Source organism: Urtica dioica, chromosome 8 (assembly GCF_054948205.1).
Source record: "Urtica dioica subsp. dioica isolate 48M chromosome 8, U.dioica_male_clone48M_v1_H2, whole genome shotgun sequence".
Lineage (NCBI taxonomy): Eukaryota > Viridiplantae > Streptophyta > Magnoliopsida > Rosales > Urticaceae > Urtica > Urtica dioica.
In genome coordinates, this window is record NC_142763.1 from 29,862,374 (window position 1) to 29,934,462 (window position 72,089).

Below are 72,089 nucleotides of genomic sequence, written 5' to 3' on the forward strand. Positions count from 1 at the left end.
GAAATACCATTTGATTCGAGAGATCGTGCAGCGCGGAGACGTGGAAGTGAAGAAGATATCAACGGTGGACAACCTCGCAGATCCATTCACCAAGGCCCTGGCGAACAAGGTCTTCGACCAACATCGTGAGGGATTAGGCATGAAGGACTACACACACCTTCTTTGAGTCAAGTGGGAGTTTGTTGTCAATGGTGCCCACAAGAAGAGTTGTAGTCTTTATTTTGAACATTTGATGTAATAAAGTCTCATGAAGACTCTTGCTTGTAATTGCCTATTCATTCATTAATAAAGTTGAAACGTTCATTCAATCTTCCTTGTCTGAAGCTTTATGATAAAACCATAGTCTTTTAGTCCATAAACAAACTTAACAACTTACGAAGAGACAAATGTAGATTTGCATGAACAAACTCTTCGTAGTTTGCTTAAAACGATATATTCGCAATCTTAGGGTCAAAGGACTATTGACCTCAGTATGATTGTTAGAAGAATCTATGATGTCTGGTTATGAGGCATTGAGAGTTAGGAACTCTATAGTTCTTCTAGGTATCTTCCGAAGGTACTGAATTGACCAGTGCACTTCTAGAGACAAGATAAGAACAAACCATTTAACCTCTTATGTCTCGAAGTCACTATGTATGAATTGCATCATGCTTACCTTAATCCTGAAATGAGACATGCCATTTCACACCTTAGTATTCTCATTTGAGAAAGTCAAAGTTCGGACTCACTATGTGATTCCGAACAAGGCCTATTGGTGAAGTACTAAGTTGTGAGTCTGTCATGAGTAACTTTGTGAAGTTCTCATAGATATGGAATTCATGTACAAGATTGCTGAAATGCAATGTATGTCACCTCATGCTTTGTTCCTTGGAGTGTGAATAAATGAACTGGCCAGTGTCCAAATTGAGTCCTGACTCTTTTGGATGAAACAATGTGACTTGTTAGCTCCTCGTCAATACATTGTTTCTAACTTATTCACAAGCGACAAAGGAGTTGAGGAAATAACAGCTAGAAGGGTAAAATGGTAATTTAGTAAATCCCGACTAGCTGATGACATTCATGAAGGGTAAACATAGATAATATTCAGTGGATCCGCTCATCATAATTAGGTCGAATTCTTGAGTAGAAAATAAATTCATTTGAACCGAGAGATTTTCAGTGTCAGCTCTTTAGTGGAGTCAGTTGGCATTAAGCTAAACTTGGAAAAGGTTTGTGAACTTTTGAGTCCAAGTGTTTAGCTAAAGCTTTGTTCATTTGGGTCCATGAGGTCACTGTCACGAATCACATCGATAGGAATAGTTAAACTGGAAGCTAAGCCAAAACAAGAACGAAAATAGTTAAAAGGGTATTTTTGTCTTTTGAGACAAAGGATGAAATGAATGTCAATAAATTTTTTGACAAGGTCATTTTGTGACATGTTTCACTCGGCCATGACTTGATCATTGGGCCTTGTGAATTAATTTCATTTCATAAGAATTTTATTGAAAATTCTTAATGGGCCTTTTTCATGTTCTCATGAATAAATGAAGAAGCTTCTAGAAGCTCCTTCTAGAGACATGTTGGGCGCCCAACATACCTAAGGAAAGAGAGTTTATTTTGTGCATAAATGTATTTAGATACTTGCCAAAAGAAAAAGAGGAAACAAATTTCCCACACAAGCATGGGGAATTTCGGCCAAGAGACTAATAGGCAAGCCAAGGAACAAAAAAGGAAACAAATCCTAGCCTTCTAGAAGGCTGCCTTGGGCGCCTAAGAGGAATGGGAAATAAGGGTTATTTTGCTCATGAATATGTGATATTCTATAGAAGAGGAAACTACCTTATTGAAGGTGAGACCTCTCCTATAAATAGGAGCCTCATTTCCTCACAATTGATTCATCCAAGTTTAAGAGATTTGAGAGACTCTCTCTCTAGAACTTGGCCGAAGTCCTCTTCTCTCTCTCTCTAGTTTATTTTCGATTTTCTCTTGTCTTGGCACCTAGGTCCTCACTCGACCTAGTCTTTAGCTCTGCGACTTCGAGACTCGTTCTCAAGTCGTAGTGTTTAAAAGTGCCCACTCACTAATTCCTTCTTTTCGAGTGATTTAGTGATAGAAACTATCGTGGTTGCTCGAGTTCCCGAGGAAAGAAAAAAGAGACGTGCTGCGAGGGGAGACGAACGTTGCCAACCTTCCAAAGGCTCATCAACGTTCAAGCATCAAAAAGGTTAGTAACTTTTATAGCTCATATTAGTTTTTATTTACATGCATATGCTCTTGTCTAGGTTAGTAAAAACTAGTTTTACTTAAAAAGAAAATTTTTAAAATTCCGCCGCTTAACGAAGCGTTAAACTTTTTCTCAAACCCTAGATCGATTCCAACAGATATTCAGGTTGATAAGGGGAGATCGGGGCGAATCGGGCTAATTCTAGAGGGACATTAGGTGGATGCCATTGTGGTCGAGAATATTCGATGTAATTGGGATTTTCAGTAAGGTTTACCCAATTTTGTGAAAATTGTTGAGGTGGAGAGGGTTGTTCAACTTCGTCGTGTTGCTCGTCTTGTTGTTGTGATTGCGACGGCGTGACAGTGCGACTAGAACTTCGACGCGATTCATGTGAACCTCGACGAGAACCTCGGCGAGATGTTGACTCTCCAGACATTATAATAATAACTTAGGAATATAATATTAATTTTATAAACTTAATTATCTAAAAAAATTATAATACTAACTTAAGTATATAATAAATATTTTATAAACTTAGTTATATAAACAAAATTATAATACTTAAGTATATAATATTAAGTTTTCCAAAAAATTTAAGTATATAATATTAAGTAAAATAAAAACTTAAGTATATACTAATTATTTTTAAACTTAGTTGTAGAAACAAAATTATAATACTTAAGTATATAATATTAAGTAAACAAAAAACTTAACTATATAATATTAAGTAAAATAAAAACTTAAGTATATACTAATTATTTTTAAACTTAACTAAATAAATAAATATAATACTTAAGTATATAATAATTATTTTTAAACTTAACTAAATAAATAAATTTAGAATATAAATTTATAAACTTTGTATGTGGAGAATATGAGAGAATTTGAGAGATTTTGAGAGTTTGAGAGATTGAGTTGTGATTAAAATTGTAGAATTCGGATGTATTTATAGGAGAAATAAAAAGTGGGTTAAAATTTAAAGAATTATGTAAAATCGGAGGGCCAACGGTCAATTAACGGACAAATTTTTTCAGCCGTCCAGATCTTAATCTTTGTTCATCTAACGGCTGAGATTTTAAAAAAAAAATAAAAAAACGTTATACAGTACAACACACACACACACACACACACACGCAGATAGCAATTAATACTGAGTCATTTTGTGTCCAACGGCAATATCGCGTGCCATCTCTTCCGACACTCCCCTGCCATTTCCGCCACGTGTCGGAAGGAAAATTTCCGTGTCCATTTCACGCGGTACACGGTACTTCCGTGAGGCTGACGCGTGCCTCGGGATGCCGTCCTCCCGTTTGCGTGCCATCCGAGAAGCCAGGATGAGCTTGGTATCGTATCGTCATTGAAATATATATATATATATATATATATATATATATACAATAAACGTGATTATACTTTTTTGTCAATAATTTTCTATTCTGAAAACTAACTTCTGGAGATTGAAACTAACTTCTGAAAACGTGATGTTTGGTCTATACTCTTGTATGGAGAAAATTTGGTAGTATCAATTATTAATGAGAAGCTTAAGGTACTCTTTCTTCTCTCAATATTACTATTAATAATTTAGATTAATGTCTAAACAACTTGAGTGTACGGTTATTTAATCATTTATAAACATACACTTAATAAAAATAACTATTAATAAAATATAATAGAAATTTAATAATGAAATACACTTAATTATACATACTTATAACTGATCAAAACTAATTGCATTTTATTATTTACGATAAAATTATGGCAATATTCGTTGGGTTTGTGGGCACTGCTCTTGGATGATGGGTCCATTTTTTTCCTGGCCTGACCCCAGATTTCACACGAATACACCAACATTTTTATCTTTGAATGCTATATACTACTCATTTATCTTTGAATGCTATATACTACTCATTTATATATAACTTCTGTATTAATGCCAAAAAAAAAAAATTCGTTGTTTTGGTTTTTTGCTTTCCTTGCAATAAGTTAATAACTGATTGGTCAATTACATATATGCTCTTCCTGTGCTGCAGGAAATATAATGAAGAGAAATTGCCTAATTTGTCACCAATTTCATAACATTTTTCCATTTTCCACAAAAACGCTAATTTTTCCCAAAATGCCACCTCTACAATGTTGACATCTATGTCAACAATGTTGACATCTAATAGTGAAGGGCAAACATAGATGTCAACATTGTTGAGATAGATGGTGGCATTTTGGGAAAAATTAGCATTTTGGTGGAAAATGGGAAAATGTTATGAAATTAGTGGCAAATTAGGCAATTTCTCTATAATGAATGAGATGGGTCCCACACCCTCACATACTTTCCTATTTGCACGGATATACAGCTGGATACTACGAGCTCGTCTCGAGTCTTAACCAATGATCGAAATACTGTTACCGTTACCGTTATGGAACTCAGATTTTACTGGTATTCGAAGGTAAGTCAGAAGAATACCGTGGAATTCAAGAAAAAAAAAACAAAAAAAATACCATTGAGAATACCGTTACCGTCGAGGAATACTGCAAAATACCGTACTTACCGAGAGGAATGTAGTGAATAAATATTTTTTTAAAAACTCATATATAACATAGGATAAAAATAGAAAAGTCTACGATAATAGTTCAACGAAAATCCAATACAAACTTAATGATATAGTTCAACACAAAGTACAAAATCAAAATAATGATAATATTTATGTTAAAATAAACTAATTATACATAAAATTTCATATTTTACAGCTAATTTAATTAAAAAACCAAAAACACATTCAAATCTAAACCTTATTTTTTTATGTAACAAAAAATGAAAAAAAAAAATAGAAACAAACTCCAATTAAACACAATAATAAAGGTAGAAACTAAGAATTTGAACTAAACCATCAAAAACTAACGATAAATTTCGCGAAGAACACTAAATATCATCATATTTTAAGAATTGTCGATATTTGACCACTGCATTCCTCGGAAAACACCGAAAACCGGAACGGTTTCCTCGGAATCCAGGAAAAATTTCGGTTTTGTACATACCGGTACCGGGACTCTAAAAAAACGGTTCCCGATCCGGTTTTCGACCGGAGTCCGCGGAATTTCAAACCTAGGTCTTAACTATAAAGCTTTTATTGTTATTTGCCTTTTTAGCGTAATAGTCCCTCAAATTTTATGATTGTGACATTTGAGTCCTTAGCTTTGTTTTGAAACATTTTTCTCCTTTTAAAAAATTATTAAGAAAATGCAAAAACCTAACAACTTAAAATATATTATACAAACTAAAATAATTTATTTTGAATTTATACAAACTAAACATATTATACAAGAAGCAAAAAAATGGAAGAAAAAAAATGATGGGGTAAGGCAGTGTAGGGCAGCAGGGTGGAGCCGGGTGGACCGGAGGAGGGTTGCAAGGGTTTGGATGTGGCAGTGAATGTTCGGGCGGTGGAGAGTGGCGAGGGCATTATCGGAATTTTAAAATTATTATTACAAAAGTTAATTTTTTTAAAAAAAAAAGTAATGACATATGGTATAGATTAATTTAAGAGATGATGCTCAAGGTATTTAAGGTAACAAACGGTAAACTTAGCGTAGAAACACAATATTTCTTAAAGTCAAAGGTATACATAGCTATTTCACTTAAACTTGGGGAATCCATATTTTCCCTATTATGTATATATAATAATGTAATTTGCAGTGTAAAATGTGATGAATTTCATTATTTAAGTGTAGTCAAGAACTACATAGTTATCCTTAATAGTATTCAATACAATAATGGTAGGTTTGATATATTTTGTTACAACTTACAATATGAACACGATCTCAAGGTTTTAGATACGGTGATAATACAATGATGGAAGGTTATATGATTAGAAATACATGATCTCCATGTTTCAAAGACATGATTTCAAAGGGAATCTAGTCAGGGTTATTGTTAGACTTCGACTTGTTAAAGGAAACATTTCGGAAGTGCTACTTATTCATCCCGGACTTGTGAAAAGAAGTGAAAATCTATTTTTATTGGGCTCGGAATTTCAAATTTAATTAGAAAGAATTGTTTCTTTGACCGGAATTCCACTCACCATGGAATGGTAATTTTCATTCAATTGGTGGAAATTTCCACTTCCATACATTAAAAAAGTTAATTAAAATAAATATTTTTTCAAATGATTAAAATGTAGTATTTTTAAAATAAGGACTAAAATATAAAAGTGAAAAAATGAAGAATAATTTATTGAAAACGGCCTCCTTAAAACTTCTCCGAGAATAGGTAGAGGAAAGAGTACCTTTATTTATAGTAATAATTATTCAAAGTTAAAAATACTAATATAATCATCAATGTTTAAACTTGACAAATTGAAATTGAAATCATCCACGAAATCAAAGTTAACAAACGTATCTTGAGCTCATCTATCATGTAGAAGCCAATCTTTTTCAACAGTTAATGCCTCCACAATTTCAGGAGGTAGACTATATCTTATATCATCGATAATGCGCTCAGAGCTACTGAATGCGGACTCTGATACAGTCGAGACAGGTATCGAGAGTATGTCATGAGCTATACTAGATATGATGGGAAACATGTTTTCGCGTTGCCTCCACCACTCTAGGACGTCAAGTGTATCTTGTTGCATGGAAACAAACCGGGATGTGTTGTATAGTGCGATCTCCTCGTTGCTGGCCAAATCTTGAGATGTTCTTGAGGAAGTTGGAAATGAACTTGGAGATTTATGCACACCTCGTACATGTTGATAGAGTTGTTGAAACATGCATGTGCTTGTGGATTGGAGGGCTCGGCTCGGGTTATGGTCCAATCCTCGATTGATAGGTCCTGAAAAGAGAATTAAAACCTTCCATGACTATGACGTGATCGATTAAAATGTAATCTTCACCAGTCATATCCACTAAATATTGCAAAAAGTCCCTATAACTTTCAAATTTGATTCGGGGGTCTAAAATGCACCCACAGAAAAGGAATTTTGCCTGGACTCCAATATTTGTTATATTTTTCTTTCATGGCTCTAGTGCATGGTTGAAAAATTAGAAATGGTTGACGTCATGAATATGTTTTGCTATTTTTGTTATGCTATGAATTGCTAAATGCAAAATAGGTGTATACACAGAGCACATAATGCACAAGTGTCATCATAGAAAAAGGTGAAAAAACTCAAAAAAAACTTTAGCCATAGAAATTAAGGACGTTGAATTCCACCTAATTATATCGCCAAGATGGAAGGTCCTGTCATTTATCCATTTAGTAAAAAAATGCGCATCTTCAACTCTTCTACCTTAGGATTGAAACTATTGACCCAGGCAATGGTGTCCCTAATTTTGGCAATGGATGGGTTATTGGTTTCGAAATCATCTTTGACTATGAGAATTATCATATGGGTTGCGCACATTTGTTGTATAAGGTTGTCCTCACAAGGTATCTCTCGTCTTAAGCCTCTAACCATGGCGTCATTACTTGTGGCATCATCTAAGGTCACGCAAATTATTCTATCGCGTATAGTAACTCTTTCATCACTCGAAGTAGAATTTGTAGGATGTTATCGGCCGTGTAGCCTCCTTCAATTCTCCTAAAAGCGATGATTCTTATGCAAAAGTTTCACGCGTCGTCTATGTTATGAACTATCACACTCATGAAATCCATCTTACTAATTTCCGACCATATGTCTGAGGTTAAAGCTACACTAAATGAGCCTGACAAAATATGACTTTGATTTTTTTTAGTTTCTTCTAAAAAAAAATTCATTACGGCTCTTCGTAATTGAATCATATTAATCATTTGAATACCAGAGACTAAATAATATATGAATTTAAGAAATCCCTCGAATTCTACATGACTAAATGATTGGTCTGTAGAAACAATGTAATGAAGAAGTTGTCTCTTAAACTCGATGGGATCGTGAAAAATTATCTGGTGAACTTCGGATGAAATGCACTTCTTGTAGTGGTGTATTTAAGATGAAGTCATGTGTTTGTTGTTGTCAGCTTTCACGATTTTTTCACATTTCTCCGCTTTATCCTCTTATTCACTAATTCCTTCAACCCGCCCGTATCTCAGCCTCAACAAACTGTGGAGAGGAATACGTGGTCTCCACCTACATTTATTCCCTATAAACTGAATGTAGATGTTGCACACTATGCTGATAGTGGATGGATGTATTGGAGGTTGGTTGCGTTCGAGACCAAGGTGGCACCTTTCAAGCGGTCTTCAGCCGTTGTACGTCGAGGCCTGGATCGGTCCTTGCCTCGATTTTGTTTCTGACCATGTGTGATAGAATCGGACTCTAAGGCAGGGATATCTCTTATCAATATTATTTGTTGGTTGGTCAATAATCAGATATCAAAGCTATGCATGATTCTTGTGGTGTGTGTAATGGAATGGCTTCTTCATGGAAAGCACTTCTCAAGAGATGTTAAAATATTAGTGGATGTGGTAACAATTGGGGTTGGGATTTGCACAATGAGTGATGTCCAAGTCAATGCCAATGGACTTCTTTGTGCTGCTTTTGCTATTCTATCAAACTCCTTGCAACTGAGCCATGGATTTTTTTTTTTTTTTTGCCTAAAAAACCGAATATGATTGGGAATTACATTGGCAAATTCTTTTAAAATTTATCAAGAATATTACGATCCCACATAAGGCTATTCCATGCGTATGAACAACCCGATCTAGCCACATCGGTGAAGATGGACGAGTGAGGGTGATACTTACCGGCTAGGATTCGGGCAGCGAGAGAGTTAGGATTCCTTGCAAGACGCCACACTTGTTTAGCAAGTAAAGCTTGGTTGAACTCAACGAGACTACGAAAACCAAGACCACCATTATATTTCGATCAACAAAGAGTCTCCCACCGCTATCAATGTAGAAACCGCTTTTCATCATACATACCCCACCAAAAATTCGCGCAAATCCCTTCAATGGCCTTACAAATACCAAGTGGCACTTTAAAGGTTCCCATCGTGTAAGTTGGTATGGATTGGAGCACAACCTTAATAAAGGTCTCTTTTCTCTCGATTGAAAAATATTTGGATCCCCACCCCACCCGTGAAGCCGTTTCATCACTCGATATCGGAGGAACCCGAACTGCAAACGCTTAGCTCGAAGCATGAACGTATAATTTTTTTTTTTTGTAAAGAGATATAAATTTCTTTATTTTTTTTAATTTTTTTTGTATTATCATTATAAAACGCCCCTCAAAGTGATGTTATAATCTACCCACCCTTCTTCTCAAATCACCGTTAGATCATGGGTTTGTTAAGTTTACATAATCATTCGTCAAATATGACGTCTTAACAGCAGATGGGAACTTCTCCAATTACATCATATTATGTCCCTGAATTTTTTCAATTTTGTAAACCACAACATTTTTCCATCGATATATAGTTAGGTGACATTAACGATATAATTTTTTGTTTCTCTCACTAACCAATTTTGGTGGTGATTGTTCATGAGGAAAACATTGATATTCTTCCATGATTGAACATCACAATAAGAACAAATATTTTATTTGTATGCAAAAAAAAAAAAAAAAAAAAAAAAAAAAAAAAAATCCTATAGCATAGTACATTTATCTATTACTTCTCAATCTTATAAATTGTACATAATATGTAGTATGAAATATGCACAATCACATATGAGCTATTTGTAATTTTGTATTGGAGTTTGAAATATTAATTTTAATATTACTTATAAATTATTTACAGAAAACAGTTATAGAGCTGGTTTAATTGTGCATTTTGCTAATATATATATATGTAAAAAAAATGTAGTCATGATATGCGTTCTACGCATGAGAAATGGAGTTATTTTATAGGGTTATTAAGCTATATAGTCACACGGATATAGTGGATTGAGATATAGCCCACATTTAGTTAATTTATTGTAAATAGCCAAGTAAACTTATTAACAGATTAATAAAAGACTTATTTAATACAATCAAACATATATTTGAGGTAATTAATAGGTTGCCACATATGCAAGTTGGTTATTTACAAAGTATTTACCAAAGGTTGGCTAATTTACAATTTCTATAGTTTAGGTGGCTTATGTAGCCAATTTTTTGTATTTTATATATATATATATATATATATAGAGAGAGAGAGAGAGAGAGAGAGAGAGAGAGAGAGAGAGAAATCAAACGCCTTTAGTTGTATGTCACATGAAATTTATTAGCAATAATGAGAATTACAATACAATGCAATGTTAAATGGCTTTAGTGTACGTCATTTTCACGTGACAGATTTAGGCTATTTTTGGTTGATTGTTAATGTTGTGAAACTCAAAATAAATACCAAATTTATAACTTATACTAAATTCTTACTAAACTACCAGATAAGGTTCTACAGACTAAAATGTGAAAACATTAATGGATTCGAATTTTTTCAAAAACTTTTAGCAAAAAATGATTAAATGATTTAAATTAAGAGAACTGCGTAAGTCCTGATTTAACATTCCACGTATTAAAATAATATTTTACTCAAGCTACCTAAAATTCTTCACAAATAATTAGGGACCAAAATAAAATTATATAATGTATTTATGGAATAAGTTTTATGCTAGGCCAATATCACAAATTAATCACTTAAACCTAGAAAATAGGAGTCTCCCACTATTGCTCAGTGCTCACTAGCACATAAACAAACAAAAGTAAAAAGTGACGCTATTAGTCGACATTACATGTTTTAGTACATTAACATTAAGTTGAAAGAAGATAAATTTTCTACTTATAAGAGGGTATGTATTTCTGCATTTGATAGCTCGAACCCGAAATTTCTCAGTCGAGATATGTGTGAATATATCATGTAATCTTGGTCAATAATGTCACTTAAAAAAAATGAAAATTGAAATAAAAGAAACAAATCAAAAAAGAAAGAGAAAGAGATAACAAAAGCCTATCCAAATATTAATATATATATATATATATATATATATATATATATATATAAAATTATTCCTTTTGCTAATTTTTACTTCGCTTTGATTCTCAGACTTTTATAGAAAACAAAATCTAACATAAGAAATAAATGTGGCATAATAATGTATTTAAAAGTATAATATGATCATTTTCATAAAATTAAAAGTATAAATGCGATATTTTTAAACAAAAAAATACAAACGTTTCATTTCACTTAAATTCAAAATATATATACATCATTTTCTCTCTTTATTTATCTATGAAAAGTTTTCCTTATCCTTAAATGTGCGAGCTATTGACATAGCTAAATAGATAATTTTATCGACTCGTTTGAATAAAGTATTGAGTCGATATACGGTATACGCATGACGAGTAAAACTGCAAAAGAATTCGTGTGCAAGTATTTTTTTTCCTATGTTTTGAAGTTTTTTTTTCTTTTGGTATTTTATTTTGTTTCCAACGATACATAGTAATAAACATCACACATCAAGAATTCGAGTTATCCTCAAACATCTAGCTTGAGTGAGACTTTGCTTGTGAAGGATAGTGATTTGTCTTTGTAAGGTGAGCTTAAATATTGATGTAATTGAGTATATGAAAATAAAAAATCTGAGTTATAAAAAAAAAAATCAAGATTTTTTTTAATAAACGGATTTTCCATTAAAATTGGGTAAAAAAAACTCATTAATATAGGAGAATAACACCTTAGTACATGGATTACCAAGACCTAAGTCGAGGTGAATCTAACACTAAATTCTGGTAAAAGTACGATATGTGCAAACTTCCGACAACGGGAAGAATTACAAGCACCAATAGAGCACACAAGAGGCTCGTTAAAAAACCCAAAGATTGGCGATGGAAAAATCCAACCAACTTCGGTCCGATAGCCACGAATAAGGTGGCTCTTCAACCTGCACAGATAAAAACCTAACAGGAAATCCACTACGGGAGATGAGACTACGGCTAATTCGAGTCCAAAACAAACCAAAACAAAACAAGCATAATAAAAATTAAAAGGATCCATACTACAACCAAGAACCCTATAGCTAAACTGAAAACCAAAAACAAAAAACAGTCGCCGACTCAGGAAGCCAACCACAAAAATCCAGATATGCTACCACCTCAGATCCAACCAACCCAGATCTGCGAACCTTCGTCAGTCACACAACGATCGAATAGCAAGAGCTCGGCGGCGCACAACGACGGCGGTCGCTCTACGGTCGGAGAGCAGTAGCTCGGACGCGGATGCGCACAACGACGACACGCTGAGAGCCGCACTCCGAGGGTCAGTCGCACCGTAGGAGTCCGATGGTGCACAACGTCAACGAACTCACAGGATCGACGGATCTGAAACGGCGGAGGCGTGCGGGCTCGGCGGCTAAGAAGCGGAGAAACGGCACCCACTGAGAAGGGGTCTCATGGAGAATCGCCTTCCCCTCCGGATCGGAGCCGCGACAGTGACGGCGTCCGAATCCAGAGGGGTGGCGGCGGCGATTCAAAATTAAGAGTTTTTTGTTTTGCGTTTTCAGAGAGAAAAAGAGAGAGAGATAAAAAAAATAATAATAATAGAATTAATGACATTTTTAGCCCCTCGTCTTTGACATCTTTAACACCTTGGTCCCTGATTAAAAAAACCTGCATTCTTGGCCCATTATGATAGTCATTTTTTCACTTTTCAGTCCTTCTGTTAGCATTGTTGTTAAAATTGACTGAAAATTCTCACGTGTAAAACAAAAAAAAAGGAAATTATCAGAATACCATTAACTATTATACTTCCTAATTATTGTTAATAGATAAATAAATAAATAAATCTTCTCAATCCCCCCACTACAACACCACCACCACCATTAAAATAAATCTTCAGGACCTGGTTTGCCTGGTACGCGTCCAACGCTCGTCGATTCTCCCGAGCGACTCCTCCGCGGCCCGGCCCCACTTCCCGCCCTCGAGGGCCCGCGAAACCCTCTCCACGATCCCGACCCCTTGCCTCGGGGCTCTCGCGAAATTCTTCTTCTCGGGGGCGTTCTGGGCCGGAGGAGATTTTACCGATTTAGCCCGGCTCGACTGGGCTTCGCCTCGGGGGATTGCCTCGGGGCAGCGGCGGTGGAGCGCTTCACGTGGGCCGTCGATCGGAGCTCGTCGCTCTCCGACCTCCGCGCAAGGCTCTCGAAGAAGCTCCTCGCCGGCGGAGGCTTCTCGCTGAAGTACCAGCTTCCGAGCGAATACCTCGATTCTCTCATCTCCGTCACCACGGAGGAGGATCTCGATAACATACTTGACGAGTACGATCGCTCTCGACCTAATCGCCTCTGTCTCTTCCTCTTCTCCGCCTCCTCCTCCTCCGCCGCGGCCGACAGAGAAGACGAGTGGTTCGTCGCCGCGCTCAACGCCGGAGGATCATCATCTTCCTCCGCCTCTGGTACCGTCGCCGCTCACGCCGCCTCCGTGAACTGCCTCCTTGGCCTCGACGACGCCGCGCCAGAAAAGCAGAGGAAGCTTCAGGAAGTTCAGTCGGTGCCAGACTCTCCGATGCTTCACTAGTACAAAAAATAGCATAGGGTACGACTGTTTTCGATCCTAAAAGTCAAAAGTCGCACCTAATGATACCTTTAGGTGCGACTTTGGGTGCGACTTTTTCGCACCCAAAAGTTCGCACCTAAAAGTGTTGGGTGCGAAAAGTCGCACCCAAAAGTCTTGACTTTCGGGTGCGACATTTAGGTGCGACTTTCCGCACCTAAAGTCGCACCTAAAAAGTCACCAAAAATTAAAAAAAATGGCGACAATTAGGCCCTGAATCCAGCCTAATTCAATCCATCCAACACAATAATTCAATCCAAAATCCAAAGTCTTAAACAAATTATCACAGCCTCAAAACAACAATACAAATCCAGAATTTTTAACCAGAAACCAAAGAATTCACACGGCCAAGAGTAACGAAATACACTAAATTCGTCCAAAAATTAATACCCAAACACTTAATGAGCCACAAAACATCACAGAATCATCAATCAAACTTCAAAAATAAAAAAACCCCAAAAACTCGGGTTCTCTAACCCTAGTTCATCCTAAAATTCGGCCAATCATCCTAAGGAATTTCTCATTCCCACAGCTTCCTCGTCCTCTTCCCGATGGTTACCCCTTGCTCCGACGCCTCAGCGGTTCACGGCGGCGTCTTCTCTCCTCAGTTGGCGCGCGCGGTGGTGAAGAAGCTCGGCCGACAGCGCCCTGGAAAAGAGGAAGACAAAAAAGAGAGGGAGAGGAAACACAGTACCTTAGGACGCTCGATGGTGGTGGTACCCGTCGGTGGTGGTCGGAGAGAGAGGCTCGGTGGAGAGGACGCTCGGAGTGGACTGGTGGCGGTGGTAGGAGAGAACTCGGAGAGAGAGAGAGAGAGAGAGGCTCGGAATTATGTTACGAATGAATGAAAATCGAAGTGAAAATTTGATTTATATCCTAACCTAGATATTGGGTGAGACTTTGTCGCACCCAATGACCCGTGTCAGCACTTTTGGGTGCGACAACGTCGCACCCAATGATATTTGTAAAAAGAGGGAGAAAATTTGACCGCGGAAAAATTTAGGACATTTGGGTGCGACTTAGTCGCACCTAATAGTTTTGATAAAGTATTGGGTGCGACTAAGTCGCACCTAAAAGTTTTGACAGACTTTTGGGTGCGAAAAGTCGCACCCAAAGTTAAAAAAATCAGCGAAAATTTTCCAATGCTTGTTTGAGTTTTGGGTGCGAAAAGTCGCACCTGAAAGCCTCATTTGGTGCGAATTTTGGGTGCGAAAAGTCGCACCCGAATGTCTTCCGCACCGGAAAACAGTATTTGTAGTAGTGCTTGAGAACACCTCTTCCTTCGGCTCAACCTCATCCTCTCCGTCGCCGGCGATCCGCGCTTTCTCAGTCGAATCCCAACGCTGGCGTTCCAGATTTGACCTCACCCTTTTTCGCACACTCTGAAACTGGGTCATATCGGAAAGTATGGAAAATGATTGGATCTAGAGTGTAGAGAAGAGCTTTCTATCCTATTAGGTCTGTTGATTAATTATCCAGCTTTTTATTTATTTATTTATGAAATAGAGGGTATTTATCATTTATAAATGATCATTACACAAAAATCTCGGTCACATGAGTCCATAACAAGAATGAGGGTTCTCAGCAGAACTATTCAAAATTTCAAACAATACACTTCGCAGTGTTTCTTTTTTTCTTTTTCTTTTCTGTGGTGTATATGAAACTGCATAAGGTACAACAAATCAATCGCTTGTTTATAAGAAAAAAGAAGACTGATTACCTAGCACACCCAACTGACAGAGTACCCTGGCAGCGAGAGATTTGATCTCTCTGATCGCTGGCTTTCTTTTGAGTGATGTCGACGGAGAAGCAACGCGAGAGAGAGAGAAGAAGAATATATTTTTATTTTTTTAACTATTATTTTTTATTTATTTTTTATTTTATTAATTTTAATTGTAATATGATTTGTTTTTTAATTTATTATTAAATTACGATTTTGTCCTCATTTAAAAGGCACGTGATACGCACATGATCCATTTTTCATCTGTTTTGACGGTTTTTTTAACAGAATGACTGAAAGTGAAAAAATGACTATCATAATGAGCCAAGAATGCAGGTTCTTTTAATCAGGGACCAAGATGTTAGGTTAAAGACGAGGGACCAAAAATGTCATTAATTCTAAATAATAATAATAATTGGAGACTGAAATGTCACTCAATGTTGAACTCGAAGGACTAATTGTGGTCATAATTAAAATAAATAAATAAACTATTGTGATAATCGTCTACCCAAAACCCATAAAAATCGCGCCATGACCGAAGACTCCCAAGTCACAACTCACAACCACTCTCTCTCTCTCTCTCTCTCTCTCTCTCTCTCAGACAAAAGCAACTACGTCTATCTCCTCTCACTCTAAATGCCATTTTACCTCCGTTATCTCTCCGTTAACTCTATCCGCCGTTACAATGTCGTCGCCGGAATCTACCTCCTCTAAACTCGACTACATCGAGCACGCCGTCGAATTTGACGCCGACGCCTGCATCTCTAACGACGAGGCCTTCACTGACCTCATCGCCTCCGAGCTCTCCCACGCGCCGCGGCAAGGGTACCTCACGCGCCTCCGTGAACGCAGTCCGAGTTCTGACGCCGTGACAGCCCGCCGGGACTCCGTCAAGTGGATCCTCAGGGCTCATACATTCCACCGCTTCAGCTACGTCACGGCGTTCCTCTCCGTTGTCTTCCTTGACCGCTTTCTCTCCTCTCATTCTCTTCCGGTCAGCCGAACAAAAATATATTTTTTTTTTAAAATTCACTTCTCTGGTTTTTATTTTCCCTGAATCGTCGTTTGACGCGATTCCGTGTCGTTTGAACTTTGAAGCAGGACGGATGGCCGTTTCAGCTCCTTTCCGTGGCGTGCCTGTCGCTGGCGGTGAAGATGGAGGAGATACGTGTCCCGCTCCTATTGGATCTTCAAGTCTGCGATCCGAAATTCGTCTTCGAGCCTAAAACCATTCAGAGAATGGAGCTCCGAGTCCTGGCCAATCTTGATTGGAGATTACAGGCCGTCACACCGTTTGACTTCCTTCACTACTTTGTCTCCAAAACCTATTCTTCGTCCCTCTCTCAGATATTCTCTGCATCGTCCGATCTCATTCTCAGTACCACTCTGGGTCTGTTTGTTTGTATATCCATAACATCGAAATGGTTTTTTTATCTTCAAGTCTGTTCATTGATTCGTATATATCTGGTTTCAGTGACGGAATTTCTAGCTTTTACACCGTCGGAGATTGCGGCGGCAGCCGTGATCTCCGCCGTGAGGAACGTCTCGGACGACCGTGTAGATACGACGTCGTTTCACGAGAGAGTAAACAAAGTAATGATTAACCAAAATTATATTACGACTGATTTTATTTATATATAAAAAAAAAAATAAACTGTGGTCTTGTCTTGTGCCGAAATCTTTATTTTACTGTGGTGCTTTTTGTTAATACTCTAAAGTGTTGGGGCGAACATTGGAAGATGTGTAGAAAAAAAAAAGAACCGAAAATCTCTCGCGGTAATAATAATGGGAGTTTCTTTTTTGGTTTCTTTTCTGTTGGAAAGGAAATGGTTAGAAGCTGTCACCAACTAATGGAGGAGCACGTGATCGGCACGTGTCTATCAAGCCGTCGAAAAGGTCGGATTCGAGCCGAGCCGTCGGCGCCGCCGAGCCCGATCGGCGTGCTCGACGCCGTTTGTGAGAGCTTCGGAAACGCTGCCGGAAAGCAACCCTGCTAAGCCGACTGCTTCTAAGCGGCTTCGATCCTCTGCTACGGATGTACAACAGCGCTAGGGTGGATGACATAAAATATTATAAATATGTCAACAGCAACGACACCACGTGGAAAATGAGATTTTCCTTTTGAGTTTTGTAACATACGCTCCGATATTTATTGTTTCCCTTAGATAATATAGATTAAAATTGTTAATTGATTACAATCATAATATGTGTAAAATTTAAAGTACAAGGGATGAATTGCTTGCGATTGGAACAACTTTTTTATTTATTTATTATTTACTCTTTTTTTTCTTTTCTTTTTTTACTGAAGATGGCAATAGACGTTTTGAACTACTTGAAATAGAAAATTGTCTAATAATGTCGCAATTATTCCAAAAAAACACTATCAAGTTCAAACTCAATCGTCTGTGAATGAAAAACTTATAAAGCATATGGGGTCCTAAAGTAAATGGAGCAAGCACTCTGATTTCTTAATTCTTTTTAACTTCTACTCTTTGGCAATAATACATTTACTATACTAGTATTCAAATATGATTCACTGCTATTGAAAGATGTTTAACGATTATTAAAATCTGATTAACTGTTATTGAAAGTTGGTCAATAAATATTGAAGTTTGATTAACTGTTATTGAAATTCGGTGTTATTGAAAATGATTATTTATGAAAATTAGAAGATTCAGTGGTTAATATTAAAAAGTTACGAAAAACGATTACTTTCGATTATTTTAACTATTCAATACAACATTTCCTTTCCGGAATGTTTTTGTTTATTTTATATTTGGACCGAATCAAGTTGAGAAAAAATAAATGATAAATGATATTTTTGGTCCCTCATTTTTTACCACTTTAACAAGTTGCACCCCGAACGAAAAAAACTGATTTATCAATCCTTTATGATAGTCACTTTTTTCCCTTTCAGTCCTACTGTTAGCATTGTTGTTAAAATTGACTGAAAATTCTCACGTGTAGAACAAAAAAAAGGAAATTATCAGAATACCTTTAACTATTATACTTCCTAATTATTCTTAATAGATAAATAAATAAATAAATCTTCTCTCTCTCCCCACTACAACACCACCACCACCATTATTACCGACGCACAGGACCTGGTTCGCCTGGTACGCGTCCAACGGCTCGTCGATTCTCCCGAGCGACTCCTCCGCGGCCCCGCCCCACTTCCCGCCCTCGAGGGCCCGCGAAACCCTCTCCACGATCCCGACCCCGACCCCGACCCCTTGCCTCGGGGCTCTCGCGAAATTCTTCTTTCTCGGGGGCGTTCTGGGCCGGAGGAGATTTTACCAATTTAGCCCCGGCTCGACTAGGCTTCGCCTCAGGGGATTGCCTCGGGGCGGCGGCGGTGGAGCGCTTCACGTGGGCCGTCGATCGGACCCCTGAGACCACCCGGCTCGGGTCCACCATGCAGGTCTTGGTCGAGTGGAGAATCCCAAAATCGTCCTTCGACGAAAGCTTGTGGTTCGCCACCACGTCGGAGAGGAAGTTGACCGCTGCCACGCCCTCCCTGACGAACTGCTCCGAGATCGCCGCCACGTCATCGCCGCTCTCCGCCGCCGCAGCGTAGCTCACCGGAGACAACACGATCTGCTTCAACGCGGCCTCCTTCCTCGGCCCGGCGAGGAACGCTTCGACTCTTATCCTCGTCGTTGGGCTGATCGGGCCCCGTGGGCCCGGGCTCGGGCGCAAGCCCGCTCTCAGGCTCTGGCGCCGGGACACACATGTCTCTTCCTCGGAGCACGTACACGAAGTCCCGTCGGAAGCGTTGTTGCACCGGGTCCCGCTCAGGAAGAACGACCGGGCCCCGTTGGAAAGAGCTCCGATCTGCTTCGCTCGTAGCATTATCTCCTATCTGCAAAATCAGAGCATAAATTTTCACAGATTTTACCAAGTTTTTATCCACTCAAGACAAGGTTCTGCGCCAACGGAGAGGATTGCTCAGAGGCGTTGGGCCGGACCTCCGTCGCTGGCAGCGAATCGACGGCCATGGCTTGCAGAGCCATGGAAGAAAGGAGGTCATTTTGCAGAGCCAACGGCGAATCGGCCATGGTATATTAAATAATTTCTTTAATATTCTACTCTGTTCTCTTTTAACTATTATTTTTTATTTATTTTTTATTTTATTAATTTTAATTGTAATATGATTTGTTTTTTAATTTATTATTAAATTACGATTTTGTCCTCATTTAAAAAGCACATGATAAGCACATGATCCATTTTTCATCTGTTCTGACGGTTTTTTAACAGAAGGACTGAAAGTGAAAAAATGACTATCATAAAGGATTGATAAAGCATTTTTTTTTCGTTCGGGGTGCAACTTTTAAAGTGGTCAAAGATGAGAGATCAAAAATGTCATTTATTCAAAAATAAAATAATATCAAATTATTTTTGGAGATAAAACCTTTGACACTGTCTCTCTCATCTTTTTCTTTTACTCTCTATAATAAAACTTAGTGTCTGCAAAGAAGAGGGTTTATTTTTGCCCCGAAGAAGTTAATGGATCAATAGCAAAAAAAAAATTGTTGTTTGGTTAAAGAACATAATACAATTTCGTTTTAAAATTTTATATTCGATAAATATCTAATGGCATTTAGAAAAGAACGCCATTAATAGTTCAGCCAATCACAAAGCCCCGCGTGGATACAGCGTGGCTGGGCTTAAAAGTTTTATTAGTGTTAATTTATTCGGAATTGATTTTTGTCCAGACTCGTGAACCGTGACGATCCACTCACGCGTTGACACGTGGCAACGAACTGCCACGTGTCAACGCGTGAGTGGATCGTCGCGGTTCACGAGTCTGGACAAATAGCATTTGGCGCGATCAAATCTATCCAATCCATTTGTCACTCGCTGATGGGAGGTTAGACCAGGGTGGCAATAATATTTTAACACAATTAATGGCGGTAATCTTTTAAACGTCATTACCGACTATGGTGTTAGAAGAGTATATTAATTTATTTAAGGAAAAATTGTACAAAATAACCATTTGAAACTTATTGATTAGCAAAATATTTAAGGTTTTAACTTTTCAGCAAAATAGTCAAATTTACGTTTTCAAAAAAAATTTGACAGCCAAGACAAAATTTTTTGACGATTATTATAAGCAATTTATCACTTTCAAAAAAATTAATCTTTGGTTCAAATTTTTTTTTTTTAACCAGCTCACAGTACATTTTGGTTATTTCACTAAATTAAGACAAACTTTCGATATTTTGCAAATTCATAACTTTAAATTGACTATTTAGCTACATCACCATTTATTTAATGGTGCTTAGACTTTAAACGTCATAATTAATTTTTTTTGGCTCTTCTCACGAGACTGACAGTGGCGATCTTATTCATTTTCTTATATAAAAAAGCTTGTTAGTACGATTTATAGCTTTAATGGCGCTTTTATTCATAAATGCCATTAACAAAACGTAATGAAAAGCCAGATTTCTAGTCGCGTGTTTCTCTTTTTATAGGGAGTGAGACACCGCTCCTCGATGTTCTCCAACCTAGAGGAAGATGAGGATTTCCGTCAGCTTCTTTAGACCATTACTTTGCCGAATTTTGCCTGTGTCATCCCCTCGCAACGGATCTTTGCTCCGATAGTGGATCTTGAGTATCCCGTCACCGTATTAGGTGGTCACCCCTTCAGATATGGTCTCACCTTCAATGCCTCCATCTCTGACCCTCTCGACGTGGTCGTTGTTGTCGTCGTCTCCCCCCACATCCCCTTGCTTAGTGGACCACTCCTCTGCCGCACCCTGTCTACATACCATCTTATTCTTTTTATTTAAGTTGTTGTATCCACTTAAGAAAACGAGTTCTTTTTAGACTAGCCGACAATGATAAATAGAGTATAATATTCGCAAAAATGAAATAGAGTTTTAATTTTGTATCCATAAAATTTGACATACTATTTAATTTTTTTTAATTTAAAAAGCAAACGAGTATTGTTCTATTTTTAATTATACTAATATTTGTTGTAACTAGCCAATCTTGTACCTCATTATAAGGATTAAACCTGGCCTAACGGTAGCGGGACGGGACGGAATCCCCGCTACCGTTAGGCACAGTAACGGGAGCGGGACTCCCGTTACTGCTGACGGACGGGACTCCCGTCCCGTTAAGTGGGCTAACGGGATCCGGTGATCCCGTTAGTCCCGGTTTTTTTTTTTTTTTTTTTTAAATCTCGGCCGTTGGATCTTTGATCCAACGGCCCAAAAAAAAGAGCCGTTTATTTTATTACCGTTTTTTATAGCTGTTATACCCATTTCGGCCGAATTTTTTTTTTTTTTACCCATTTATTTCTAAAATCTATAAATACCCCCCCATTTCATACATTTTCTTCACACTTTTCCTTCAAACTCTCTCAAACTCTCTCAAATTCTCTCAATCTCAATCTCAAATTCTCTCAAACTCTCTCGATTTTAATCTCAAATTCTCTCTAACGCTTTCAATTTTTCATGGCATCCTCATCCCACAACCGAAGAGGTCGAAGGGGAAGAGCTTCCCGAGGTGAACGAATGCACCGTTTTGAAGAAAATTGGTTGCACTTGTCCCAAAACGCCCCCGACACAACCACCCAATACTCTTTCGATCAAAATTATGTTGCTCCTACTTTCAACCATTCGGAATTCACCGAAATTCCAAACACCCAAATCCCATATTACCCTCAAATGGATCCCGAGCAAGCTTATTAAGCTCAACTTCTGCCATCCGAAGTGGCTTTTCAAGAATTTCAAGTATTCGAACAACATTTACGTGAAACCACAAAATCCAAATGAAGAAGAAGATGACGATGAAACCCAAAATCCAAATGAAGAAGAGGAGGAGGAGGAGGAGGAGGAGGAAGAAGAAGAATACCTACCACCACCACCACCACCTCAACCTCGAAGTCAAGTTCCACGACCTCGACAACGTGAACAACAAGAGGAGACCTAACAACGACGAGCACGACAAGAACAACAACAACAACATGAAGGTGCTCAACAACCACCACGACGTCGTGCTAGGTCCGTTGTGTGGACCTTCTTTGAAGAGGTGATTGCGAACGGGGAAAAAGCCGAAAAATGTCACAGTTGTGGCAAAATCTTCAGCGCTCACAACACAAGAGTCGGGACGTCGCTATTGTGGAGTCATCACATGCACTGCCAGGGGACTCAATCTGGAGCCTCGTCAAGCCAGGTAAGTCACATCGATCCTGTAAGCTTTAGACGTGAGTTAGTAGAATATTTTGTTTCCACCGATCAATCTTTTAGTCATATCGAATCTCAAGGCTTCGTTAGATTCATTAGTTCTATAATTCCAAACGTTCAAATAATGTCTAGGAAAGCTTTGAAATCCGATATCCTAAAATGGTTTTTAGGAGAAAATGAACAAATGAAAGACACAATATCATCTGGTAGGTATAACGTAGCCTTAACCTCGGATATCTGGACTGGTCAATCTAAGATGGATTTCATGAGCGTTGTAGTGCACAATATAGACGACGATTGGAACCTAAACAAACGTATCATAGCCTTTAGGAGGATAGAAGGTTCTCACACTGGTGAAAACATATTAGACATCATAGTTAGTGTTATAGGTGAGTGGGGTTTGACCAATAGGATTATATCTGTAACCTTAGATAATGCCACAAGCAACAACGCCATGATTAGGGAGTTAAATGAGAAACTTAACGTTGACGATACCCTTTTGCATCAACGTTGTGCTACCCATATCATAAACCTCATAGTTCAAGCCGGAGCCGCTAGTTATGACCCTTCGATCAACAAGATTAGGAATTACATTAGTTGGATAAATAGTTCAACCTCTAGAGTAGATGAGCTTAAGAGACGCCTTAGACTAAACGGTCTCCAAGAACGCACCTTTCACCTAGATAACAAAATTAGGTGGAATTCTACCTTTCTCATGTTGACAAACTTCTTATCCGAGCATTACGTCAATGTTATTGTTTCTTACATTAACAGCGAACATGGCGAAAACGCTATCACCGAATATGATATTAGGATGACAGAATCATTTGTTTCTTTTCTCGACATTTTTTACAAAGAAACTTGTTATCTCTCTGCTGTTTACACTCCTACTTCTTTTCTCGGTCTTCATACTATGACCGCAATTGCTGTGCATCTTGATAAATATAAAAACGAAACAATTTTTCAAGATTCTATTCAAGCAATGACAGCCAAGTTTCTAAAATATTGGGGGGCTGGAAAGGTTCCATTATTATACGGTTTTGGAGCCATTCTAGACGTCCGATGTAAAATTGGTGGTTTAAAAAAATTTCTGAAATACATTAGAAACCATTTCATGGACCAAGATTACGTTGCACTTGATCTCGCGAGGATCGTGCAAGCTTTTTTTTTTTATCTTTTCAAGGTATACGAGGCGAAACTCCTACCGCAATATCGAGCACAACCATCTCAATCACAGACGCAGTATCCGAGAAGACACCAATACACGAATGTCTTCGTCAACGCGCCCGCTTACAGCCCATCGCCTCAACAACAAGAAGCTGGGACAAGTCAGACGAGGTCGAGCGCAACCGACGCACGGTCACATCCGGAGATCCAAGAGTACGATCGGAACGATTGGGTCAGGTCGGATGACGAAGCCATCGACCTCTTGGTTTGGTGGAGACAGAATGCGAGGAGGTTCCCGGTCTTGTCATCTATGGCACAAGACATCCTCACCATCCCTGTTTCAACCGTGTCATCTTAGGCGGCTTTTAGTAGCGCGGGCTGCATCATCGACGATAGAAGATGTAGCTTGAAACCGGAGATGGTCGAAGCATTGACGTGCGGTAAGGATTGGATTCAACATAGAAATCGAGCACAAGAAACATTCATGTGCTTCGATATTCTTGACGATTTTGAAGTTGATTTCGCAAATGTAAACATAAATGGTTAGACTAACTTGTATAACTAAGGGATATCCCGGCCCTTGTCCGGGATAAATTTTCAAATAATTAACGAGGAAATGGGTGCTCTTTTTCCTCGCCGTCGCACCTTTTTAGGGGTCGGTGAGGTTTTTTAGGAGGCCCATTTTTAATTTCACATTCTTCTTTATTATTTTTTCTACCCATTTACTTCAAAATCTTTTCAATTAAGTCCTTGTATATAATTATTTAACTTCATTTAAATCTTCATTTCTACCCACTTAATTTAAAATCTTTTCAATTACATATTTTTATTTAATTATTTAACTTCATTCAAATCTTTTTTTTAATATTTTTTCTTTTTTTTTTTACGACTAACGGGGTCCGAATCCCGTTAGGCGGGACTCCCGTTACCGTCCCGTTCATTAACGGGACGGGTTTCCCGTTAGTCCCGGTAACGGGAGTCCGGGTAACGGGAGTCCGGGCTTGGCGGGAGCGGGAGTCGCGTTACCTCCCGCCAAGCCAGGTTTAATAAGGATCTAGCCAGAGTTTCATTTTATTAGGAAAATAGCCCACATATTTTTTAGCGGACAATAATACCCATGTATCATATTCTACCTCCGCGATTTGTTTTCTGCGACAAACACACATTTCTTCTCGTTCATCATCGCAGCTGTGGCGTTTCGCTTGTCCTGGTAATTTTTCATTTGTTATTTCGTCATCGCAGCTCATGTAGTTTACTAATTTCTCCAATTCCGCTTCGATTGTTAACCTAGTTTTTTTTTATCCTCTGTTTGGTTTGTGGCTTCGGATTTTATTATCGCTTTTGGTTTATGGCTGTGTAATCAAATTATCAATAACGAAAAAATCTATCTTTTTTTTAGAAAAAAAAACCGTAGTAGTTTATTTATTAGTACCCAGACTGGGCAATGGCCAAATCAGCCAAAAGAGGGGAAACAATACATGAAGGTGGTTCATTCCACCATGTAGCAGGAAAGGGAGAGTGAAAATTACATCGAGCAAGACAATGAGCTACAAAATTGTCACTTCTCCTAATAAATCAGTTTTTGAATTGGTCTGTTTCATTAAATCAGTTTTTCGAATTGGTCTTTCAAATTGCTTTGGTGATTCCTCATCGTTGTGATTTAGATTGCTCTTAGATTATTTCAGTGTCGTTAAGTAAATTAATTAATCATAAGGGTTAATTTTATTTACTATTTAGTTTTTTGGTTTGTATTTTATGTGTGTTTAATATATTTAGATTGTATGTTTAATTTTAAAATTCTAGTTGAACTATCTAAAATTAATTAAAGCGCGCAAGTATCATACAAATGAAATGAAGACACAGGCATAAATTGAATTTATGTAATTATTTAAATAATTTAGCTATAATTTTAATTGAGATGAGTCGTTTAAATAATTTAGCTATTATTATAATTTCATCTATATATATATTTTTTTTAATACAATAGTAATAATAATAAGACATGGAACAATAATATCATCTGGTGAACAGAACAACGGCATGTTTATAACTTTCATTCGTAGATTCAAATATTATTGACAAGCAATCCCACATGTCCACTATACTTGCTTTACAGCATTGGCAATAATAAATGATGAATAAGATCAGAAAATGTTTTTTTAATAATTATCTTCTTTTCATTTCATTCGTAGATCCAATATTGACAAGTGATCAAATTTCCCACTAGAGTTGCTTCACACAGCACCATCGCTTAATTAATGCTTATATCATGGCGCAATCCCAGCTCCAAAGTATCCTCTTTCCTATCTTTCTTGAACTACGCATTTTTTTAGAAGGTACCGTAAAAGTAAAACTACGAAAATGGTGTGACAGCTATATTTGGCCAGGCCAAATCTCCACAATAGGATTGTTAGCTTAATGCATGAGTTTGAACTTTGAAGGAACAAAAATAAAATACCCCAAACATTGACTGGTATTTCTCACATACAAGCAACCTAATTCTTCTCAAATGATGTATAAGAGCATAAGATAGGGAATAACATTTCAGATATACATATATATTATAATTCCATCAGCAATCAAATCAAACAACTCTAAAGTTGGACCATTTCATAAGTCTGTAAAAAACACTGTTATTATCAGATCAGTTCAGTAGTAGCTTTACTTCCACATCAACACCTATATTCTATATGCAAAAAAATCTTTCAAAGGATATAATTATATATTATGCCTTTCATCGCTTTATATAGCATGGGTGTGAAGCTAGCTCAGAATGATGGGAAAAACCTGTTGAGGTTATAAGGCAAAGAGTAGAACTCGTTGCTCCTCGAATCGGAGCTGAAGTACCGAAACTTTCCCCACCAATGCCTCCCACTGTCGAGCCGGGCCGACCCGTCCCCACGGCCGTGTGTCGAGTCCACGAGGAAAGCCACCAATATCGCCACCGTGGCCGCCGAAGAGAATATCACTTGAACTACATTGTTGAACTACACACATAATAACAAATAGAAAAGGGTCATTGTAAACAAGGCGTTCCGGGGACAAAAAGGGTATAGCCGAGAAGAAAGCGATGGCTCACTGATAAGGAACCAGTGTGGACGGGACCGTAGCCGGATAGTGCAAGGTATTGGTTGAAGTACTGAGCCACGGAGAGGCCGAAGAAGATAGAGAAGCCCATGATGAACATTGTCCTTGTGCTGTTCAGGTTGCAGAATTGTAGGAAGTTTAGACCCGCCGAGACTGATCATTATCGCAACAGCCAAAGAAATTAATGTCATTAGGTTTTGGATCATGAAAGAAAGAAGGAAATACATGGTGGTGTGATAAAGAGAAAAGTATGCTTACCCACATAACTGAATAGAACACAGTACAATGCCGCGAAAATGGGCAATGGTATTGAAGCAAGAACTGCGCCGAACTTTCCTGGCAGCGATGAAGAGAGCGAGACCGATTAAAAATGAGAAAGCATATGTTTTCATTAAGAATATATATATCTTTTGTGTTTTTAGTACCAAATATGGAAAAGAAGATCATGAAGGCCGCGGATATCTGTATCACCCTCCTACTTCCAATGCCCGTTAATCCCAAAAGACCTGCATTTTCGCTACGGAAAACAGTCGAATAACGTAATTAAGGATCGAGGCAAATATTTGGAATTTTACAATTAAGTGTGACATTCTGCGAATTTTCTCGAGTCAAGTAAGACTTTACACTGATGCTGTAGTGCCACTCCCTGTTCCGTACAAGCCAGCCATCAGCGTTCCGATTCCCTGAAATTTATACACAAACCGATCAGAGTGCATCGAAAAGAGGAGTGAGCACAGAAAAGAGTTCATTCAACCATAGGTGATGCGCATATTATGTAAGGGTTGTTTAGTCTTTTTTCGTCCTTTGTCTATTTATTCTTCTTTGTTGTATTATTCTGATTAACTCTTCAGTCTAATCTAAATGACTCAAGTCCATATTTTGGCTCTCGCTATGCGAAGTTACCAAGTTTTTACCTGCCAGCCGACGCCTCGGCTGAGAACCGAAGGCGGTGGGATCGTGGCACTCCCGTACCTGGAAGCCGCAATGAACGTTCCGATTGACTGTCCAAAACCGATACCAAGTACAAAAACAAAAAAAAAATGATGTTATTTCCTCATAAGATTTTACAGTTCAAATCAAGTCAGGACTTTAATCTCCACCTCAATGACAGCAACGAGAGAGGCGGCGATCATCGCAAAAACATCCCCGGCATCAAAAGTGGGCGTACCCCATTGGAACGGATATGGAAACCTTATCCTGCACGTATTGAAGATGTTGTTTTTGGAAATAATCATATAATTGTTCCAGTGGAGTGAGGAAAAAAAAAAGGTTTGATAGAAGCTAACCAAGGAGCTGCGCTAATAAGCCCGGAACGATCAGTACGACAGCTAGTTTGAGTGGCCGGAGATGTGTTGTCGTACGCACCAGCGATGGTCAAAATTTCTGCATATGCCCAAACTATCGCGACTGTGAATATAACAGCGAAGCGATCAAAGACCCTCCTGTTCGATCTCAACACCAACGGAATGTACTGCCATAGCAATTCGCTAAACATTAGATGATGAAGAAATGGATAGGATCACAGGTTTAAGAAGAGAAACTTGAAAGCATAACCATTTCATAATTCCCCTTTGCACAGTTCATTAATATAAAAATAGTGATTAAAACATGTTACCAACCACGGATAGAAGAATCAAGATGATCAAAGCGGGGAGTCCAATTTCAATGCAAGTTGCCACCTAAAAACAACGCGATGTACACATTTCTCTGAATCGTTTCTTATTCATTAATTCCTTGTATCTTAGGCCGCAAGCAATCTGATTATGAAGTCACTTACTATTGGAAAAGCAATAAATAGGAGTCCAAGCCCGGTCAGCGTTACAAGAGGCACGGAAGCAAGAGGGCTAAGAAACCTGTCACGCGACAAGGATGGAAAAATCTTCGATCAAATCAACAAAAACACGAACTCAAACATCATCAAACAAGTTTTCAAGAAGAACTTCTTATAATCCCACCTCGCAAAGATTCTGACGAAGCCGAAGAATCCTAGGATTACTTGAACCAGCGATGCAATTATCATAGCGCCTTGGATGGCTCTCATTGACTGTTTGAACACCTACAAAAGAAAAAAAAAATGGTCCGAGAAAGAAAGAGTACTTAGCGAAACATGGCAACAAAGAGACTCGAAAACCATTTTGTGCTCTATAAATAACCAAACAAAAGACGAAAAAAAAGCTTTAGGCCGACCTGACGAGAATTATCTCCGAACGGGCCAGAAATATAATTCCTACTCGTGGAGAGAGCGATGGTTGCGGACGGAACGATGTAAGCGTACGAGCTTCCCATCACAACCGGAAGACGGGTCCCGAAAAGGGTCTGTATGAGAGTGTTCATCCCAGCAACAAACAGCGAAGTCTCGATCACTTGAGCTTTCTCCACCTGATTTATTTATTTACATTTTTCGGACCACAGAATAGAATTGGCATTTGATATGGAATGCACAAAGTGACCAAGCACATCTCATATAATATAGAATGAGAACTGTGTATATATGTTAGATTCGCGACTTACATTGCCACCACCCATGAGAGGGACGAGTATTGTGGGAATGAAAACTGTGGTTCCAAGCATTACAATGAAGTGTTGAAATCCCTTCAGTATGGCTTCAGCTGAGTTTCAAAAAAAAAAAAAAAATTAACACAGAAAGAGACAATTATTGTATAACATCAATTTGCTAATTCAGCTATAAGGATTTAACGTCTGTATTTTATTATATGCACTCACACACATATATAATGTATCACAGGCTCAGTTGAAATCCCCATGTTTTTTCCTCTAACGAAACAGAGCAAATAACGAATGGAAATCTCTAACAAGAAAAAGAGCGACAAAAGGAATAAGAAAGAAATCACTGTTTTTTTTTCTTTTTTCTTTTGGACAATCACAACAGAAATTATCAAAGAAAGAGGGAAAAAAAAAAGGCACCAGGATTCAGCTTAGGACCTAGTGAAACGCAGCGAGAACCAAAAGAAAGAAGAAGAAAAAAAACACTAAAACTAAAATAGACACAATCTCGGCATGAATATTATTGAGATATTTTTTTTGGTACGAACAAATGATCACAAAAACAGAGCAATGCTCGTATATAAATGTGTGTGAGTATATATAAAATATGAGAGAGAGAGAGAGAGGGTTTTACGCCATGGCGGAGAGCTATTAACGCAGAAATGTATTCCAGGAAGCTGTTCCTTGACTGGATGAGGCAGAAACACGTCGACTTTCGACGGACCTCCGGTCATCTTACCGATCCTCTCTCTCTGCGCTTCTTCTCAACTATGAAAGAGAGAGAGAGAGAGAGAGAGAGAGAGAGAGAGAGAGAGACGAAGAGAATCACGCGCAATGTGTAAGAAACAACTCGTTGCAGAGAAAAAAAGAGAAAAATATAAATAACTCCAACAAAAACAAAAAGGAGAGGGAAAAATGAAAAGGCAAAAAAAGTGTATTTTCACCAGTTGAGGAAAGCTTAGGGGCGATATTATTTATGAGTCTAATGCTATTTTGCCATTTTTGGTTTACTTTCTTCTCTCCAGTCCACCACCAACCGTACAACCACACACTGGACTTCTTTTCATTTCTTGTTTTTCTCATTTTTTTTGTAAACTTTTTTCTAGCTCATTTTCGTCTAACTCCCTTAACAACAATAATAATAATAGATGGAGTATTGCATTACCAAAGTATTATTTATGAATATAATGCAATGCACAAACAATTTTTTTTTTTTTCGGAATGGTCCAAAAGTCAATCGGTGACTATTTTGAAAAGAAGAAGAAAATGAAAACCAGTACTCTTAATTACCGTTTGGGAATGGTCAAATGTAATTTAATCCTTAATATAAGTTTGGCGAACAAATTGTTGTTAGCGAAAGTGGTGATGAGCTTCTCAACCAACCTTGTTTTTTTTAGGTTATAGTAAGTTTTAGGCAATGGAAATAACAGACGTTGTAAAAAAAAGTTTAATTTGGTAGTTAATTATAGCGCCATGCTTCAAGTTTAAAATAAGATGTGAATTTGTTTCGCTCAGAAAATAATATATGAAATATCTAGTATGTCTTTAAAAAAATGAAAATAATAACCAATTAGTTCATGGTCCGTTTTACCCTCCCCTCACTAGTAGTTAATGGTCCTTACACCTGAGTCGTGTCAGCAAAATAGAAGAGCAAATCTTCCTTGGGATAGTAAGAAAAATAACTAAAGAGCAAAGAAAAACCAATGCATCTTCTCCAAAGAGCATTTTTTTGGGTCCCACCTATTCCCATGCAAGCGTTCTAAAGTCCAGTCACACCCCTACTCTCACCATCCAAATGTCTCTCTCTAGTTTGGTTTTAGATACATCATAACATACGACTAGATCATTTGTTGTTGTAAAATTGGAAGAAAATAAATTGGTTTGAATCGGATAGCCGATTTTTTTGATAATTAATTTTAAAATTGGATAATTGATTTTCAAATCACCTCTAAAAAATAAGGTTGTGGGTTCAAACCCATTACGTCGTAAATGCTGCAAAAAAAAATGTTGATTAAGGGACTTCAAAAAAAATTGTGAACATATTTAGTTTACCATGTTTATTTTTCATTCTTCAAGGTAAAAGTGGATCAAATTTGTCTATTACGGAATAATATTTTTATAATGATAAAATATAAATTTAATGGAACCAATAATGGTCTTGTACGATAGAAGAAAAACAATGTTTTATAACAAAATATGAGAGCTTTCATTTATATCCTCAACTATACTAAAGAAATAATAATAATAATAATAATTAATTCGACATCCGGGGAAAGAGAGAGCAAATGAGTTTAAATGTGTGATCACAACATGAAATTTCATTAATTATATAAAAATGATAAAATTGAAATTAAAAATTGATTTAATTGTTACGTCATTAAATTTAGCTATTTTATTTAAAATTTTAAAATGTTAGCTAGTTTGTAGTTTCAACGTTTGAGATTAGTTAGTCTGTGTAGTTTTTTAATTTTTTATTTTTGTTTCTTCTATTCAAATTAATTACTTGTATGCATGCTTTTGATCGAACACATTACAGTTTTCTTTTGTGTTAAAAGGAAGTGAAACGAAGAAAATAAAAACTAATTATGCGAACTAATTTATTAGAAAAAGAAAGGTCAACAAAGCATGCGATGTTATTAGCCATGCATAGAAAACTCTTGCATTCCTTTTCAAGCAGTAAATAGAAGGTGCAACAACCATATACAGCTTTCGATTTGTGTTTTTTGTTGAGCTATAATCACATGTTTGCCTACACACACACACACACATATATATATATATATATATATATATATATAGTTCTGAGTAACTTCTAGTCTTGTAGTTGAGGATTATTGACAAACCTTTTCTTTCGTTTTCTTTTTCTTTTTCAGAATGGCAATATTGGAAAATTCGGAAATGATCTAAGTCGCAATATGCTTGTGCTTTGTGGAAATAACTTAGTTGCTAAGGTTGGTTGAGACCTTATAAGACAAGCCATCATCATACTGCATTAGAAATAACTCTTAAATTATGGTTGAAGTTTAAAATATAGGAATTTTGATGCATACGTACATGACTACATTTTTTTTCCCAAAATAAATTAGTATCCTTTAAAAGCATATATATTAACATTATAAAATTTGTAATCACGAGGGTTTTAATATTGTTTTCAAAATCAAGACTTAAAACCACATGTATGATAAAAAAAAAAACACGGATCTGAGATGTTACTTTCACTAAATAGATCATCAAAACCGTCTTTACGTTAAAATTGAAAATACAGTCACTATAAATTATGGACCCAATATGTCACGATCTATGAAGAGTCTCAAGAAAAGACAATTAAATCTATGCATAAATGTTGGAAAGTTGGTCTAGTACTACTGTGCCACCTAAAGTAATAAAAAAATTAAGTGTGTTGCTGGGTGTAAGGGGTATCATATCGAACACTCTGACGTTCAATATTAAACCAAGTGAAAGTGTAAACTGGGGTCCTTTATATATATATATATATATATATATATATATATATATATATATATATATATATATATATATATATATATATATATATATATATATATATAGAAAGATAGATATAGATAGATGAGCACTGCTATTTGACACGATGCCGACTTTTGACGATCCACACAGTATGTGACAAGTAGAACAATTTTAAACAGTTTTTAGGGTTTATTGCTTTTGTTGGAGAGTCGTGAGTTGTGAGACTCGTGATAAATTTTTTTACCGATAGATAGAAAGATAGACATAGATAGATATATATAGAGAGAGAGAGAGAGAAAGAGAGACCTTTGCCTCAAATTTGTGTCATGGGGGTATTCATAGTTAACAAAAATGTTGAGGAAGACTAGGAGTCCAAGGGGCTAGCTTGCAAGGTATGGGTGAGTGCGTTTGGATAGAAACCGGACATTGAGCAATCTCAACCGAGAGCTCATTTGGCGGACATGTTTGGAGATATTTGTTTTGGGACGAGAGTCCCATTTGGTGAGAAATCATTCGGTTACCGTAGAAAAAAAAAAGCTGAATATCCACTTGGCGAGGGAGACTATTTGTTTAGCGGGAGTTAGCCTTATGTTAAGTAGGGGATGGCCTACTCGATGGGTGATTGGTGTTCGGCAAGTGACAACCTACTCATCGGACGAGGTTCTTTGGCAAGTCAAGGCTTGAAACAGAAGTGGGTGAAGGTCTATTTTGGCGAACAAGGGCTCATTTGAGGGGCGAGTGACCTTCGGACTGTAGTGAGTGATTGTTTGTCCGTGATCCACATGTTACTCAACGTGCTCGCAAATCCACAAGGCCATCTAAACTGCCACATCGTCTCAAAGATTGTCATTGCTACATATTGAGCCACATCTCAATCACGGTAACTTCTCCACATAAGTTGATTGATGTAATCTCTTATGAGAATGAGCCTTTTCATTATCCATCTATGTTGACTTGACTCCATGCCCCAATATTTTAACCAGGCCTTGGCACCATATTGATCTCTTATGTATGTTCTTATGCGACACATTGATCTCATGGAAGTCAAAAAAAGTAATCTAATGTCTTGAGATCTTTAACTGAAAATGAATACATGGCCTTAGGAACTACATCCAGCGAACTTGTTTGATTGCAACAATTGCTCAATCATTTTTCTATCATGTATCTCTAGTTTTAGCGGCCTTTTGATATTTGACGACCAAGTATCATCTAGCCTCCCATTCTGACATGAGCATATTATGCACATAGACGTTGACTACCATTTTCTTAGAGGTTGTGTTCAAATTAGTGTTCTAAAGTTGTTATCAATTCGCACGCGTCATCAACTAGTTATTTGCTCATTAAGCCACTTTTGACGCTTTTTTACGGCTATTTTGTCCAATATGTCTCTAAAGAATATCTTTAGTGGGGAGTAATAGAGAATTTGATTACTCTCACGTAGACTAAAGTTTTGTATTACATGTGATAAGCCGATTAATTAAAACTAGCCCATCTCGTTTTTCGCTTCTTTTTTTCTCTCTCGTATACTAGTTAACTTTTATTTATTTCATTTGCTTGATGAGAAAATCTTGATCAGTTTGTTGAATTCTCTCGTCTCCATTATCTCTTTCTCCTTCACTAAACCTTATTAAGTTTCAAAAAAAAAAAAAAAAAAAATTGGGGCGAGCATTTTCAATTTATATCCTCTGTTTTAGAGAAATGTCTAATTTAACTTTTGATTTTCAAAAATATCGAGTTCATACCCTTTATTTAACTAAAATGACGAAATTATATCCTAAAGTAGATAACATTGTCACAAATCTCCTTTTTATTGATATTAACTCTTATATAAGAAAAATCGAATCAAATCCAAACCAGTACCCTAACTTCCAAATTTCCAATTCTGAAATAAAAATAGTTTTACCCAAGAGATGATTATATTCCGTGTTCGAATTGCAACTCTAAATCCTGGATTATCTATTCGACTCTATAATTTTGATGACTATCAACTGTCGATTTTACCCATTTGCCTCTTTTTGTGTTATTCACGATTAAGACACTATTGTTTTTTTATATATAAATAAGGGCACTGTAGTTTAATAGCCAACAAAAATATTCATATTTTGGAAATAGCCAACGTTTGCAAATTTTTAGAAAAATAGCCAAACAGCTTAGGTGGCATAAGTGATAGTTACTAAAAATTACTTTTATGACCTTAGTTTTTAAATTCGTCACTTTCTCTCTCCTGTTTTTAAATTCGTCACTTTCTCTCTTCTATTTTCTTTCCTACATTTTTTTTCATAAAAACTTCAAAAATTCATAATCTCATACAAACTCGAAATTGAATGATTTCAAATCCTACGGATTCGTGGTGCCGAGATCTTCAAGATACTATTGTTTTTTATATATAAATAAGGGCACCGTAGTTTAATAGCCAACAAAAATATTCATATTTTGGAAATAGCCAACGTTTGCAAATTTTTAGAAAAATAGCCAAACAGCTTAGGTGGAATAAGTGATAGTTACTAAAAATTACTTTTATGACCTTAGTTTTTAAATTCGTCACTTTCTCTCTCATGGTTTTAAATTCGTCACTTTCTCTCTCCTATTTTCTTTCCTACATTTTTTTTTCATAAAAACTTCAAAAATTCATAATCTCATACAAACTCGAAATTGAATGATTTCAAATCCTACGGATTCGTGGCGCCGAGATCTTAAAAAATAGGTCCATTGTGTTTGATGAAAAATCATGTTTAATGCGTCATGTTTACGTGTGTTTCTAATGACTTTTTATTTCTGAAAATTTTCAGTTATTTCCCTATCTAAGGCAGTAACATGATTTTTCTACATCTATGGTATTAAAAATTATTTTATCTCGGAGCCACGAATCTGTAGAATTTAGAATCACTCAATTTCGAGTTCATATGAGATAGATATGGATTTTTGAATTTTTGATGAAAAAAATGTTTGAAAAAATTAGGAGAGAGAAAGTGACGAATTCAATACCAAGATAGAGATAAAGTGATGAATCTATGGAAAAAAAAATCGCTAAATTGATTGAAGGACACATTTGGAATTTTAACCCATTACCTCAACTGCCACCTCATTCATTTGGCTATTTTCCCATAAATTTTTCCAAACGTTGGCTAAATTCCAAACGTTAAGATTAAGATGACTTAGTTAGTTACAAATTTCTATAAATAAATTACATATATGGTGCAAATGAATAAAGATAATGGTGTTTACATATAAATATTACAGTCAACGTCAATGAAAAGTCAATAAAAATTCAATAAAAAAGAAGATTTGTAGTACTATTTTCTATTTCAGGGTATGATTTCGTCATTTTAGTTTAACAGAGGGTATAAACTAGACATTTTTTAAAACAAAAGATTAAACTTGACATTTTACTAAAATGTGGTCTAGTTTTGTAGATAGTCAAGGGCTTAGGCACGCCCATGTCCACCACATGCGCGTCGCCATCCGATCGTGCTGTGCCGAGTTGAATTGGGCCTAATTCCTAAATTTTTCCTTCATATTTTATTTTATTTTATAAAATAAAATTATTTTAATTAATTGGTGTTGTAACCATGCACTTAGTGCAACGGTTTATTTGTTGTTACCGACCCTTAAAGGATCTTGTAAAGGCTGAATGATTTTGTAACCGAGAAGGTTAATGTGTGAACATGTGAAACATTTTAACAGTTTGTAATCATTGCCTTCAACACACACTTAATGTTTGGTCGGATGTTAATGTTGGACGTTGAAACAGCTCCATGCATTGCCTATAAAAAGTAAACCATAGCTCTCATTTGAGCAAACCAAAACACGTCTTTCTAAGCTTCCTTTCTCCATTTCCGAAATTGTTTGTTTTCTTCGTAGTCTAGTGGTAGTTTTATGGTCGTGGTTCTAGTTCGCTTTGTGGTTCATAGTTTGTTTTGTTCCGACATTGTATCATGCGAGGTTGTCGCTCAAGTAATCTGGTATCCGTGAGAGGGCGGTAAAAAGTTTCAAGGAACCCGTCCAACGGGTCTTGACGCTTCCTTTGTTTCATTTTGTGTTTGTTCTTACCGATTAAAGTTTATATCGGTTTTATTGTTATGTTTTCGTATTGTTTATTATTGTTTTCTTTTTTTTTTAATTATTTGATTTAATTTATGCAAATTGTTTTTGTTCCCACATACTATTTTATTAACATTGCTCATGTGACAAATCAAGATGGAAAAGATTTTAGTGTAAAAATAGGTTTCTCGTTTTGTATAAACAAACTACGAACAGTGTACCTCTGAGTTTCAAATTGATAAGGAGTACATTAAGAGTTAAACACATAAATGTGAGAAATTGCCACAAGTACTATAATTTCATAGCATTTTTCTCATTTTTCACCAAAACTATAATTTGAACAAAAATACTAGTAAAAATAGGAAAGAGAATAATTTTTTTTAAAACAATTTTTACCCTTTTTTCTAATTTTTTTTGTTTGAGTTTCGTTTGTGTCAAGAAATCAATTTTTTTTTCTTTAAATCTAAGTTTTTTTGATGATTTGTTGACATATATATGTCAACAAATGACAATACTGGAAAGTTGGTTGATTTGTTGACATAAATGTCAACAATTGACCTAATTTGTTGACATATTTGTCAACAATTGACATATATATGTCAACAATCGACATGATTTGTTGTCATAATTGTCAACAATTATATGAAACGAAAGAAGAAGAAAAAAACGATCAAACTCCATTGAGGTTTTTTTCCTTCTACTGAGAACGTTAAATCGTTGAATAAACAAAAAAGCACTGAATTATCCAAATGGAACTTTTACATAAACAATCTCAGGCATAACAATGACTCAACGGCCATCATAGAGACTTCATAACTATTAAATGATCTTCCTACAAATATATGAGAAATCAGAATAAGAAAAAAAAAGTGAAGAGAGAGATATAACAATTCATCATTTCTCAATCACCAAATCATGTCAAAACATCAATGAGCTCTCTAACGGCACACACAACTGATAACAAAAAACAACAAAGGAACATAAACAGGGAAGATCCTAAAATTTATGCCAATGCCCAACATATCAAAAATTGACAACTTCGCTTTACTCAAAAGCATCGTCATCGTCATCGGGGAGAGGCTGATTCATGGCTTAGACAAGCTCGGCTTCATGTCTCTAATCCTCCACGACGAAGATGACGACAACAATGACAAGGATTTCTCCCGTAAGAAACCGAGGAGAGACTCCGCCTTAACCGGCAGCGATTGGATTCGGAAAACGATTCCGACGTTTCGACGTCGAAGGAAGCGGTGTACGACGCTCTCGCCGAGGGTGGACCTTCTGGAGACGCAGCTGCGATACACAAACAAGAAGGCCGCCCGGAGAAGAACATAGAGCTCCAGATCCCGGGGTGGGAGAAGAAGGATGCGGCGACGCAGCTCACCGTTGGCGACGACGGAAGGAAGGCTTCGAGTTCCGGCAGAGAAGCTCCGATCGTCGGCGGCGGAATCGGAGGAGGAGATAGGCCGAGTTTAGGGATTTGGGAGGGATATGAAGGGGGTTTTGGAGGAGCTGGAGTTTCGAGGAGAACGCCATTGACGAATTCCTCGACGATCTTCGTCGCGACGTGAGAGAATATGACATGAGAAGGAATCAGAGAGAGTGTAGGACTGTGATAATGGGCTGAGAGAGAGAGAGAGAGGGAAAAGAGAAAATATTTCACGTCAACCGTCGACGAACTCCGATCGCTCATCTCCGCCTCGCGAATCACAATATATTTTGTTCGTACAGGTTAGGTCGAAGAAGGAAGGACGAAGAGAGAGAAAAGAAGATGAAGAAGGGAACGTGAGATGTGTTTGAAATCTGAAAGTTTATTCCAAGAAAAAGAAAATTTTGATTAAAGGGCAAACAAATATTTGTACATTGGATCTACTAGTATTTTTGTCCAAATTATGGTTTTGGTGGATAATGAGAATTGGCTATGTGATGATAGTACTTGTGACAATTTCACTATAAATGTCTAGAATTTGCAATTATTGTGTCTCATAATCATTCCTAATGAAAAGTGGAAGTGGTTTTGCACATGGGGTTTATTCTATTTCAAAGTACCATTTCACCTAAAAATGGAATAATAAATTAGTTTGTTTAATTTAAGAAAGAAAGAAAAAACATTCCAGCCAAGATCTAACATGACAAATCACATGATTATAGTTGTAATGTACTCTCTAACAGATGGAAAAAGGCAAATAATAACAACAATAATATTTTGTGCCTAATCATCAAGATCAATCTAAGTTAAATGTTTAACTTTATAGCTCTAGAAAATAATTCAAAGAGTAACGCTCTATAATTTCTCTCTAACTTATACGTTCTCCAGATTTGGGAGTACTGCCACTGCTCGCCCCCGGGGAAAATTTTTAATTTACTATTAGAAGGGCTCATACATGTTTTTGCATTCTATTAGGCTTGAATATGAGATGGAGCTATGCTTCGATGCGAGTAAGAACTAACATCGTCATCCAACACCGCCAACGACGAATAAGAATCCACATTGACAACGTCTCCGTCGTCAATATTCTACAACGCCTACCCAGAAGAATCCCCTCCTACCACTGAATTCAATGTTATCATTTTGTGCTAAGATTTTGTATCGATGCTATTGTAGCTTGACATGATAATGTCCACCTAATGTCCTTCTTTCCATTCTTGATGTGATGTAGCAACTTTTCTAACTTTTTGATGTATGTTATTTCCTAAACATAATTCTATGTGATGATTGCCAATTAATTAGTGGTGGTTTGTTAACTACGCTTAACTATGAAATAGCCGGTTAAAATGAATTGCTTAGTTAATTTTAACCAAAACAAGCGGTTAAAATTAACCGATCGATTAGTTTTAATCGGTTAAAATAAAAATTAATCGACTGATTATAATTTTAACCATTGAAATGCTCACCTTTATCCACACAAGATCTCGGGCTCATCTTGGTGGTGACGTGGATTGTATAAAACCGACAGAACAATATACCATGTCCATATGACTGCTGTCTTCTTTATAACTATACTACTCATATTGCTCAATACTTTTGCCCTTTGGTGGCTGAAGCTTTTGCCATTTAGCGGAGTCTAAAAAAGGCTATTACCAATGGATTTACGCAGATTTGGGTGCAAACAGATTGTGAAGTAGTGGCGAACTTAGTCAAGACGAAGAAGATTCTGGCGATCGAAGTAGAGTTTATTATTGTGGATATTATTAGTAATATTGCTGATTTTTTATTTTTGAGTAAATTGCTTTCACGGTTATTTCGAACTCTTCTTCTCATTTTCGGAAGAGAGGGATATTTTAATTGAGCTACCCGTTCTTGTTAATATACTTTTATTAGAAATTGATTTTGGTCTATTGGATAGTTTTAATCTTCTAATATTGTCTTACTTTTATTTGAGCTAATATTCTAATATTGTCTTACTTCTGATTCTTGTTGGTTTGATATTGTGGACTTTATCCTTGGACAATGTGATTCATAAACTTGGTTGTTACGAAAGCAGAAAGTTTAGGCTAATATACCCATTTAATTTCTCAGGTAAACCTGTCTTTAAAAGAAAAGAAAAAAGTGCAATTTCGAAACTATGAAAACAATTTTGCATTTTATCATCTCATTCGAGGTAATAACTATCACATGGTCTGGCATTGTTTTGCCAAAAGATAAATAAATAAATAATCGGCACACATTTGAGTTTTGAGTTTTGAGTCTTTGACTCGGAGTTTATTATTTTTTTATGAAGTTACATCTAATGAAATATTATATATATACCTGTATTTTGTTGACGACGGATTCTCTATGCATTTTGTTGACGACGGATTCTCTAATGCTTTTATTTGTAAATAAATTGTTTAAAACCCTAAATTGTATAAAATAGTTATTTTGTTAAAACTTTTTATATAGATCACATTCAATATTATATATCTAGCTCCCCTATATAAATTTTATTTATTTATTTATAATATATACACTAAGTTTGAATATTTAAAGTTGACAGACGTCACCTAATTTTGGATTTCAAACAAAAGCGTCCGAATTCCACCTCCCCCGGAAACAAATAATTAATTTATTTTAAGAAAAGTTGTAATTGCTTCTTAATTAGAGAATAGCTATTTCTGATTAGAAACGTAGTGGAAAAGTTTTCAAATCACATGCCCTCCGTTTGGTTTGGTAGTATAATAATAATAAACTGTTCAACACAGGTTAACACATCCTTCATTATTCTCTCTCTCTCTCTCTCTCTCTCTCTCTCAGAGTCACTCTGAATTTGAATTCTCTGAAATGAGTTACTACAACCAGCAACAACCTCCCGTCGGCGTTCCTCCCCCACAAGGTCACCAATCTCTATCTCTGTCTATAATTTTCTTTCTCTTCAGATCTATTTTATTTTGTTTTTATAATTTAAATTTAATTTGGGGGTGTTTGGGTGCGGTGATAGGCTATCCGCCAGAGGGATATCCGAAGGACGCTTATCCGCCGGCGGGATATCCTCCTCAGGGATATCCGCCGCAGGGATATCCGCAGCAAGGATATCCGCCGCAATACGCGCCACAGTACGCTCAGCCTCCGCCGCACCAAAAGCAGAACAGCAGCGGCGGATTCTTGGAGGGATGGTACTTTTCCTTTCTCTCTCTCTCTCTCTCTCTCTCTCCATTTGAATCCTTCCGAGTCGACTCGGTGACTCAGATCTGAGGCGATCTGGATCGTCTGTGCCGAGTTTGGCGCGAGTCTGACTCCGTTCACAGCTCACGATCTCAACAAACTAGCCTGTTTGTTTTGTTTGTTTGTTTGTTTGTTTTGAACGATTGACTGAGTCGTTCGCTTTTTAAATTGGCCGGCTTTTGTTCCCAAAAAGCCCTTCGTTTGTGAACATAATTACAGAATGACTCGAGACCCTTTTTTTAATACAACTGGTTTTTTTTTTTTTTTTTTTGGTCGTTTCTGCTGATTGGTTATAATTTTCAACAGAGGAACTGGAATACCATATCGTGCTGAAATGTCAAATACATGATTATTACTATTACTTATTTTATTGCTTTCATTTCATTGAAATTTGTTTCGTGGTTGTGACTTGTGATATTTCAATCTGAATCTGATGTTTGATTTTGTTTTTGTGCAGTTTGGCGGCTGTGTGTTGTTGCTGTCTGTTGGATGCTTGTTTCTGAATGGAAGATGCTCATTTGATTTTGATACTATTTGGAAATCAAGCCGTACAAACAAAGAAGATTCTGTTGAAATATCTGTTTTTATAGTCCTTTTAATTATTCTGTTTTTTTTTTTCTTGCTGATTGTGTTTGATTCCAAAAGTGTGATGAACATGAACATTTGTTTGTAATGAGAGAATGAGAACAGAGAGACTTTGGGCTTTCCTCGCATGTTTGCATCTAGTCATTTATTCAGCTTTATTTCATTAATGGAACCTTGAACGTGTGTATAATTTGCGTGGAAAGTGTATAACTGAAATAATTATATCAGTTTGTCACGCTGTTTTATTCTCTTGTCATGGGTTGACTGTTGACACATGCCATAGCTCTGTTGTGGAGTTCGGATTGCTTTTGTTGCTTTGTCAGTTTTTTTTTTTTTTTTTTTAGCTGTTGTAGTATTTATTTTGGTGACTTTTGCTTGTCGGGGTGTTATGGGCATTTTGAGAATTCTTCGAAAGCAACAAATTGCATTGCATTTGAAAGTTGGATAAAGTCGAGGAGAGAAGGAGAAGAAAGACAACGCCAAAAAGGAAAAGTTGGGACCAGCAACTTCCAAGCAACGGCAAAATTAACGACTCAATTCATATATTTTTTTTATAAAAAATTCAAATCGAGTTTGGCTTAGTAATCTAAATTTAATATTTATCGTAAAGTAAGTGTAATATTATTTTTTAGGAAAAAAGTAAATGTAATCGAGTAAAGAAAGAAACCAATAGTCAATCTACCGTTATCTTCGTATTTAAAATGGTGTATATTTACATCAATGCATTTTATTTTATTCGAGTAAAGAAGCAAAAGTCAATTTACTGTTATCTTCGTATTTAAAATGGTGTATATTTATTATTTACATCAATGCATTTTATTTTATTCAAACTTTATTTATTTTATTTTATACTACTTCCAACACAAAAAGAATATTCTCCTTTATCTCTAAATATTTTATTATTACTCATAAATGGGTCTTATACTAATTTATATTATCACCTAGGAGTTAATTTATTATCGGGAAAATAACAGATATATACCTTGTGTTTTAGTGAAATATTGAGTTCAATATTTTGTTTTTAAAAATGTCGAGTTCATACTGTCTATTTAACTAAAATGACGAAATTATACCCTAAAATGGATAACAATATCACAAATCTCCATTTTATCTTATATAAGAAAAATTGAATGAAGTCCAAACCAGTACCCTAACTTCCGAATTCCTAATTTTGAAATAAAAATAGCCTTAAATTGAAATTAAATAATAAAATTCATATCTCCCAAGAGATGACTTCATTCCGTGTTCGAATTGCAACTCTGAATCATGAATTCTCTGTTCGAATATGTGATTTTGATGACTATCAACTGTCGATTTTTATCTCTTTGCATTTTTCTGTGTTCTTCACGATTAAGAGACTCTTGTTTATTTTGTAGTTTCTAAATAAATTACATATATGGCGTGAATGAATAAAGATAATTAGTGTTTACATATAAATATTATAGTCAACGACAATGAAAACTCAATAAAAATTCAATAAAAAGAAGATTCGTGGTATTGTTTTCTATTTCAGGGTATAATTTCGTCATTTTAGTTAAACAGCGCGTATGAACTCGACGTTTTTGAAAACCAAAAGTTAAACTCGGTATTTCACTAAAACACAAGGTACACGTATATCATTTTTCCTTTATTAATTATCGTAGCTACAAATTAACTAAGTCCCGCCAAATATCACTTGTTTGAGAAATCCACTTCCCCCATACAAAAATAAAAGTAAGGAAATGAAATATAATATTAAAGGGCGAGTAATGGCACACCCGGTTGGATGTGAAAAATATATCCCAAGCTGGGGCTGGTAACATTAATCAAAACCGTGGCCGGGATCCCAACTTATTCGATGATAATTATTCATTTCTGAAGTCACTCTCAAGCTCCTTAAATCATATGATAGAAAAGTTTTGGTGAGCGAGTAATAGCTCAAATGTGTGATACGTCCCACTTAAAAATAAAGCTTCATTTTGCCAATCCAAAAGTCACGGAGCCAAAAATTCAGATTATCTAAGGATGTCATTACAACTCTCCTTGCGAAATTGGGATGGAACGCTGTTTGGAGGACAAAATTCCCCATGGTGGATCTTTTTTGAACCAAGTACTACGTGAGCACGAGATTCATAATGGAGGAACAAAACCTCCTATTCGTAGGCTTTTCAAGAGATTTTACATTCCCGACCTCTCCTCCGTTGATGCTATATAACATCATAGTGGGGTTGGGTTCGATTAATGAGTCCAAGTGTCTTCTTGCGATCGCAGTATCTCAAAGATGTAGCTCAACAAGCCCGAGCTTAAAGTTTCCAAGTTTATGGTACATAGATTTCGTTGTATGGATAGACAAAAAATAAATTAAAGATGCTTTAGGGGACCTGGTGGCTCCCGCCATTCTTAATATGTGTACCTTCCTGAGCCCTCAGATCATCGAGTCATCTGGACATGTTGCGCCATCCCTTCTACCAAGTATATCAAGTTTTGGGAGTCAATGCGCTCGCTTCAATTCAAATAAAACCTTTTTGGGTCTCTCTACGGAAAGAAAACCTCTACCCCTTCCAATTATTTATGTGGAAAGAACTATAATCAACGCCTAAGGTGCCTCGCGGCTCCAGAAACTTTGCGGCACTCTTCATTGAGAGCTTGGTCTTTTAGAGAGGTGTTGTTCACAGATAATTGAGGGACCGAGTGTATGTTTTATAACTTGAACTTGAAAATAAATTTTATTAAAATATGTGAAGACCACGATCGTCGCATATAGCCCTTGCTTCACCCACATGCTTGTCTTGATTCGAGGAGCGATACGTTAATCTTTTCCATGGTTCTTAAGATTATTTGATGGTTTTGTGTTGAAATGATGGATGCTTATTGTTGACGTGATAATTCACCTCAAACAGTCTCGAATTTTCATAAATAAAATTTTGAAATCGTTATGCTAATGTTGGGCCTCTTTGCGTGCTTTTGTTATAAGTATGATTTGCTAAAAATAAAGAGGAAGAATGAGAAATGGACGAACAAGTATTGAAAGAGCTTTTATTAATTTTAATTGTAAAGAATAGGTGTTGTCAATGATGCCCACAAGAAGAGCAGTAGTGTCTATTTATGTACATTTGATGTCATATAGTCTTACGAAGACTCTTACTTGTAATTGCTTATTCATTAATATAAAGTTGAAACGTTCATTCATTCTTTCTTTGTTTGAAGCTTTATGATAAAACCTTAGTCTTTTAGTCCATAAACAAACTTAACAACTTACGAAGAGACAAATGTAGATTTGCATGAACAAACTCTTCGTAGTTTGCTTAAAACGATATATTCGCAATCTAAGGGTCAAAGGACTATTGACCTCAGTATGATTGTTAGGAGAATCTATGATGTTTGGTTATGAGGCATTGAGAGTTGGAGACTCTATAGTTCTTCTAGGTATCTTCCGAAGGTACTGAATTGACCAGTGCACTTCTAGAGACAAGATAAGAACAAACCATTTAACCTCTTATGTCTCGAAGTCACTACGTATGAATTGCATCGTGCTTACCTTAATCCTGAAATGAGACATGTCATTTCACACCTTAGTATTCTCATTTGAGAAAGTCAGAGTTCGGACTCACTATGTGATTCCGAACAGGGCCTATTGGTGAAGTACTAAGTTGTGAGAATGTCATGAGTAACTTTGTGAAGTTCTCATAGATATGGAATTCATGTACAAGATTGCTGAAATGCAATGTATGTCACCTCATGCTTTGTTCCTTGGAGTGTGAATAAATGAACTGGCCAGTGTCCAAATTGAGTCCTGACTCTTTTGGATGAAACAATGTGACTTGTTAGCTCCTCGTCAATACATTGTTTCTAACTTATTCACAAGCGACAAATGAGTTGAGGAAATAACAGCTAGAAGGGTAAAATGGTAATTTAGTAAATCCCGACTAGCTGATGACATTCATGAAGGGTAAACATAGATAATATTCAGTGGATCCGCTCATCATAATTAGGTTGAATTCTTGAGTAGAAAATAAATTCATTTGAACCGAGAGATTTTCAGTGTCAACTCTTTAGTGGAGTCAGCTGGCATTAAGCTAAACTTGGAAAAGGTTTGTGAACTTTTGAGTCCAAGTGTTTAGCTCAAGCTTTGTTCATTTGGGTCCATGAGGTCACTGTCACGAATCACATCGAGTAGGAATAGTTAAACTGGAAGCTAAGTCAAAACAAGAACGAAAATTGTCAAAATGGTATTTTTGTCTTTTGAGACATAGGATGAAATGAATGTCAATATATTTTTTTGACCAGGCCATTTGATGACTTGATAATACTCGGCCATGACTTGATCATTGGGCCTTGTGAATTAATTTCATTTCATAAGAATTTCATTAAAAATTCTTAATGGACCTTTCTCATGTTGTCATGAACAAATGAAGAAGCTTCTAGAAGCTTCTTCTAGATGTGAAATGGGCGCCCAAATACCCAAGAGAAAGAGAGATTATTTTGTGCATAAATGTATCAAGATACTTGCCAAAAGAAAAAGAGGAAACAAATTTCCTCTATGAAGAAAGTATAAGTTCGGCCAACACAAGGGAAAGAGAGAGACAAACTAAATGAGGAAACAAATCCAAGGCTTATTGAAGCATATGTTGGACGTGCAAAGCAAGGGAAAAATAGGAAATAAGATTTCCTCATAAAGGCTTGGAAATTAAGAGGAAACTACTTCTTTCCAAGGCCAACCCTTCTCCTATAAATAGGACCCTCATTCCTCTCATTCTATTCATTCCACATAAGTTAGAGATTGAGAGCCTCTCTCTCTAGAACTTGTGGTTGCCGCCCCTTCCTCTCTCTCTAGTTTATTTTCGATTTTTGTTTTGGCACCTAGGTCCTCATTTGACCTAGTGTTTAGCTCTGCGACTTCAAGACTCATTCTTAAGTCGTAGTGTTTAAAAGTGCCCACTCACTGATTCCTTTATTTCGAGTGATTTAGTGATAGAAACTTTCGTGGTTGCTCGAGGTGCCGATGAAAGAAAGAGAGACGTGCTGCGAGGGGAGACGAGCGTTGCAACTTTCTAAGAGCTTCTCAAAGATCAAGCTTCAAGAAAGGTTAGTAAACTTCTATACTCATAATAGTTTTTAATTACATGTACTTGCTCTTTGTCTAGATTAGTAAAAAACTGTTTTTACTTGTAAAAGAAATTTTTTAAAATTCCGCCGCTTACCGAAGCGTTAATTATTTTCTTAAACCCTAGAACGGTTCCAACAATAGGTACATGGGGAGAGAGCAAAAAGTTTTGAACATAGAAATATTACGTTGAAAAATATAGATTTTGCGTGAGTATTAGAAATGTTGATTTTTGCTACAGACCTCTTGTATTTAAAACCTCCATATGGATTTCTGAGCTTTGTGTATTGCAGAAGACATATCACTGTTGAATTGGTCTCTTCCATTCATCTCACAACTTGTGTACCTCATTGATCTAGAATTAACGAGACACTTACGGAAGATACAGTTGATCTGTCATCGCTTCAAAGATTCGAGCATCTCATTGAATCGGTCTATAGGTAACCTATCAGTGTATTCGTTTGAGTAGAGCTACATAGGTTAACTTTGAGTTTTCGCGAGTCCTTTCGAGTATCCCCCGTATTTATTCATTCATTCCCGTCTCCAAATCCTTAAAGTAACTCTGCTTTGTGGCTTAATTCGGTGAAAAACGGTCCTCGGTATCTCTGTTGCTGACCTCAGACGTGTGCTTGAATGCAAGCTTGATTATGTCGAGGTCTAATATACACTTTATTTAAAGAGACATAGTTATACCAGCAAGTATTTTCTCAATTTTTTTTTTTTTGCAATTTTCAAAGGTTGAATGAAAGTTATTTTTTTGCCACTTTTTTATAATGTAATTTCGAATGCAGTATAGATGGATGCCATGCGTCCATCCACGGATTTACATGAGGCCACATGACCCCCTTCAATTTTTTATATTATATTTTGGGCCCATTTTTAAATATATTTTTAAAAAAATTTATCTTAAAAGTTTACAAATTTTTCTCACCTGTGATTTGTTTTTGTAAATTAGTGCCCCTCAATTTGTTTTTCAAATTTGCTTTCTGGTGAACTTTTATGACTCTGGTCATCGTCTCTCAACTTCTTTCAAAGTGCGACGGTACTCTTGGAAGTACAATGAGGCTGCCCACGCTTTGTGTTAGTGGGCAAATTCCTCTTCTTGTTTTGGCTTCCTTCATTTCCATCGGGATAATTAAATCTTGGTTCTTACCAAAAATAAAATAAAAAAATAACAAAATTAAAAGGAGAAAATAAAGGGGGTAATTAACAAATAGTTAGAAGTTGTAGTGGGTGGTTTTATAATTTACTGAAAAGTAATGGTGCTAAATGTAAGCTGCTTTTAATGCCAATTTGGCAATGGAGAAAAAAGGAATCTGAATGAATCCCAAAAAAGAAGAGGCGAGGCCTTCAATTCTCTCGCCACGCAGAGGAATTTGCGCGTCTCGACGACGGAGCGAAACTCTCTTGAAGTCAGAGTCTCACCCCAAAATTAACCATCAAAGACTCTCTATCGATCGTCGTCTTCAAACTATTACTCTTCGGCTTGTATTCTCGCCGAATTTCAATTTTTATCGCCTGGTAAATCAATTCGAACCTCGAACTTTATATTTTTTTTTCCGTCAAGATATTCTTTTTTGCTGGAACGAACTTCTCGTCTGATGGACATAAGTATATTTTAATTTCTGCGTTACATTGATTTTTTTTAATGGAGTTGTTGATTTTCTGTGAGTTTCTTTCTTTATTTTTTCTTCCGAAAATTGCAATTTTTTTAATTTTCTTTTCACCAGAAATGCGAAAAATACTCCTATGGTTTTTATTCATTTATTTATTTATAATTATTTGCGATGATTTGTATAAAAATGTTCTCGGCGAACGTATTCCGTGTACAAGTTTTCTTATCAATCAATTTTAGAAGGTGTAAAGAGGGACGTGAATGCAAGTGAATTTTCAATATTGAGCTTTCGGGCGGGGCTAGAATATTGGTAAATATGAGTCCCGAATAGCTCAATTCCTATTGTTTGCATTGGTCGATCCGATAGTTTGGTTGGTTCGAATATGAACTTGTGTCTCTGCCTTTGCAAGTGTTTTTGCTAGGCCTGGTATTAAATCAACTCTTAGTTGAGTTTGGTTTATCTGTAATCTCTAGGGGAGTCATCAAGTTTCAACTCCCATTCATTGTTGAGCCATTTGCGTTTTTTCGTAGATTATTTTTTTAGCTCAATTTTTACTTGCAGTCGATCACGGTTAAAGTGAAACCCTTGGACGTTCATTTAAGTTACGAGAACAATGTGTTGCTTAGCAAAAAATCTGAAGAATGTATTTGAATTTCGCTTCCATGCTTTGGAGATTAAGTGCAGTTTGATTACAATTTTCCCTTGGGAAGCCCAAGTAGTAACGTTTTTTTTTATATTATTTTTATAATTATTTAAATTTCATTCTTCCAGGAATTTCCTTTGGATTGTAAACCGCTTGTTTTCCGTTAAAGATTTTCTTTATATGTTCCTTTCCTTGTTTATTGCCTCTACATCTCTTGAAAGTTCATTGACATATATACATTCATGTACGGGATAAAATTAGTGTATTCTTATTCAGGTCAGCATATTCGTCCATTTGTACCTATATTCCTATACAATAATAGCTTTTTCTTTCTTTCTTATTCTTTTGGTTGAACAGTAGATCTTTATGTTGCACACATTTTTTTTATGGGCCATCGTGTTTTGCAGGTTGTAGCTTTTTTGCTCGGCGCAGTTCCTTCATTTATTACTTATGGGTGCTCCAAAGCAGAAATGGACACAAGATGAAGAATCGGCTCTAAAAGCTGGAGTTGTGAAGCACGGAGCAGGAAAATGGCGAACAATTCTTAAAGATCCAGAATTTAGTGGTGTCCTCTATCTGCGCTCGAATGTGGATCTTAAGGTTTGAATTTTCTATATATCGTGTATGCATTGCGTTGACGATATGGTTCAAATTGTAATTCTTACTTAAATTTTTTCAGTTGTAGCCTCGTAATAAACTAGCCAGTAATCGGTCCTTTTGGCATTTATATTGAGCAGGACAAATGGAGAAATATGAGTGTCATGGCAAATGGATGGGGTTCCCGGGAAAAGTCAAGAGTAGCGATTAGAAGGTTCCAACATGTTCCGAAAAATGATGAAAATGCCACTTCCAGTGTTGATGTTCAAAGTGACGATGAAACCACAGAAGTTGCACCTCTTCTGCTTACAAGCTCTGGTGATATGCAACAGAGTGCTGGGTCAAAAAAATCTATTATAAGGTAAGACACATTACAACTTTTATAATTTTTTTATTTTATTTTTGGATAATTTGCTGTATGGCATTCAGCAAAACGCAATTGCGGTACTTATTCCATGAGCAAGATCATATTTAAGCTTTTTCTTGCTAAATGGCTATAGCATATATCACCATTTTAGTTCATATGAGCTCTTAGGGTTATTATTGGAAAAATTAGCATATCGGTACGTTTCTTGGCACTTTCATTCATGTTCAACATAGTATGGGAAAGTCTTACCCTAGGGATGTACTTGCTTTTTATGTATTAGGTTGGATGGTCTTATAATGGAAGCCATTGCTAGCTTGAAGGAGACGGGAGGGTCTAATAAGACAAATATCGCTTCATTTATTGAGGTAAAATTTGCTGTACGTTCTGTTACTAATCGGTTTTTCTCTTGTACATCTTCTTGTATTGTGAGTATTTGATAAGTAAATCGGGAGAACAAGAACTGACTGGCAACACTAGATTGGAAGTAAATATTAAATAAAAAATAGTAATTAAACATAATTTGTTTAATCTTTCCTCTTTTCGGTTTTTCCGTTTTCGGGTTTGGCTTTTGGGTTGCGTGGTGGCATGGCAGTTTCAGTGTTTGCTCCGTCCTTAAGCCTTTCTCGTTGACATGCTTTGTAATCTTGTTACGGTTTTGCCGTTTTTTTTTATATAAAAACCGGTTATTTCTTAGGGAAAAAAGTAAAGATTAAACATAATAATCTATATATAGTAGAAGAGGGTAATTCTGGTAGGATATCTTATTTTCTTTATGATTTTCTATCCTCATGGATCTTTTTTAAGCGGTAAAAATGTTGCTTCTGCTCTGTACTGGAATAAGCTTGGGCTTTTTTTTTGTAGGAACAATATAGCGCCCCTCCAGACTTCAAAAGGTTATTATCAGCGAAATTAAAGTTTCTGACATCAATTGGGAAACTGGTTAAGGTATGATGCGTGGGAAGCTTTTTGCATTAATTTATACTCTTGAAGCAATATCTTATTTCAATTTCACAGTCAAAGTTATTCCTGATTTCTTAAAATCAAAGGAAGAGTTTATAAATTGAATCTATGATGATTTTGTCATGGTTTAAGTTCTTTTGATGCCTACTATCTAGACTCAGAATCTGTTGCATTTGTCCACAGATGTTTTTCTTTCTCCAATGTAAAAAAGAGAAGTTTTCCAAACATTTGCTGATTTGTTACAGGGTACTATACCAATATTAGCTTCAGGATTGAGGCATTTTTAAAAAAGGCATTTATGCTATGTTGGAAGCTGAGATATCCAATCACGTTTAATTCAAGTTAAAGCTATTTTGTTGTGACATTGCAACATGACTGGCTGATGATTTTGAGTTAACTTCTATTGCATGACACCTGTAGAACTTTACATGTCTCTGTCTGGGCTTATCCATCTTATTTTCTTGGAGAATTAGTGAACAAGTGTTCTCTTAATTGCTTTTAAAGATGATGTGTTAACATGAGAAAGTTTACCCAGATTGCTATTGCCGTCTGGCGCGTGGTTGTGGGGGAAGGTGTACGTTTTTTAATTTTTTTGTTCTTTTCACTTCTATACAGCGTGACATGACACGCGCGAGAGAGAAACATTGTTTCTTCTAGTGATTAAGATATCAAATTCTGGATCGCATAAATATTATGCTATTATCCTTATTTCCGTAATTCTTTCTTGGATTACCTAGTTTTCCTTTTGTAGTCAGTGAAGTAGGATTTAAACAATAAATAATCCTCCTTAACTACTTTTTTATTTTTATTTTTGTATGTCTTTCCTTTTTTCCTTTTTAGTGTCCGTTTTATTAACATATGCATATTGGGTCCGGGGTTAGGGTTTAGGGTTTTGTTTATACATAACTATTACCTGTGACTTCTTAAGAAGGACGTAGCGATCTGAGTTGGTAATGATTCTCTTTCTGTCTCTTTGCTTTCTTTTCTGTCATTGCGTACTTTATTTCCATCTGCTCCTTCCCTAATTCAGAGGTTTCGTATAATAGACGATGTTATAGCGTTGTGTCTAGGGTTAGACAGTTTGAATCCATGAGTGTCGTCGATATTGCGTTTTTTTGGTTATTTACTCTATTGTGCATCTTGGATGTACCTTATGATACATTTTCGTTTATAACTGATATCGGAGTTCGTTTTGTTTGACATCAAATTCAGTTATTTTTACAAGTTGGTCTATATCACCCACATATAGCCGCTCTTACCTTCCTTTGTTTATGTTGCTTGAATTTTATGTATGCGAAAGTTCATAGTTGTGCTGTCTAAAAAGCGCGAGAGTTATTATGTGTAATAATTAGTTTGTTGTATAGTAACTGCTGAATCAGAGTGCTGCTTTTATACTTTGTTTGTTTGATTTTGTATTTGACATGTCGATTTTGAAAGAGAATTAAGGCAGATTTTGAATAATTCCCCTTTAAGACTTCTAAGGAGTATTTGCTAATGACGGAAAATATGTATATATATACATATAATTTTCCCCCATCAATATCTTTGTGAGTTACCTTTATTTTACTCCTAAAGATTTCGACACTGGATTACTCTTTTCTTAATAAAATTTAGCAGCCATTTAATGCATTAGCGAAGGAATGATTTCGGGATATAAAATGGAACATCCAACCACTTCGTAGACATACAAATGATTAATCTTTATATGTTTATTACCAAAGATGAAGACGTGTACTATTATACTAGTAGTTCGGTCGACATTGCCACTGTGAAAATGTACATGCATTCGTAGCTTAGCTTATTTATATTAGTGAAAGTGTGACAAGCAGGCTCATATCTTAACATATAAAAACATTCATTGACGCAATTAGTACTGTCATCTCCTGAATTCAAGGACTCACAAAATGTGTCCATATTCTTCTGATCACTTACCGGTATATCTGTGTTAATTCGCAATATGTTTTTGGGTAAACAGTTTGTTCTTTCATTGTTTTCCCTTAACATTGGCATATAATCCCTTTCGCTATTGTAGTCAGGATTTGTGCTGTTTCATGCAATAGAGGAGCAAGTGTAAATTTCCATGGAATTCTTGGTTGCTCATAAATTTGTTTGCCATGGCTGAACTTAGGCAGACTAGGGGCTAGAAATATTGTTAACAAAAGGGTAAATTAGTAATTTACCAATGTGATTTCGTTTTCAGTACAAAATAGACGTTAGGGTCATGAGAAGAGTTATTGAGTTGGGTATTTTATTTTCTCTGGTTCAGCTTTCAAGTTGTGCGAACCGAGTATATCTATCAATAGTATTAGTAAATTTGTGTTCTTTCTTATGTGATTTTTTTTTTCAACAGGTGAAACGGAGGTACAGGATTGCGAGTGTGGACAAGAACCAGGCATCGTCATCGCTGATATTTGAAGGGCACAATATGGACTCTGGTGATTATGACTTTGAGAACGACGAACAGTTCATAGGCATGAGAGCCCAGATAGAGGCGGAGCTGGCGGAGATGAGGAAGATGTGTCCAAGGGACGCGGCCATAGCTGCCGCTCGGGCGGTCGCTGAGGCAGAACGAGCTCTTGCTGAAGCCGAGGAGGCAGCCAGGGAAGCCGACACTGCCGAAGCCGAAGCTGAGGTGGCAAATGCCTTTGCCGAGGCCGCCATGAAAGATCTCAAAGACAAACAGGCCCAGAGGATGGTAGATTTTTTTTTTTTTTTGATCTTCTCATATGTGGATAATATTGAATTGAACCACCTTTGTAGTTTGACTAACGGTGTTATGTTTTCGTACAGAAAAATGCTCAGGCAATGCGAGCTTGAAGAGAATGGGAGTATTCACAGAATGGCTTGGAAAAGAGGGTATTGCTCTAATCATCCGGATCAAGTTCTGGAGAAGATTGTCAGCCACCAACCAATACACTGTAGTTTCAATTTTTTATTTTTATTTTTATTTATTTATGGTTAGCACGATTGTTGCTTTTGTTGTTGTAAGTGATATTTAGGTAGGTAGGAATGTGCCAAATTGCCTAAAAATAATTTTGATCAGTAAAGAAGTCCATGGGTCGCCTTTTATTTATAATTATTTTATTTATTTAGCAAACAATTGGGACATAACTGAGCAGTTGAGCTTATGTATATATTTCATTGCCATATGATTTAGGAATCAGATGTTTTTGGTGAGAGAGTTTAGTTTATAACTCCAACTCCCACATTATAATTTTTTTTATTTATTATTTTGACATGACAGGTCTGAATCGCCTGATGCATCATAAGAGCTGCAAAAAATGGTCATTAGATCTTTGCGTGTCTCGTATAAATGAGTTTCTGATTGCACGGACTTCATGCGGGGTAATTCTGTTGCAATTTAATTTTGCTATGGATAAAATATCACAACGGACGTTGTCCGAGTCTTGATATTGTCTTACAAGGGTGGTTTACTGATCATCTTTTAGTGGGGGTGCGCGAACAGTAACGGAGCCAGGATTTCAATCAAGGGGGGCAAATTTGAGAAATATTTTTTAGGAGGGGTATTATTGAAAAAAACTTACAAATATGGGTCAAAAACATAATTATTAGTAAAATTTAGGGGTAAAATTATAAAAAATTATAAAAATTTGGGATTAAAAAAATAATTTTAAAAAATTGAAGGGGGCATTGGCCCACCCTGGCCCCCACCTGGCTCCGTCACTGTGCGCGAGTGAGTTGAGTTTGACTGTAGATTAATACTTCGTGTTTTTTTTTGTTTTTTTAAAATCTATTTTACTATGATTATACTTATAGTAGCTCTCGTTGTCATTCGTTTTCGGAATATTAAATATTTTGTGATTGTCAAGAAATTTCATGTCAAAGCCCAAATGAAGCAAAAAAAAAGGTCCACGAGAAATCCCAATTTGGACCCACCAAGACGAAGAACTCAAAATAAACGAGCAACGCGCGAGCACACGGAAGCAGAGCGTGCTCCTGTGTTCGTCATGCGCATTCGCAAGGCCTCTCGCGTGCGCTTTGCCTTCCTCCATTCCGATTTTTTGGGTTCTTTTCAACCCTCTCTTCACTAGAAATAGACCCCTCACTCAAGTGAAAAAGATAATCCATTCTAAACTCTCTCTCACTAGAAATAGTCACATCTTTTGGTCCGAAGCCGTTGCTATTGGATGCGACTAGTTGCATTCATAATGATTCCATGAGAACATAGATGACAGGAATTTGAGCGTCGGAGCACGCTCCAGAGGCACCGCCTCTGCTCCCTTCTAGCTTACTTCTTCTTTTTCTTCTTCTTCTTCTTCTTCGCAGATCTCCGTGACGAACGAATAATGTTTCTTGAGCTAGAGGAGCGACTTTCGAGTTCTGCACACCATGATTAGGCATGGCCACTTGGTTTGGCCTTGAGTCGACCCGCCCGAAGTCTTCAACGTTGTTCAATTTTCAGCGAAAATGACTCTTATTAGACTGGAGGTTTTTGCTTTGTGTAAAGCCTTTTCATAGGCTACAAGTCCTCCCTAAATTGCCGACGATAACAATTTTGAATTGATACCATTGCGATTGCGAGTGCTGCAATATTTATGATAACTTGACATCTTCACGATATTTAAGTGATTTCCTGGACTTTTTAAAATGGCATTCTTTGAATTACATAATTCTTTTGTTATTTCTTTCACTAAAATAGCAAGTCAAGGCTTCATAAACATTGTTTTATAAAGATCTAGTCAAATATGTAAATTTCATTTAAATTAAGTGTAATTTAATTTAATATATAATTAGAAGAAAGTGTTTGAAATTGCTCAATGAATATCCTCAATTAAAATTATAGCTCAATTTTTCAAACATTTATAATATAGTCAAACTCGTGTCTAGCTCTCACGTAACATGTCACAAATGTTTTATTTTATTAGTGTCATTTTCTTAATTATTAGATTTTTAGGCTAGAATTTTTATTGATACCTAGCTTATCTAATTTATGAAATCTTTTTTTTTAATAATACCTCACTTTTTATTCCTATTTAAAAATTTATTGTGTGCACTTCGTATTATATCCTTGCTTAAAGTCTCGTTTTCACCTAAAAAATAAAGGGCAATGTAGTTTAATAACCAACACAAATATTCATGTTTTAGAAATAGCCAACGTTTACAAACTTTTGGAAAAATAGCCAAACTGCCTATGTGGCATAAATGATAGATAATAAAAATTACTTTTATGACCTTAGCTTTTTAAATTCTTCACTTTCTCTCTCTCCTGATTTTGAATTCGTCACTTTCTCTCTCCTATTTTTTTTACCACATTTTTTTTTCTTTAGAAAAACTTCAAAATTCCATATCTATCTCATACGAATTCGAAATTGAGTGATTTCAAATCCTACGGATTCGTGGCACCGAGAGCTTCAAAAATAGATCCATTGTGTTTGATGAAAAATCATGTTTAATGCGTCATGTTTACGTGTGTTTGTAATGACTTTTCCATAAATATTGAATAAATTTCCATTTATTTCCAGATGATTTCTGAAAATTTTCAATTATTTCCATATCTAAGGCAATAACGTGATTTTTCTACATCTATGGCGTTAAAAATTATTTTTCATCAAACACAATGAGTCTATTTTTGAAAATCTCGGTAGCACAAATCCTTAGGATTTGGAATCACTCAATTTCGAGTTCATATAAGATAGATATAGATTTTTGAAATTTGGTTGAAAAAAAAATGTTTGAAAAAAAATATGAGAGAGAAAGTGACGAATTCAAAAACAAAAGAGAGAGAAAGTGATGAATCTAGAAAAAATAACCGCTAAATTGATTCAAGAACACTTAGAATTTTAACCCATTACCTAACTGCCACCTCATACATTTAGCTATTTTCCCTTAATTTTCTAAACATTCGCTAAATCTCAAGCATTAAGATTAATATGACTTAGTTAGTTACAAATTTCAAAAATAAATTATTTTTTCTGACGCTCCAACTATGATAGAGGAAAGAAAATACTCGTTAAAATGAACTAGAGTTACACGATTTTGCGTTCATTTTAAACGCTAGATATTTAGACAATCATGTGCTCATTTTGAGGTAATTAAGTCATATGTTTAACTCTCATATAATCCATAATTTAAAAACAGTTTATCAAACACTTGTCAGTTTTTGATAAAAACAGTATTTTTCAAAAACAGAATTTAAAATCACTTTTTTATTCAAAAGAAAGTTATGTCAAACGGTGCATATATATATATATATATATATATATATATATATATATATATATATTATATATAAAGCAAAACCCTGATTTAAGACGTGTAGGCGGATCGACTCATCAGGTTCCCATTGAAATAGATTTTACTATTCATACTACAGTAATCCCATATTTTTCTTAAAATTCCCAAAATACCTATTTAAGTTTTAAAATTACATAAGTAACCGTATAACAAAATTTCATAAACAACTTTAAAAAACGAAAAATTCTAGAAAATACTCTAAAAACCGAAAATTCAAAAAATAACTCTAAAAATGAAAATTCCTTAAACTTACTTTAAAACGATAACAATTATTAGCCGATTAATAGTTTTATAATTCAAATTACTTATGATCAGTACAATTATTGAAAACTAATGAACATATAAGTAATGATGTTGGTTAATCATAATTTTTGTGTTGCTAAAAAAAACTTGTGTTCATAATTATAACTTACTATTTCTATTTTTTTTATATCTGAGTTATTATTTAATAAAAATGGTTTAAATATATATTAAAAAGTGGTAAAAAAGAGTGATTTGTAAGTAACTAGGCCACTTTAAACATGTGATTTTGGATCTAACCTATGTTTGACAATTTTTAGCGATATAGCCAAATGACTTATGTGGCAATAATTAAGGTCTGATTTGCCCTAATTTATTAATAAATTCGTCATTTTCTCTCTCTTATTTTTTTCAAATAATTTTTTTTTGCATCAAAACTTCAAAAATTCGTATTTTTCTCATACGAACTCGAAATTGAGTGATTTCAAATCCTACAAATTCGTGGCGTCGAGATCTTCAAAAATAGACCCAATGTGTCTGATGAAAAATTATGTTTAATGCATCATATTTACATTTATTTTTTTTATAATTTCAAAAAATTTCCGTTATTTCCATATTTAAGGTAGATTTTTCTACATCTATGGTATTAAACATTATTTTTCATCAAACACAATGGATCTATTTTTGAAGATCTCGGCGCCACGAATCCGTAGGATTTGGAATCACTCAATTTCGAGTTCATATGAGATAGATATGGTTTTTTGAAGTTTTTATGTAAAAAAAGTGTAGGAAAAAAATAGGAGAGAGAAAATGACGAATTTATTAATAAATAACGGTAAATAAGACCTTAATTATTGACACATAATCATGTTGACTATTTCCCTAAAAGTTGTGAAACATAGGACGTGTTTGGCACAGCTTTTTTAAGCCTGTTTTTGCTGTTAGCAAAAACCAAACTGCAATATTACTGTTTGGTAAAACAGTTTTTAGAAAAAATTTCAAAAGCGATTTTAAAAATTGTACATGAGTCACAAAAGCTACGAATCTTAGCTTTCAGAAAAAACGTTTTTGTATTTGATATAAAATTACTTGAATATCCTCACGTGATTATCCATAGCACTGTTAAATATTTATTTTATGTCTATTTTAGTCTTTTTACTATAATATATTTATTTTACCAAACGTAAAATCAACTTTTGTTACCAACAACAACTGTTTTATAAATAGCTTACCAAACACCTGTCAGTTTAAAAAAAAAACAGTTTTTTCCAAAAACTGAATCTAAAAGCGTTTTTTTTGTAAAACAAAGCTATACCAAATGATGACATAGGCTAAAAACAAATTTCATAGTTTCATTTTGACTATTTTGCTACAATACCCTAATTTTTTTTTTTTACATATGACAAGTGATAACCAACAATTGCAAACCGTTCATATTATTATTTAAATTAAAATTTATCAAGCCTTCCAGGCAACGCCGAGGCTATTTCTTGTATATATATATATAAAGGAATAAAAACATATATATATATATATATATATATATATATATATATATATATATATATAAAAATAATTTTCCCTATTTAAAATGTTTGATACAAAAACAACAGAAATTACTCGCATTGTCGGAAACGAAACTTGGAAACCGGGAAATGAACTGCAGTTTCAATTAGACTCGGAATATAATTTACCTCTGAAACAATCATTGACGAGGTTTCCAATTCCAGGTAAAGCTCTCTATGCGCTTATTTGATTCTCTTCCTCCTCGAATACTCCCTGTTAATTCGATTCCCAATCTTAAACCTAATTTCGTTTCCGTCGAGATTTTATTTTTCGCAAGAACTCGCTTCTTATTTATTATGAATGATTTTAAAATATCTCCCCCAAAGTTGACACTGAGTTTCTTCGTGTTTTTTTTTCCTTCTGAATATTGCGAATTCGTTATTCTTTTTCATTAGGAATGGATGTAAATTTAAGCGACGACGAGTCGTTGAGGCTTCGAATCAAGCATTTGGAACAAGGTTACGTGCTCAATCGTTCCATTCTTCGTCTTTGACCTAAGTTTGTTAATTACTTGTTTGGCAAGTTTCATTTCTTGGTGTTGAATTCAATTGACGATTCATTGTTGGCGTTTACTCTTTTTTCAGAGCGTGATGAATTGCATAAAGATATCGAGCAGCTGTGTATGCAACAAGCCGGGCCTGGTTACCTCGCTGTGGCCACGAAAATGCATTTTCAGAGGTTTATCATAGTCTTCTGTATTTAACAGTATGTTTTCTTTTTTGGTTTATATATTTATTCATCGTATTGCATTGGATGATTCTCTGTTAGGATATCTGGCTTGGAACAGGAGATTGAGAGCTTAAAGAAGAAGATCGCGGCTACCTCAAGAGAGAATCTGAATCTTCAAGAGGAGCTCTCAGAGGCTTATAGAATCAAAGTGAGGGTGCTATATTTGATTTAATCTTGTACTGAAATAATACTTTTGAAAGCTTGTAACTTTGCATTTGTTATTTTGCAGACTCAGCTTGCGGATCTCCATAGTGCAGAGGTTATAAAGGTTCCGTCTCTCACCTTCTTGTATATTTCTATCGTGTATTACATAGCTTGTACTTTTTGGTTGATTGAAAATTATTGCTAATGAACGTTCTGTTTGATCTAATATTGACAAATAGAAGTATATAGGTATCTTCCTAGAGCTGTTTATTCGTTTGGAGTTCCCACAGTTATGTCTCTAGAAAGAGTCGAAATTGTACTTGTTATATATATATATATATATATATATATATATATATATATATATATATATATATATATTACTCAAATGGTCCCTGAAACATCACCTCAAATAGTATATTTATTATTTTATTTAATCTCTTTTTTTTCTTTTTGCAGAATTTGGAAGCAGAGAAGCAACTTAAATTTTTCCAAGGTTGTGTAGCTGCTGCTTTTGCCGAACGGGATACCTCTATGATGGAGGTTAAGATTGCTATGTTTCATGTTTGAGTGATATCATAATTGGTCAAATATATATACCAACCTGTGACAATTTTGTTTATTAAAATATATACAATTTATTAGGCTGAGAAGGCAAAGGAGAATGCAGAGTTTATGTCAAAGCAATTCAATGATTTGCAGAGGAGGTATTGGTCTTCAAATTTTATACCATTGTCGAACTCAAGTGGATAAATATATTAGTTAATATGTAATATTTCTTCCACATGCTCTTGGAGCTCTAGCCTCCGATGTGATTTTAGTCTTCTAATGTCATCAACATCTAATTTTGAGCTTTGATTGTGTTATTATACTTGATGATACAGGATCGAAGAGTTGACCGCAGATTGTTCCACACAGAAGAAACTCAATGAAGAATTTCAAGCTCGCTTAGAAGTGAAAGTGGAACAAACTGAAACTTTGATGAAGGTGATTATTTATCTCTTTGTATCTATAACTCTTAACTTCAATTTCTATTGGCTATGCATGTCAAAAAACTTGTATGCCTATCGTTTTCCCTTATTTTATATCTGAATGATATTTTTTTGGATAGGTCATCGACAAGTTTTATCAGATCAGGCAATATTCTGCGGATATATCAGAGGATATAGGTTGGGATATTAAATGTGCATGTCTTTTGCATGATCCAGCAGATATGTGGAGTTTTAATGATGCAACAACAGCTAAATACATCGTAGGCCTTGCAATCTTTTTGCTTCCAAATCTTTTTTCTTTACATGATTATAGTAATTATAAATAATTGTTTTCACCCCTTAATTATTTAATTCCATTAAATCTAGTGTTTGATATTAAAATTGAGTTTCTGTACGGAACACGGAACCTGTGGGTAATGTTAGTTCGGAGGCCCAGTTGGCTTCTCTTTTTTGCAAGATCAGTAGCGTTTAATTTTTAGACTTTATCTATAAGCAATTAAGTAACTTCTCTTCAGACAGAGTGCTTTGGAAAAAGAGTTAGAGATGGTGAGAAAGTCTGCTGATAATCTCCAAAATAAGCTACGGATGGTAAGAATTTAATACTTGAAATAAAATATTCAAGCAATTTATCAAGCTAAATTCTTTTGGTTATGCAGGGTTTGGATATTGAAAATCATTTAAAGAAGAGAGTTCGTGAATTGGAAAAGAAGAGAGTGAGTTTCTCTACCCATATGAGATATTTATAGTTTTTGATATTTGTCATGCTTACTTCCAAATTTAATTTGACTTGCTGCAGATCAATATGGACAGCATCATGAAAAACAACATTTTAGAGTTGCAACAATTTCATTCTCAGTGTAGAATTCACATTCAGAATTTGCTGGATGATGGAAAATCCCTTATCAAATCAGTAATTGATGCAATAGATGAAAAAATCAAAGAACTAGATTCAAGTGGAGCAGATATCGTGGACGTTTCCTCAAAAGAAGAAAATGAAGAGGAGCATGAATGTCGAGATGTGCATATAAATACTGATGTGAACCATGATTTACTGTCTAAGGTACATCAGCCGCAAACATTTTTCTGCATTTTCTCTCCATGCCAATCACAGCTAATTGACTGCCCTGTCTCTTTGTTTCCTTGCACCCTAAATATATAGGAAAATAGTTGTGATTTATTACTTTTCAAAAATTTATGATTTGAATTTCTGTAGAGTCTAGAGACATGGTAAACTCTACTTTTGTCAGAGGTTCATAGTATCTCTGGTTCTTTTCCAATCTTTATATGTGGGTACACAAAAGATACAAGACTGCCCTTGGTGTGGAATGAAAATTACCACTACCAATCATCGTGGCTCTTCTTGTTTGCTGATTTTTTTTGCTCTTTGTTTACTTGAGGTTGAATTTTGGAGTTTGTTTATAAATTATACCTCATTGATTTATCATGTTTATGTTGCTCCTTGTGTTAAATTGTTAGAAGTTTCAAAACGAGTTTTTTGTGGGACTTGTAAAATTTAAAATCAGATTTATTCCTTTTGCAGATCCATGTTGCGGAGAGCCTACCTCGTGGCAATGATGATGCTTCTGCTGCCCTGTCTCTTGCATTGCAAGACAAGGTTCTTCTTCTGTCTATTGATTTCTGTTTATATTTTATCAACTCATTGTGGTGACGACCACAACAATCATAATTTTTTGGATCCATGGATGCTTTAAATTCATGGTTAGCAAACTTGATTGTAACAGAGCCGTGGGCATCTTTTCAGGTCTCCACATTATTGCTTATGTCACAGCAAGAAGAAAGACATTTGCTGGACAGAAATGTGAATACGGTTCTACAAAGAAAAATTGAGGAGCTTCAAAGAAACTTGCTTCAGGTGTTTTTCGTGCCCTAATTTTTTTTCCTTACTTCATAATTTGCTTACTCATTTTTTTTTAATCCATAATTTTTTTGAGTATTTTTATGCATTCTTATTCACTTCATAATTTCCTTCTGCATTTTTATGCATTCTTCCATTGTTTTCTGATTTTTATGTACGGTTGATTTACTTTACTTAATCAAGATAGCAGCACTTCTTAGTTTCTGCTTTTAATATTTTTCTTGTTATGAATACCTTTTCATTTTCATCTTTGAAAAAAATAACTTTTTTTTATTTCTTGTTGCTGTATGATAATGCTAGAAAAAATAAAGTCATTCACTGTGATTTATTTGATTGGTTCAGGTTACGAACGAAAAGGTAAGAGCCCTGATGGAATTGGCGCAAGTGAAGCAGGAACATCACATGCTTAAGGAGTAAGAATTCCATTTCAGTACACTGTTACATAGTTTAGTTTTGTTAGAGACTTCATGTAGAGGAACAGAGAAATTCCATCAATAAGTTCAGTTTCCATGTGTGCTTCCTGGGGGACAGAATCTTTGTGATACTTTCTCTAAATTCTGACATGCCGTAGTTTTTACAAACTATAAATTCTCACGATCCACACAACAACTCAGGAAAGATGACGGGAACATGGATAAAGAAAAAGCTGATGTGGTGCATAGGAGAGTTGAATCTCCGGAATCAGGAGGAAGATTGGCAAACTTGCTGAAGAGAACGAATTTGAAACGCTGGGTTGGTACGCTAGGAAATGAAACTGAAGCAAGTCCGATCAATAGCATGGATTTTGCCAGGTTTGTGAAAAAGACTTGTACACATTATTTCGAAATGCGTGCAAACGCCTTCAGATAGTTCTTACAATGGTAATGATATATGCATTATTTTTGTCCTAGAATGAAGATTGAAAATGCGACTCTTAGGGAGAGTATGGAAAGTATGGAGCATCTGATTACTTCAGTCCACAGCCTTCGTTTGTCACTTATGAAGGTAAAAATTATTTTTGAACCCAAAGAATATCTCATTTTCGCCCTCTACGCTTCCAGAGCTGTACCGTAATTCTAATGTGTATCCTTGTCAGGCCAAAGAGTCGGCGACCTCTGAATGTGGTGTTACTCAGGCGTCAAAATCCGTAGACGAGATCATTAACGAGGCAAAACAAGTGAGGACTGCACTTGGGAGCTCATTACCAGTTAGCTGGTCCCCGAACGATGATTCTGGGATTGAGAAAAGAGAGACTGTTTCCGCTGCGGGATTTGAGATGGTGGAGCTCATCATTCTTGCTGCTCAAATACTCAAGGATTATTCACCTGAAACAGGTTCTTGATCACTTTTAGCCTTGCTGTTGATCTTTAAGGTTGTATTTTTCTTTGTTCACATAATGTACAGTTATGTTGTTCTCTTTGCTTGTTTCTGAATGTCAAATTCTTTGTTCTAGTCACGTGATTTTACCCATTGGGTGGAAAGCTCAGTCGACAAGTTTTCGTCGATTTATGGAGTTTATCTTCCATGTGCATGTTCTTTTCTTTTTTCTTTTCCCCTAAACAGCCATGAGAGGATCGTTGTCCAACGTTCCGTTTGTCCAACTAAACCATGCTTGTGTGTTTCTTCTAAAAAATACATGGAGAAATTTACAGTTTGGTAAAGTAACTAAAGCTCAAGACAAGATGCCTTGAATGATGAACTAACTTGTATATTTGGATGAGAAAATAATAACAAGAATAGTTAAAATCTACTAGACTCACGATTCCCATGGTTTCTTTATTTTTAAAATCGCATCAGATATACCTTCTAGAATGGTATTTCATCCCATATGTTATCTATGAAATGCTTCCATCTCGCCCTGTTTTTTTTTTTATTTTTTATTTTATTTTTTATTTTTGTACAAAACTAGGAAATGCTGATATTATTAGCAGGAAAAGTCCGAAAGAAAGATTGTTCATCTGCATGTGGGCAGTTGTAAACAATGATGCTATCATTTATCAATGAATTTATTTATTACTTAACCTCACAGTATTGCAAATCTTGTATATGTTCTATGTTCTCATACCGTACCGGAGAATTCTACCGTACTCTGTGCAGCTATTGTTGATAAGCCAGAGCTTGTATAGGATCCATTGATGTCATTAGACCCTTGGTTCGGAGTGATATTCCAAAGGTTCAGACCGGAATGTAGGACGTGGGCGATACATTTTTGTATTTCTATGAGAAGCTCTTGAGAAGCGGCACCCACGATTCCCAGTAGTGAGTCGTCGGCATATCGCGCGCAACAAATCCTTATTAATGGTTTTTCCTTTAAATTAAATAAAAAGGGGATGACTTGTGGATGGGTATTCGGGACCATCATACGGCTCCCAATTTCACACGTGGCTGTAAAGTGGTTTCAGCCGGATTTGATTTTAACTTCTACTTCTCTTTTTGTTGTTTCTTGTTATTCTTTACTTCTAGGTGTTATAGGTTTCATTTCTATACATTCAATGAGATAGACAACATAACCAAATTCATAATTCATTAAAGAACAAACTCATTATAGAATAAAGGAAAATGCCTTTAATAACAAGAATAACGAAAAATAAACATGGTTAGAATGGAACAACAACAGAATCCTACGAAGAATCCTACTAATAGGAATCCTACTAATTAAATAATGGAATTTAATTTATTTAATTCGTAACTAAATGATCAAATAAATTCCTAATTCGATAAAAAACTCCTAATGCATAAATAAAAAACTCTGTCCTTTGTCACAGCCTAAATACTAATACTTATACTCATACTAAACTAATTACTAGTCGGAATAGTGCACGGCGGGCCTGAATTCAAGAAGCTCTGTCTGAAAAGTCGGGCGGGGCAACAACACAACTTGCATCTCATAAAACTTCTTGTCCGACGCCTCAAGAGTTATAAATAGCATAGTTCCTTGTACCGTTCGCTGATAAGCTCTCACCATTCTCTTTAATTGTCAGATTAACACCCTGAAGCAATATTACTATTATAACTTGATCGAAACAAGAAACAAATTCCGAAGAAGAAATCATACATTCTTGATGTTATGTTGGTTAACTCCGGAGTTAGCTACCGCACAGAAGAGAGGGTCCGTCATATCGGACATACCAGTCCCGAACCACAGAGACCAGTTATTTCTGGATCAACATAATATCCCTGACAAACGCATATACGAAACAAATTCATCACCATAACACAATAACCAGATTATTACGTAAATAATAAAAACTATACATAAACCATTGATACCTCATATTCCATCATCATATCAATGTAGTTCTGCAGCTCGGGGCCTGCAATTGGCATTACAATTATTATTATTATTATGACAAAACTAAAATCAATTTTACGTAATTTAAGCCAAGGATTAGATTAGGCTGTATTAATTAGCATCATGAAAGAATTCGGAAAACACATACTTGTAGGGGGGCGACAGGGGAAGGGACCTTCTTCTTCGCGAATGTAAATCATCTTCGGTGAGAGAGAGAGAGAGAGAGAGAGAGAGAGAGAGAGAGAGAAGGGGGGGGGGGGGGGGGGGGGGGGGGGGGGGGGGCGGGCGCAAGAGAGAATATTTTTTTAATCCATGTTTACCCTTTTTTTTTCTTTTCTTTTTTTTTCCTCCAAGTCTCGCAAAAAAATTTATTGTTTATTTTTGTTTTTTTTAATCTGAGTTTGTTTGCCGATTTATTAAAATATATATGTAAACAATTGACACAATTTGTTGAGATATATCAACAAATGACAACACTTGAAAGTTTATTAATTTGTTGACATAGATGTCAACAAATGACATGATTTGTTGATATGTCAACAAATGACAACAATGAAAACTTTGTTAATTTATTGACATATATGTCAACAAATGACATAGATGTCAACAATCGACACAATTTGTTGATATATATGTCAACAATCGACATGATTTGTTGACATAGAAACTCAATTTCTTCACTATTTATGTTAACTCATCAAACACCTAATAAAAAAAATAAACCAACCACACTCATGGACCTCAATAACCATCTAAAATATATATATATATATATATATATATATATATGCTAACTCATTTTTTCTTTCCCAAACACAAATAGCATCAATATATTAATAAGAAGATCTGACAAGGAAAAAACAAGGGATTATTTACAAAGGCAACATCTACAATGATAATGATCGACTCAGCTAAATGATTCTGCCAATGACACCAAACGCTCTGCTAGCTCTACCTATGAGATATCACCATTACAAAGTGTCAAAATCGTTAATCATTAACAAGAAGGCAACGATTATTGATTATTGTTCAAATCCCATTGCAAAGACTAGAACTTCCCTAATTTCTGAGTCTAATTGCACTCTAGTTCATATTTTAACCTCATTCTATTTATGGTACTATTTCATATTAGCATGATAGTGCTCCAATTCCATGATCTCTCGAATAAAATGCAACTGGTATTCTAAATAATATTCTCTCATGGCCTTTCAGATAGATTCAGTTTGGTTTTCTTCTACCTCTTTATTCTATTATCAAGACTCTTGAATGTTACGGTTCTTAAAAGGCTATGCTAGTAAACACCTAATTCTCTCTAAGTTTCCATTTTTTTTTTGTACTGATAAGCAACAAAATTGATAACTTTCTCGATCAAGACCAATACATACAAGAAAGAAAATGTACAGCAAGCTATTAAAAAAGAATTTCACACGCTATGCTGTCAAATAGTCCCAGTCTAAATCAAACACAGAGCAAATATATACCAGAGTGAAAAGTCACACCAAACTCTTAAAACGAATTTTCACGTGAGTTATTTTGAAGAATAACCAAATTGGCTCAACAATATTAAGGGATTAGCCCATATTTCATTTTATTAAGTAAATAGTCCAACTTTAATAGATTACCTAAACTATCTCTATCATCCACAACCTCCCTTAACCCTAACTCCTTTCCTGTACCCCCGCTCCAAACCTCTCCGACGACGACTCCTCCACCATATCCGCCGCCGCCACGCCCTTCTACTCCGGGATCTCGAAGCTCCGGCGAGTCCAAAGACTGGATTTCTCGCATAACCGTTTCACCGGCGAGATTCCGACGACCGAGCTCGCTCGTCTCCCGAGACTGTTGACTCTCCGCCTCGAGTCGAACCGGATCGACGGAGGCCTCAACGAATCCTCGCCGTAGAAAAAGAAGAGAAAGAAAAATCTCTGATTTTGTTGATTCACTGTAAATTCGCGAATATGTTAATTTAATTAACGTACTTGAGTGAGTTAGGTTAATTAATTAACTGATTCGTGAAGGATTTGAAATTCACAAAAAAATTACAAAAATAAGAACTTAAGTCAATTGATATTCAAAGCATTCAATTAATTAACCTAATTCTTAATTCAATCATTTAGTAAATTAACTTTACTCACAAAAAAATCAGAACTTAAACTAATATTCAACCAATAAGTTAATTAATTAACTTAACTCACTCCAGTACGTTAATTAAATTAACCTATTCGCGAAGGAAGTGAGGACATTATGGTCTGAGCCGAATATATGGGCTATTTGCTTAATAAAATGAAACTTGGGCTATTCCCCCAATAAGAATTGCAAATTTGGCTAGTTACAACAAATTTCACTTTTCACTTGCTATGTCGATCAGGCAAATTTCAAAAAGGCATTCACAAACCAAGAGCTGATATAATTTTCAAGCTAATCCAAATAAAAAGAAATCAAACAAAGGAAAGAAAAAAAGTACTCACTGAAGGGACGGAATAGTAAATATTGCTGACATGAGTGAGCTTCCCAGCCGAGTCAACCACCGCACGAAGCCAATCTTCAGTGCAGTGACTGAACGCGTTGACCGCAATCCCCGCGGTCAAATCTAAATACTCTCACCCCTTACATCGAGATCGACATCGAAATTACCTCGACTACGATCCTTAGCTCGGCAATTTGGGGACGACCCAAAAACGCCATTATCAAGAATTTTCTAAAATGTTCGCAAAGTCTCACTCAAGGAAAAGACTTAGCATATTTTTCGCTAGTAATCGAATTTACACATGTTTTTGTTTCGCTGAATACACTTCGATTTTCTTTTAAATAAGAATAGTAAAAACTCTTTCGGATCATTTCTTAAACCAGGCAAGAAATGAACCAAAAGTAAACATCAATTCAAAAGCATAGAAACATTATAAAGATCAAAGCAGATATAAATAAGACATGCATATAGATATTAAAAGGACCACCGAGGTCTTACAAAAAATAACAAGGACACCAAGCCTTGAGAATTGTTTCAAAATAGTGAAAATAAATCCCAAAACAAACGGGCCCGAATATGCAAAAGTATTAACAGTCTAAATAACCTAATGAAAAGACTTATAATTACTTGCTTTAAAAAAAATAAAAATAAAAAATTTCACTTAACATTTCTTTCTTCTTCACTTCGTCTGACTGGTTGCGGATGCTGGTGGCGGCGTCAAGTCCTTGGCGGCTGCTCCCTCGTCTCCTTCGGAGATCCCCTCGAGCACGCTCATTGTTTGATTGAGCATCGTTCCGTGCTCGTCGATCGATAGATCTAGGTTGACCGAGGACTCGGGAACGTCGTTGGTAGAGGACTCTTAATACGGCGTGAAAGGCACATCCTCGATCTCCAAAATGACAATCTGATCAAGCTCGGCCTGAAACACTTCAATATCCGCCTTCGTGTCCTTCACCTTAGTATCCCAGTCGGAGACTTCATTCTTCATAATGTCGTTGATGAACTTCTTGTTACCGCAACACTGCTAGAGCTTCTTGAGGACCACGACCGCCTCGTCGATTTTCTCCTTGCGGACTAGGTACATGTAGAAGATATTTTCCTGATACTTGAAGGAAGTTGCCTTCCTCGCCGCAAAGACCGCCTTGTCCTTCGACGACCTCCTGGTCCGAGCAAGCTGGCCCTCACCTCCGATAGCTCAGCCTCCTTTGCAACCAGGGAGGCCGACATTTCGGCATTGGCCTCGTTCTCCTCTCTCTTCGCCTTTTCCACCTGGGAGTATACCCGGGTTCAGTTATTGATCTTGTCAAGTCGATCCTCGAGGTCATATTGGAGCGCTTGGTTGTTGAGGAAGAGCTCTGTCACTTCTTTCCCAAACTTTTTATAACCCCATCCTTGGTCGCGAGATCGCCTTCGACGGTCCCGAACTTCTCCTTCATGACCGCGAGCTTGGACTAGAGGGATTCGGTGCCGGAATGCACCTTGAAGATCTTCTCGCGCTTTGCATCCAAGTCCCTGACGCGGCCTTCATACATGGCCACGCCCCGGTTGAGCTCGGTCGACATATAGACAAAACGTGAAAATAAATATTCAAGACTAAAGAGCACAATCATTTAGCCGAAAAGGTATAAAAAAAAAGAAGGAAAAAACTTACCCTAGTGTTGTACCCCGCCATACGCCGGTACCAAGCGGGATCAAGCAAGCCCAGTACCTTAGGCATATGCATTATCCGAATCGGCGAGGTGACGAAGCAAGCTCGCCGAGGAGTAAAGGACATCCATCAGCTTACGAACCTAGTTGAAGTGAAAGGCGATTCGATTCGCCTTGTGAGTTTTCGTCGGAGGCGGGATGGATTCGGGCTGAGATTCACCTCGAATGAGCGAGGTGGTACTGCCTTTGGCAAAGTCCACAGCCTTCCCCTTCTGGACGCTTTGGGTGCGTCTTCTCCGAGAATCTTCCCCGATGGCGTCTTCCTTTTTCTAGACGCCTCCGCGATTGCAACACCATCCTTAGCGCGCCCTACATTGGTCGCGGGGTCATCGATTCCCGGAACCCTTTCTCCCGAAATGACTTTGTCACCTCCCACCTCGATCGCCTCTTTCACATGGGAAACGGTTTCGGAGTCCAGCTGGATCAACGAGATCCGGGATTCGGCAGCGACACGCATCACCTCGACAAAAACCCCCCTCTCAGCCACCTCGACCGGGGTCTTGGATGGAGTCGTGACGGGAATTTTCTCAACTAGAGAAATCTCACACGACGCAAGCGAACGTGTCGTCAAGTAATAGAGTGCAAAAGCACGGATATCGATCCCACAAGGACTCTAGACTATTTTCGTAGCGAACTCACTAGCTTTCTTTTTCGAGTTATGGAAAATGAAAAATGGGGGTTTTTTTATTGTTTTGTGAACAAGATGAAATGTAAATAAAAGTGAAAGCACTATTTAAACACAAGTTAAAAGGAAGGGGTACGATTTTGTTATTTCATCGAGTCGGTCGGTCAAGATACGATTCTAAGCTCGGGTTTAGAGTGTTAAAAATTAGTCTCAATCCCTCCTATAACATTCACTAATCTCTCTCGAGTCTTTAGGAATCTAGCTATGTGTCGAACTTACACCTCTCGGTTTGGGTTCTATTAAAGCACAAAACCGCATTTAGCCCGGGATTTCAAACAACTACATCTACCCCCTAGTCTTTCTATAGCTCTAGGAAGGTTAATGATGGGACGGGTAGAGCTCACTCGTTTATTACCTCTCGGTGTCTAAACTCGTCTAAGATTCACTAACTAGGTAGCTACTCTAATTAGCGCTAACACACGCCCCATACCCATAGAATTCCACTCTCAACCCAACCATGAAGCACCAATCTAATCCAAATGTTTGACCAACCAACTCAACTACTCAACTACATCGCACCCCAAATCTACTTAGCTACTCATGATTAAGAATAAACAAAGTAAAATTGAAATAAGTAAAAGAAGCAAAACAATAAAGAAACAAGACATTGAATGCTAATCTCAACAACCAAATAAATATATCATAAAACTCAAGCACTACTTCAATATTCCACTTAGATAAAACAATAAACTTATCACAATGCTCAAATGACAAAGGTAATCAACAAAACCCAAATAGAATACTTGAAAGCTTAAAATATGTTCAACAAG

General features: G+C 36.1%; 4 protein-coding genes and 1 pseudogene across 6 annotated transcripts; 4 read left to right on the top strand and 1 right to left on the bottom strand.

Annotated features, from left to right (window-relative positions):
- The first annotated feature begins 15,987 nt into the window (after positions 1-15,987).
- On the top strand, positions 15,988-17,669 carry LOC149389044 (cyclin-D3-1-like; annotated as a pseudogene). Its single transcript, XR_016300724.1, has 4 exons — positions 15,988-16,409; positions 16,514-16,805; positions 16,890-17,008; positions 17,239-17,669. The product of XR_016300724.1 is annotated as a cyclin-D3-1-like (transcript).
- An 8,690-nt stretch (positions 17,670-26,359) lies between these two features.
- Positions 26,360-30,421, bottom strand: LOC149389045 (Xanthine/uracil permease family protein). Its single transcript, XM_089622021.1, has 15 exons — positions 30,312-30,421; positions 30,002-30,135; positions 29,374-29,471; positions 29,050-29,241; positions 28,818-28,918; positions 28,640-28,715; positions 28,482-28,541; positions 28,149-28,333; positions 27,963-28,059; positions 27,777-27,863; positions 27,487-27,545; positions 27,288-27,379; positions 27,121-27,198; positions 26,855-27,015; positions 26,360-26,762 (listed from the first exon to the last, which is right to left on the bottom strand). The coding sequence occupies exons 2-15, from the start codon at positions 30,099-30,101 to the stop codon at positions 26,544-26,546; spliced, it is 1,605 nt and encodes a 534-aa protein (XP_089478147.1). The 5' UTR covers positions 30,102-30,135; positions 30,312-30,421; the 3' UTR covers positions 26,360-26,543.
- Positions 30,422-41,000: 10,579 nt separating this feature from the next.
- LOC149389046 (protein CYSTEINE-RICH TRANSMEMBRANE MODULE 13-like) lies at positions 41,001-42,370 on the top strand. Its single transcript, XM_089621832.1, has 3 exons — positions 41,001-41,207; positions 41,313-41,487; positions 41,994-42,370. Exons 1-3 carry the CDS (start codon positions 41,156-41,158, stop codon positions 42,037-42,039), a joined length of 273 nt encoding a protein of 90 aa, XP_089477958.1. The 5' UTR covers positions 41,001-41,155; the 3' UTR covers positions 42,040-42,370.
- A 6,148-nt stretch (positions 42,371-48,518) lies between these two features.
- TRB1 (telomere repeat binding factor 1) lies at positions 48,519-54,547 on the top strand. Its single transcript, XM_089624347.1, has 7 exons — positions 48,519-48,725; positions 49,871-50,063; positions 50,201-50,421; positions 50,708-50,792; positions 51,289-51,372; positions 53,738-54,082; positions 54,178-54,547. The coding sequence occupies exons 2-7, from the start codon at positions 49,914-49,916 to the stop codon at positions 54,202-54,204; spliced, it is 912 nt and encodes a 303-aa protein (XP_089480473.1). The 5' UTR covers positions 48,519-48,725; positions 49,871-49,913; the 3' UTR covers positions 54,205-54,547.
- Positions 54,548-59,476: 4,929 nt separating this feature from the next.
- MEE13 (myosin heavy chain-like protein) lies at positions 59,477-64,691 on the top strand. 2 transcript variants are annotated; one of them, XM_089623863.1, is made up of 18 exons: positions 59,477-59,612; positions 59,844-59,906; positions 60,033-60,126; positions 60,217-60,325; positions 60,407-60,445; positions 60,781-60,864; positions 60,967-61,028; positions 61,206-61,308; positions 61,433-61,573; positions 61,833-61,901; positions 61,970-62,026; positions 62,110-62,373; positions 62,854-62,928; positions 63,076-63,186; positions 63,532-63,602; positions 63,804-63,980; positions 64,080-64,173; positions 64,265-64,691. In XM_089623863.1, exons 2-18 carry the CDS (start codon positions 59,846-59,848, stop codon positions 64,508-64,510), a joined length of 1,857 nt encoding a protein of 618 aa, XP_089479989.1. In that variant the 5' UTR covers positions 59,477-59,612; positions 59,844-59,845; the 3' UTR covers positions 64,511-64,691. The 2 variants fall into 2 exon arrangements, with proteins under 2 accessions (XP_089479989.1, XP_089479990.1); XM_089623864.1 differs by lacking the exon at positions 61,433-61,573.
- Positions 64,692-72,089: the final 7,398 nt, after the last annotated feature.

Coding starts and splice junctions, on each gene's coding strand:
- MEE13 (XM_089623863.1), top strand. CDS start 59,846: ATGGATGTAAATTTAAGCGACGACGAGTCGTTGAGGCTTCGAATCAAG. Junction 63,187..63,531: donor TTCAAAGAAACTTGCTTCAG/GTGTTTTTCGTG, acceptor TGATTGGTTCAG/GTTACGAACGAAAAGGTAAG. Junction 63,981..64,079: donor AATAGCATGGATTTTGCCAG/GTTTGTGAAAAA, acceptor TTTTTGTCCTAG/AATGAAGATTGAAAATGCGA.
- LOC149389046 (XM_089621832.1), top strand. CDS start 41,156: ATGAGTTACTACAACCAGCAACAACCTCCCGTCGGCGTTCCTCCCCCA. Junction 41,208..41,312: donor CGGCGTTCCTCCCCCACAAG/GTCACCAATCTC, acceptor GTGCGGTGATAG/GCTATCCGCCAGAGGGATAT. Junction 41,488..41,993: donor GGCGGATTCTTGGAGGGATG/GTACTTTTCCTT, acceptor GTTTTTGTGCAG/TTTGGCGGCTGTGTGTTGTT.
- LOC149389045 (XM_089622021.1), bottom strand. CDS start 30,101: ATGACCGGAGGTCCGTCGAAAGTCGACGTGTTTCTGCCTCATCCAGTC. Junction 29,242..29,373: donor CTCTCATGGGTGGTGGCAAT/GTAAGTCGCGAA, acceptor TAAATAAATCAG/GTGGAGAAAGCTCAAGTGAT. Junction 26,763..26,854: donor TCCACACTGGTTCCTTATCA/GTGAGCCATCGC, acceptor TTATGTGTGTAG/TTCAACAATGTAGTTCAAGT.
- TRB1 (XM_089624347.1), top strand. CDS start 49,914: ATGGGTGCTCCAAAGCAGAAATGGACACAAGATGAAGAATCGGCTCTA. Junction 50,793..51,288: donor ATATCGCTTCATTTATTGAG/GTAAAATTTGCT, acceptor TTTTTTTTGTAG/GAACAATATAGCGCCCCTCC. Junction 54,083..54,177: donor ACAAACAGGCCCAGAGGATG/GTAGATTTTTTT, acceptor GTTTTCGTACAG/AAAAATGCTCAGGCAATGCG.